Source organism: Dryobates pubescens, chromosome 12, assembly GCF_014839835.1.
Source record: "Dryobates pubescens isolate bDryPub1 chromosome 12, bDryPub1.pri, whole genome shotgun sequence".
Classification (NCBI taxonomy): Eukaryota; Metazoa; Chordata; class Aves; order Piciformes; family Picidae; genus Dryobates; species Dryobates pubescens.
In genome coordinates, this window is record NC_071623.1 from 8,192,610 (window position 1) to 8,256,981 (window position 64,372).

Below are 64,372 nucleotides of genomic sequence, written 5' to 3' on the forward strand. Positions count from 1 at the left end.
ATTAGAAGGGCTGTGGTTAGTAGGCCAAGAGAGGTTCTCCTCCCACTCTACTTTGCCCTGGGGAGGCCACATCTGGAATATTGTGTCCAGTTCTGAGCCAGTTCAAGACCGACTTCAGGGAACTGCTTGAAGGAGTGCAGCACAGAGCCACAAAGATGCTGAAGGGAGTCTCTCCCTTAGGAGGAGAGACTGAGGGAGCTGAGGACTCTTTAGCTTGGAGCAGAGGAGCCTGAGGGGTGACCTCATTCATGTTGATAAAGATGTGCAGGGTTAGAGCCAAGAGGATGAAGCCAGGCTCTGCTCAGTGATGCCCAATGACAGCACAAGGAGCAATGGGTGGAAGCTGAGGCATAGAAAGTTCCATGGAAACACGAAGGGAAAAAATTTCACTGTAAGGATGACAGAACCCTGCAACAGACTGCCCAGGGGGTTATGGATTCTCCCTCTCTGGAGATATTCAAAACCCACCTGGATGTGTTCCTGTGTGATCTGGTATAAGTGACCCTACATGTTGTAGGGTGCTCCAAAACCCCCTTCCACTCTCCCCCCGCTCTGTCTGCGGAGGTTAGAATGGGGGGAGACAAAGGAGCGAAATTCCTTCCCCCTCCTCCTGTGGGCCTGAGCGGGGCAAGGTAAAACGGCACCTCCCTCCGGGCGGGAGCTCAGGTGCCTCAGGGCATCCACTCGGGAGCCCGCGCTGGGAGCTGGAGTTGCGATTGGCTGGGCTCTTCCCGCCCAGGAGATAGCGCCACTGGACACACTGGCTGGGGAAAGCTCAAGCAGAGTGACCACAAAGTGGTCTGCGATTCCTTTGGGGATTCACTAGATTCGCGGCGAAATTGGAGAGGTTTGCCAGCAGCACCCGGACCTGGCTGCTCCCCGGACCTGCGTACCCTGGCTTCCCGCTGCCTACCTCATGCTGGAGCGACCCTGCCTGCCGTAACCTGCGGCTGGGAGCACGCCAGCAGTGCGGCTGCTCTTGCGCTGCTAAGGCAGCGCTGCCCCACGGGATTTGCCTCGTGGGAGCCCTGTATGGAGACACTTTAACTCCGGCGGGTTCCATTGCTTTGGACTTATGCCGCGGCATCCACGAATTGGAGGCAGTCTCCACGGAGGGATCCAGGGACCGTCTCCAAATTCCTCCTCCGCCCTCGGGAGTAAAACTCATCACCCTCGGCTTTTCCCTGGGGTCCTGGATTGCCTCTGATGTTTTAAGTGGGGGGGAAGCTATTTTGTAGCTTAACCTTTTCCATTTTTCTGAATGCTCTAAACTGAACAAAAATTGCTCATAAACATCCTTGTGGCCTTCCCGACCGGACAGAACCTGTAAATAAAATGTAACCAGTTTTGGACATACTTTTGGAGCGGGGCTTTGGGGCAAAATAAAGATAACCCTATTTGTATAATTCCCACCTCGTCAAGTTATTCCCACTCAAAACACTGTAGGGGCAGGGGGGTGTTGGAATGGGTGAGCTTTCAAGGTCCTTTCCAGCCCCTAACATTGATTCTGTGAACTGGTAGCAAGCGTTGCAAATGACCTTGAACTCTGCTCTCCTACGGATGATCAGTAGATAGGGAATCTGAGTTTCACTCTTTTTTCTTCTTCTTTTTTTTTTTTTAAAGTGCTGCTTGTTTCATTTCCACTAAAAATACCATCTGGCAGAAATCTTATCTCCAAAATCAACACCCAGGTCTAAGAGAGGAACTCTGCCCCACAAACCGTTCTGTGTTATCAACTTTCTTAACTGGCAGCTTCAGCTCACTCAGCCAACTTTTCCTACCAACTTTTTCAAAGCAAAGGCCTAGGGAAAGCATTTCATGTACCAGCTAGCTCTGCAGAAAACCAACATACTATTTTATATATTTCCACAGTACTTTCCACCTTCAACATCTTGGAAGCTTTTAAAATAGGGGAAATATTCAGCAAAAGCCACCCCCCAGGGAACGACACAAATCTTGACAAGATGGCTCTGTAATGGTTCAGTGGTCACAGAATGCTAGGGGTTGGAAAGGACCTCCAAAGATCATTCAGTCCAATGCCTTGCCAGAGCAGGACCACCTAGAGCAGGTCACACAGGAACACATCCAGGCAGGTTTTGAGTAGCTCCAGAGAAGGAGACTCCACAACCCCCCTGGGCAGCATGTTCCAGTGTTTCATCTCTGGAGACAGGCTCTGCTGCCTTAAGAAACAAGAGGAGCACCCTTCCGCATTGACGGGAACTGTGAATGTGCAGAACTATTTTATTTGCAGATTACCCAATGGTAGGAACCAACCCTTTCCCTTTTTTTATTGCTTTAGACTGCATACTGAAGGAAATGGGCACAGCCATTTCAGTTTTCACTCTTCTGGTGTGATTTCAGTGCCTAGGTTACATACCATAGATTCATAGAATGATTTAGGTTGGAAGGGAACTTGAATTCTAAGCCCCCTGCCAGGGGCAGGGACACCTTCCACTAGCCCAGGTTGCTCAAGGCCTCATCCAACCTGACCTTGAACACCCCTAGGGAGGGGGCATCCACAGCATCCCTGGGCAACCTGTTCCAGTGTCTCACCACACTCACTGGAAAGAATTTCTTCTTAATTTCCAGTCTAAATTTTCCCTCCTCAAGCTTCAATCCATTCCCTTTCATCCTATCACTACAAGCCCTTTTAAAAAATCCCTTCCCAGCCTTCCTGTAGGCCCCCTTCAGGTAGTGAAAGGCTGCTCTAAGGTGTCCCTGAAGCCGCCTTTTCTCCAGGCTGAACAGCCTTTACTTTAGCCTTCGAGAGCAGCAGGTAAAGAAAATCAGCTTTACCCAACTGTCAAGTATTAGCATCCTCCAAATATTCTCCTCTATACTTTGATTCTCTAATGATGAATGAGATTGTGGGGCTTTGCACATAGGTAGTATATACAGTATCATGAAAGCCCTGTGCTGTCATTTAAGAGCTTGTAAACATGCAAACTTTTCTAAACTTCTAGGAATTATGCCTTTCTCAAGAAGAAGTGAGCATGAATTAATAAAAACTCCCAGCTATAAATGATGAGATTATTTTCCCTTTAATTATGGGAAAACAACAGCACTTGAGTCCTGAATTTCAAGTTTACAAAAATCATAGCATGTGAAGGGCTGGAAGGGACCTCCAAAGATCATCCAGTCAAATTCCCCTGTCAGAGCAGGAGCACCTAGAGCAGATCACACAGCAACACATCCAGGCAGGTTTTGAATATCTCCAGAGAGGGAGACTCCACAACCTCCCTGGGCAGCCTGTTCCACTGTTCCATCACCCTCACGTTTAGATGTGGTAGATGAGATATTTTATCTTGCATAGATGCATGGCTTTCCAAGGCCCCTGGAAGGTTGACGATCCAAAGGTGTAATTTGACTCAAACAGGAGTTATGTTACCATTGGCCATTGGAATGTGCTGCTCAGGGAAGTGGTAGAGTCCCTGTCCCTGGAGGTGTTCAAAAAAGGATTGGACGTGGCACTTGGAGCCATGGTTTAGTTGTCATGAGGTGTTAGGCATTAGGTAATAGGTTGGACTTGATGATCTCTGAGGTCTTTTCCAACCTGGTTGATTCCACGATTCTATGATTGACGTAATTAATGTACAATTACTACCAACACGACTTCTATGCTAAATTAGACTACAAGAGTTAAATGAAGGAGATTCAGGACATATACCCATGGTCTGAGGGAAAAGAATATTAGAACTACTGCACTTCCATCAGCTAAGAAAGTCTGGAACGCAAGGACCTCTAGGTCCTTGCATCAGACCAAGCAGGCAAGCTGAAATATGTTAGATCTCTGAAATGTATGCAAAACTGAGTTGGAATGCATGGGGATGCTGCCATAACCAAATGGCAAATTCTTAGTTTATTTACAGTAATTTTAAATGCAGCAGGGAGATTTCTGAAGCCGTAAAGAAGAATAAGGGCCTGTGCACTCCACACTGTTAATTTAAAGCAGGGATGATAGATTTCTGGACTGCAGTTTAAACTCCCAGAAAGCTGTGTCCAGCTTGCAAAAAAAAAAGGAAAAAAACCACAACCAAACACAAATCCAATACTGATTTCAGTACTCCATAGTGAGCAGGTTAAAAGTTATCTTCTCTTATAAATTTCCACCTCTTTCATCGTAAGTTTTATGGTTGGCTTTTTATCATTTTGTCTTCCTTTTTAAAAGACTACTTTAGTATCCCCAGCATCTTCACTCTCAGAGGCATGATAGAGAAACCTTCTCACTGAAAAGTTATAAAAGGTTGATTGCTTTTACTGTTGCAATAATTCACTGGAATTGGGGTTGTTTATTGAACACAGATGTCATCTTGCATTTCTGACACCCATACACCTTGTATTGTAAAAGAACAAACAATAAAATAAAATCAAATTTAATGTACTTTCTTAAAACACCACATTTCTGGTACCAGAGCCTCAGATTTCAGAAAACTTTAGGCACTTGAAGATTATGGGTGAGGAGTGGCTCGAGAGCAGTCTCAAGGAGAAGGATCTGGAGGCATCAGTTGTTGATAAACTCAACATGAGCCAGCAATGGTCACTGGCAGCCCAGAGCAGGCAGCTGTGTGCTGAGCTTCATCCAAAGCAAGGAGAGCAGCAGCACAGGGAGGGGATTCTGCCCATCTGCTCTGCTGAGACCCCACCTCCAGTTCTGGTGCCCCCATCACAAGAGGGACATGGAGCTGTCTGGAGTGGGTCCAGAGGAGAGCTACAGAGATGATCAGAGGGCTGGAGAGCCCCCCTATGGGGACAGGGACAGGCTGAGGGAGATGGAGCTGGAGAAAAGAAGGCTTCAGGGACACTTTATAGCAGCCTTCCAGTACCTGAAGAGGGCCTACAAAAAAGCCAGGAAGGGACTTTTCACAAGGTCTTGTAGTGATAGGATGAGAGGGAATGGATTGAAGCTTGAGGAGGGCAGATTTAGACTGGCTATTAGGAAGAAATTCTTTCCAGTGAGGGTGGTGAGACACTGGAACAGGTTACCCAGGGAGGTTGTGGATGTCCCCTCCCAGAAGGTGTTCAAGGCCAAGATGGATGAGGCCTTGAGCAATCTGGTCTAGTGGAAAGTTTCCCTGCCCATGGTAGGGGGGTTGGAAATAGATGATCTTCAAGTTCCCTTCCAACCTAAACCATTCTATGAATCTATGACTTCAATTGTTGAACCGGTCTAACAGCATCCCACTGCCACCTAGTGAGCACTGCAAAAGTGACTGCCACAGCCAGCTGCACCACGATTTCTGGTCAAAAGCCATTTTTCTCTTTCACAAATCCAAATAGAAGCAAAAGGCAAATTTATTCATGGAACAGTGCTAGAAAATATATAATACCCAAAAGTTTTAAGAGAAGACTGCAGAGGGCGAGGCAGGCAGGCATTAAGAGAGGAGCTGGGATTTTTTTTTAAGGCCAGCACCCTGGGAATACAGCCTTGTCTCCACAGATCTTGGTGTGGTCACTCATGCTTCAGGAAGTAGGTTCTGCTTTCTCAACAACAGCTAAACATTTCATTTCTCTCCACTCAGCCTGAACTCAATGCAGCCAGCCCATCTGTAAGCATGAGCAAGGCTTTACCAACTACCCACAGAAGCGGCACACCCAGGCATCATCAACAATCATCAACATCTGTCTCTGTTGTGGGACAATATGAAATTGGGTTGCCACAGAGGGGTTTTTTTCCATCCATGAAGCTGTGGTGCTGGCAGCTGCAAGGGCAGGGAGCAGCTTTGCTTTTTTGTCTGAGCCAAGGTGACAAATTTTCTACCTTTTCCCAATGACTGACTTAACTCCGGGCTTAGCCCACAGTGTGGTAGTTGCAGTTCAGATCCAACAACACAGAAACAAGGGTGGGACCCCAAGAGCAAGAGCCTGTGAACCCCTGTGAATAACACTCACAGATACCACTACACTTAACACAGTGAGGTCACTGCTGTGTGGGTGAAGGTTTCTCTTGGTCAGTAGCACCACACAATGCAAGCCAGGTTATTTTGGCTAGCAAGCTCTTAGCCATGATGGTCTCAGGACACATCAGCAGCACACTGCCAAGGGCAGGTCCACACACCCAGTGTTGGCTTTCCAGTGCAGTATCTCAAGTATCCTTCATGGTCCATTGACTTGTAAAGGACAGCATCTGTTTAACAGGTGTTGTTCAGCGTTGACTTTCTCTGTCCTCACTTGTCAGTGCACTTGTCCAAAAATTGTGCTAATACTCAGAGACAATGTGGCCACCTTCCTTGAGTAAAGGAAGAAAAAAGTGGAATAGAACACACTTGTAACCCACCCTCCAGGTGATGGCCAATGGAAAACTGGCAGGGTCCCACAAGGACTACATTATTTATTAGGTCAAGAAGGTGGTTTCAAAAGATTTGCTTATCACAGAATCACAGAATAAATCTGGCTGGAAGAAACCTCCAAGATCATCCAGTCTAACCGTCGACCCAGCACTGAAGGCTCAGCACTAAACCATGTTCCCAAGTGCCAGGTCCACACACTGCTTGAACACCCCCAGAGATAGTGACTCCAGCACTGCCCTGGGTAGAACATTCCAGTGTTTGACAACTCTTTCACTGAAGAAATACTTTCTAATATCCAGCCTGAACCTCCCCTGGTGCAGCTTGGAACCATTTCCTCTAGTTCTGTCTCTTGCCACCAAGAAGAAGCTGCCCCCTCCTTACTCCCAATTCCCTTCAGGTAGTTCTAGAGAGCAATGAGGTCTCCCCTCAGCCTCCTCTGCTCCAGGCTGAACAACCCCAGCTCCCTCAGCTGCTCCTCACAGGCCCTTCTCCAGACTCATTGCCCTTCCCTGAAAACAGTCCAGCGCCTCAATGTCCTTCCTATATTGAGAGGCCCAGAACTGAACACAACATTCAAGGTGTGGCCTCAGCAGTGCTGAATACAGGGGGATGATCCCCTTCCTGTCCCTGCTGGCCACAGTGTCTCTAGTACAAGCCGGGATGCCAGTAGCTTTCATTCCCATGCTTCTGTCAGCACTTAACAGAGACAGAAAGCTTGGAACAGGGTGTAGCTTTAGGAATGGTACTCCCCCGTTGCCCAGTGACTAGCAGTATTGATCACCATTCTTGGCCATGCTTGGTCAAACACATTCATCACAGAATCATGGAATCACTAAGGCTGGAAAGGACCTTGAAGATCATCAAGCCCAGCTGTAATGCCCCATCCTGTTCCTATCACATAGGCCCCACAGGGTCTCTCCCACTGATGCTACAAGAAGCAGAGCCACCAGGAGTGCAATGGGAAAGAGATGAAGCAGAATTTTTCTATGGCAGGTGTAGTTGCAGAGGGAGAACAAATTAACCTCCAAACATTGGCATATTCCCCAAAATTAGGTTACAGGCATAAATACAACTATGATACCTCTACACAGCAGAGTGGTAGATCAAAAGCAGTTTGTAATTACTCAGCCATAGTGCTCTAGATAGCTGACAACATTAGCAACAGGTAGTTAGGAGTCAGGATGAAGATGCTGTCAAAGCAAATGGCACCACCCAGCACATCTCATCTCAGCCTGATACACTTTTTCCTTCAAGGACCCTTTGCAGTCAGCACACACACACAGCTGGTCCCACCAGTTTAGGTTTACCAAGAGCCAAAATGAAGCCTTCTCCAATTTGTAATTCTAATTATGGTCATTCTGATCCAAACCCCACTTACAAATCAGATGTTTTCTACCAGCCTTTCTCCAGCAAAGTTTTCCACGCTATAGATTTTTCTGTCATGCATGACAAGCAGTGCAACATGTTTGATAAAATGTCCCTGTAAACCATGAGGAGGATAAAACCAACTGCTAGTTTCACCAGCACAATATTGAACATCTGCTCCATCTGTTATGGGAAGTGGTGACAAGCATCTCACTACAATATACTATGCTGATTTTTTCCCAGTATTTTTCATATGAGGTCATTCCAGTGGTAGTGAGGTGTTTTATTACTACAAGCAAGAACAGACAGAGCCTCCAGAAGCATTTCTAAACTGTTTCAGCAGCCTGGATCACTCCCTGCTTCCCTACCTTTAGCGTCGCTGTGGCAATGACACTCTGCCACAGTTAAGCCCTTTGCTACAATTAAAATGATCCTTGCAGGCCGGAATGCAGGAACACAGGCTGTAATGTAGTAGAGGCAAGGAAGCATGTGCTTTCCATTTGCAGGTGGTAAACCCTACCAGCTTCAGAAGAGCTGCATCACTGAATGAATGCTTATTACATATTACCAGCATCACTTTTATCAGTTGAAACACAAAAATCAGCATCCAGTTGAAGCGTTTTGTTATTGGTTAAAAAAAAGAATCACAAACTCAGAGAATATATCTGGTTGGAAGAGAGCTCCAAGCTCATCCAGTCCAACCCTCAACCCAGCACTGAAAGGTCAACACTAAACCATGTCCCTATGCACCAGGTCCACACACTGCTTGACCACCCCCGTGGATGGTGACTCCAGCACTGCCCTGGGCAGAACATTCCAATGCTTGACTGCCCTTTCACTGAAGAAATGTTTCCTAACACCCAGCCTGAACTGCCCCTGGCACAGCTTGAGACCATTTCCTCTGGTCCTGCCACTTGCCACCAAGCAGAAGAGGCTGTCCCCTTCTCACTCCAACCTCCCTGCAGGTAGTTGTAGAAAGCAATGAAGTCTTCCCTCAGCCTCCTCTGCTCCAGACTGGACAACCCCAGATCCCTCAGATGCTACTTGTAGCCCTGGTGCTCCAGGCCCTTCTCCAGCCTCATTGCACTTTACTGGACATGCTCCAGCCCCTCAGTGTTCTTCCTACAGTGAGGGGCTCAGAACTGAACACAACACTCGAGGTGTGGCCTCAGCAGTGCTGAGCACAGGGGGATGGTCACCTCCCTGTCCCTGCTGCCCACAGTGTCTCTAACCCAAGCCAGGATGCCGTTGGCTTTCTTGGCCACCTGGGCACACTGCTGACTCAGATTCAGCTGACTATCAACCAATACCCCCAGGTCCCTCTCCAAGGTGCAGCTTTCCAACCACATATCACCAACCCTGTAAGCTACCACAGGGATTGTTGTGTTGTGGCACAAGAATGCCCACATTCTCCCTTTGAACACTAAAGAGTGATATGTATTTGGATTTCATCTTGGACTTCAATTACCAAAATTTTCATTATTTAATAACTTGCAGAAGTACAGCAGCAGTCAGAAGGTCTTTCTTGATGCTCTTTTGAACTCTGTTCCATGTCTGTATACACTTAATGATGTATGAACCTCCAATTAGTGCTCTTTAACATTATATTCTGCAGAGAAAACCCATTTTCGTCCTTCAGCATTTACTCCATTCCCACAAGGCCTGATTCTATTTTTACTGCATTGATTTTACTGGTTATCTTTTATAGGTATTCAGAAATATCTTTCAACTTGGGGTGTTAACATTATGCAAAGTGCACACCTCTCATCTGCTTGTCTTTTCTAACTTCACTATTTCTTACTTTTCACATTACTGCCATTTCCTATGGCTCAAAACACCAGCAAAAAGAGAAGAGCAGGGACAACCAAAATTACTTTCCCTGTGAACTCATAGAATCATAGAATTGTCAGGATTGGAAAGGACCTCAAGGATCATCTAGTTCCAACCCTCTGGCCATGGGCAGGGACACCTCACACTACATCAGGTTGCTCAGAGCCACATCCAGCTGGCCTTAAAAACTTCCAGGGATGGGGCTTCTACCACCTCCCTGGGCAACCTGCTCCCTCTTAGTGAAGAACTTCTTCCTAACATCTAATTGGAACCTACCCACTTCTACTTTTGCTCTATTCCCCTCAGTCCTATCACTCCCTGACATCCTAAAAAGTCCCTCACCAGCTTTCTTGTAGAAAACTGTTCTTAAGATACTGGAAGGCCACAATAAGGTCTCCTCAGAACCTTCTCCTTGCCAGACTGAACAACCCCAACTCTCTCAGTCTGTCTTCACAGGAGAGGTGCTCCAGCCCTCTGATCATCCTCCTGGCCATGACTGTCACCTTCCTTACGAGCAGTGAGACTGAGAAAAGCTCAATATAAAATTCAGTACTACTCGAGATGGATTATGTAAAACAGTACTCTATCAACACATTTTAGCAACTTTAAATGTAAAGCAAGCCTGAATCTGAAATCAGTGGGAGTACCAAGACTGCTAAAGTGCTTTTTTTCCACCAGAGACAGAGTGCTAAAAATGAGCAAACAGGTTTTTTCATCCTCCCTTGATAGGGAAGGAAGTCAAACAGCAACACTGAAAAGAAAATCACATTTTATCCTGCTTCCAGGAGATATAACCAGAGACTGGCTATCATCAACTCACTGTGGAAAAAAAAAAGGACAAGAGGATCTTGCATGTCATCAGGTCCATTTCCCCTCTAGGCAGGCATTTAATACCATTTTTTGTAATTTCACAGATGCTGATCAAGATTGATAACTCTGCTGGTATTTTGCTTCAGTAGCCATCACAGGACTGTTCCAGAGCCTTACCCTTCTGATCCTCAGTAATCTGCAATCCCATCAGGTGGGGAAATACACCCAAATAAAATTATTCTTGTATGAATGACATTTTATAAGCACCATCCCAGGCCTATAGAACATAGACTGGAATTTGAAGGCAAATGTAGCAAGAGATGGGAAAAGAAAAGAGCTCCTTCCAAAGAGGAGTCAGAGCTTCAGGAGAAAGCAACATGAAAATCACAGGTTAAGCAGTGCCAGTACACCTACCAGGTCTTGTTTCTCCCACTTCTGAAAGTTTAATTTTGTGGAATATCTTCTGTTGTAGGAAAGCAGAAGAGTAGTAGGATTTGTGTAAGACCCGGTATACCAAACGCAGGGTCCTGATTCTGGGTCAGGGCAATCCCAAGCACTGATATAGGCTGGGCAGTGACTGGCTTGACAGCAGCCCTGAAGAGAAGGACTTGGGGGTGCTGGTGGATGAGAAGCTCAACATGAGCTGCCAGTGTGCACTTGCAGCCCAGAAAGCAAATCACATCTGGGACTGCATCAAGAGAAGCATAGCCAGCAGGTTGAGGGAGATGATTCTCTCCCTTTAATCTGCTCTGGTGAGACCCCACCTGGAGTGCTGTGTCCAGTTCTGGGGTCCCTATTACAGAGAAGATCTGGAGGTGCTGGAACATGTCCAGAGAAAGGCCACGAGGGTGATCAGAGCCCCTCTCCTATGAGGACAGACTGAGAGAGTTGTGGCTGTTCAGTCTGGAGAACAGAAGGCTCCAAGGAGACCTAACTGTGGCCTTCCAGTATCTGAAGGCTGGAGAGGGACTCTTTAGGGTGTCAGGGAGTGATAGGACTAGGGGGAATGGAACAAAAATAGAAATGGGTAGACTCAGATTGGCTGTTAGGAAAAAGTTCTTCCCCATGGGGGTGGTGAGAGACTGGCACAGGTTGCCCAGGGAGGTGGTGGAAGCCTCATCCCTGGAGGTTTTTAAGGCCAGGCTGGATGTGGCTCTGAGCAGCCTGATGTAGTGTGAGGTGTCCCTGCCCATGGCAGGGGGGGTTGGAATTAGATGATCCTTGAGGTCCTTTCCAACCCTAACAATTCTATGATTCTATATAATGATAGATGCTTTCCTAACCCCTTGCTTCCTTTACAGAGCATGTATTCTTTGAAGATGGCCTTTTGTTGTTCTTTAAGTGCCTGTCTTTAAGGACAAAAGGTCAGTGGTGCCCCCATGTTTGATAAGGGATAGCTCCAGCTCTTTCACATCTTCATTTTTAAGGATCCTGTTTACAAATACAGGAATACAGAATACAGAATTAACCGGGTTGGAAAAGACCTTCAAGATCGAGTCCAACCTATCACCCAACACCATCTAAGCAACCAAACCATGGCACCAAGTGCCTCATCCAGTCTCTTTCTAAACACTTCCAGTGATGGTGACTCCACCACCTCCCTGGGCAGCACATTCCAATGGCCAATCTCTCTTTCTGTGAAGAATTTCTTCCTAACATCCAGCCTAAACTTCCTCTGGTGAACCTTGAGCCTGTGTCCTACTTGACAGCCAACCTGAACTGTCCCAGTCAAGTATGCCAAGAGTAACTTAGTTTGACCAGACATTGTTCTGCAAAGCCTTGCTTACTGCATGTCATGGCCTGCTTAGTGTCTTCAGAATCTCCTAAGTGCACTGCTCAATTACCTTCTAGCTGTGCTTATGTGTGACAACTACAGAACTGCTTTGTTACAATCTACTCAGCACCCAGCAAAATGATCTTACACAAGGCAAACTGGAACCAAGACATCTGGACAGGCTGGGAGATTTCAGGTTGTTCAGCCTGGAGAAGAGAAGGCTCTGAGCAGGCCTTATTGCAGCCTTTCAGTAGTTAAAGGAGGCCTATAAGAAAGATGGGAACAATGTTTTTAGCAGGGCCTGTTGCAACAGCACAAGGGATGATTTTAAACTTTAAAAAAGGGAGAGTCAAAGTAGATAAAATGAAGAAATCTCTCACCATGACAGTGGTGAAACACTGGAACAGGTTGCCCGAGGAGGTGGTTGGATGCCCCCTGCCTGGAAGCATTCACGGCCAGGTTGGATGGGGCTCTGAGCAACCCAGTCTAGCCGAAGATGCTCCCACCCACAGCAGACCGTTGGGCTTGATGGCCTTTAAATTCTGTTCCAACCCGAAATAATGTGGGTTTTGTAAGAACTAAAAGGCACTTTAGCAGTCTCGTTTCTGTTTAACCACACTCCTGGTGCAGCCACCACATGCACTATGTGGCACTCACCCGCAAATTGCTGCCCAGCTGGCAGCGAGTCAAAGACCTGAGGCTGGAAGTGGCAGGCTCTGCCACTCTCTGTGGCATCATTGGGCCAGAATGCACAAGCTGCACTTGGCATAGGTTGCTGTGGCCACGAGTGATGAAATGCCCACAGAACCCACGGCAACACAGATAGGAGAGATGATACCAGATAATAAATCTCGTGTATTGGTTGAGAGTTTCCTTCTACAACCACACGCAGTGGACTACGTGTATGCTCTCTGCCCCCCGCCACAAGTGTGTTTTTCTCTTCTCCCTTTCCCTGGACACGCACATCACTTACGCACCTCACGGGAAGGCTGGTGCCGGGCGCTGGGCAGCGCGGCGGGCTCTGACCCTCCGCCCCTCCACACGCAGCAGCGGGCGGGAGGGCGGCCCCGCGGCCCCTGGCTGCGCGACTGGGACCGGCCAAGCCCCTCCCCGCCACCGCCCCTTCGCCGCCGTGCGGCGGGGACGTGCAGTCGCTCGGAGGGCCATGGAGGCGGTGCGGTGGCGGCTGCGGGCGGGTGGCGGGACCAGGGCCCCGGCCCCGCGTTCCGCGCTGCTGTTGCTGCTGCTGGCGTCGCTGGGAGGCGAGGCGGCGGAAGAGCCGCGGCCGGGGCGGCAGCGGGGAGACGAGCAGTGCCATTACTACGCGGAGGGGCAGGTCTACCCTGGGGAGGCGGCTCGGGTGCCTGTCTCCGACCACTCGCTGCACCTCAGCCAGGCCAAGAGTAGGTGCCGGGCGGCGCCGGGGCTGCAGGAGGAGCGGGAAGCGCAGGGGTGGCGGGCAGGGGATAGCGTTGAGGTGTCCTTTGGTCGCTCTGCGGCTGAGGGACGAGGCTGAGGCGAAGGCGGCCGCAGTGCGCCTCTGCCTCCGCGCCGCGAGTGAGGGGAGCAGCGGCGCGCGGGGCGTCAGCGGCCGCGCTCTGGGGGCGGCGGGAAAGCGGCGGGAAAGCGGCGGCCAGCGCCACGTCAGGCGAAGAGCCGTGGCCCTCAGCGCCCGGCGGGACTGCGGGCGGCCCGCCCGCCTGGTATCCCCCGGGATCCTGCGGCGGGGATCCGCGCATCCAGCCGCCTCTGGCCGCCGTCTGTGCTGAGAACAGCCCCTGGTATTGCGGGGCGCCTGTGGCGGCTTGGTCGCAGTTGTTGCTGCGGAGGTGGTCGCCTCCGCACACCCTCAGCTCCCCAGAGGCTGCCGTTCCCCACCTGGCCCTGATGCCCCTTCCAAACCAACACCTTTGTCGTGGTAAATTAGCTGCGAGTTTAACGTTCCACAGACACGTAGCAAGGCCTCTGCTTGCAGTAACCGTGAATGGGAAATGCGTTAAACAGCGCACAGAAGTGTTTTGTGCTCACACGGTGATTAGCAACGCCGAAGGGTCACCTCTCAAACCGCTTACCTGGGCTTGCTTTGTCATTTGTTTCTGTGCTCACTCTGTCTTGTAATTAAAAAACTTCGTGGCAGATGTGGGTGCAAACAAATCGAGTCACTCTGACACCTGTGCAAGTGGTGAGATGCTCTCTCGAAGTGCCATTCTACAGAACAGAAAATAGAAGTCATGTAGAAGTGACCTTGCTGTGAGAATGTACAGCTTTAGATCCTTTACCAAGCCAGGTAAACTTTTAAAACGTGCAAACAGATACTATGAATCAAAAAAAAAAAAAAGATGGAAAAATGGCCACGACATTTGTAACTAATACTGTTTGGGATTTTTCCTCTCCTTTTCTGTAATGTAAGTTGTTAATGGTATTCCTGACAAGTGTTTTTAACCACAAAAACATCACCTTAAGTTAGGAAGGGATCAAAGTGCAACATACTGTATTTAATTCCACCTTCCTAATCTGAAGGTCATTTGAGAATGTGTTGCGACAAAGATTTAAGGTGTCACTATTTTGTAAAGGACAACACTATCTGAAGCAATTTTTGAGAACTGGAAATAACTTTGAGATTCATCCTTTACTTTTACTTAAAAATGGACCCAGAGTTGCAGAAACTCAGTTAAAAAAAAAAATAATAACCAGAAGTCCAGGGCTTTAAATTTGATCTGAAAGAGTTCTGCAAAACATTTGAGAAGAAGAAAAAGACAACCAGCAGTGCAGTCATCACCCAGCTAATAATTAAGATTCTCTATATTCTTCTCAGCATGATTTCCCTGATTTTCTGGAGCTGTATTTCAAGGCCCTTGACATCACAAGTGTGTCCAGATAACCTTACATCTCCAGCACACCCTAGCCTTTGTCTCAGAATTCACATTACTATGAAAACAGTACCTGGTTCTTAATATTTCAAATTCAAAGGTAATCCCTTTTGGTAGGAATAGTAAACCTATTCCAGGTGTTTTAAGTGGATTTACTTCAAAAAACACAATTATTTTAATGTTAAGATCTGCTGAGGAGTTGCAATTTAATGAATCCACTGCATTGGTAGGCATTTTTCTCTATATAAACATAGAGTAGCACGTTATTTTTTGTGGACTTGAATTCCAGATAGTTTTTCATGGTTAAAAGGTAGTAACAACATAAACCATTTCAGTGATTCTAGTAGTGAGGACTCCTGAGGTCTTCAAACAGGTTCTCCTTCAGCCTAACAGCTGTTCTGCCATGAGCTGGTAGCACACACATGGTTTGTTCACTATGCCCAGATAAGGGTTGTGTGGCCTTGGTTATCAGTGATTCACAGAGCTCATGCAGAAGCACAATTTGGTTCAATTATTTACTTTCTCTGTGTACTGAAATCTACATTTCTTCATCACCCTGTAACTTTGGCCAGCTGTGAAATTTTTTTAAGTGGTAAGGCAGTTTGATTTTGTGTGCAGTAGGTTGTTTTCTAAGCAAAAGGAGGAACAGTTCTTGCACACCAGCTTGCTTTGAACAAGTGCTTCATATTGACTTCTAACTGAAGGTCCTTCCTATTTCAGTCTCCAAGCCAGCACCTTACTGGGAAGGAACAGCAGTCATTAATGGAGAGTTTAAAGAGCTGAAATTAACAGATTATGAAGGAAAATACCTTGTCTTCTTCTTCTATCCTCTTGACTTGTAAGTAAGACTGTAGACACTGAGTGCTGCTCAGTAATTTCTCTCTCTCTTTTTGTTTGGTAAGGGTTTGGGGGAGAAGAAAGGCATACAAGAAGAAAGAATATTTGCATTTGTGTTTTCATCATGCATTGGTATAGTTGTGACACAATCTGTCCCCTAATAATCATGTCCACTAATTTGTGTCTTCACACAAAAAACCAGCTTGCAGTCAGTGGTACCCAAATCAGGCAACCTTTATGTTGTGTGTGGTGCTGTAAATCACTGCTGCAAAGAGAAAAGCACATCCCAACTATATTCTCTAGTGTGTATGTGCCTGTGAGATGGCTTTTTCCCTTTCAGCTCATCCCATACTATCCTAAGAACACTGAACATTACCCTCCTTTATTTGGAGCGCAGTAACTTCACTGGTTGAATGAAACCAGCTTTGCTTTCTATCCAACAGTCTCACTCTTCTCCACAAGATGAAGAAAGGAGGACAGAGGTGCACAATTACCTGTGTATTATAAAAGAAATAAATTGGCTCTTGGCCCATAGCTTCAAGGCCCTAGAAATTGTGATGTTTACCATTTTATTTCTTTAGTGCAAAAAGTTCAGGTCAGTCAGAGTTAAAAAATTAATACTTTCAGAGATGTGCAGTAACAACAAAGTATAGTGTGTTCCTCTGAAAAAACCAACCTGGCTTATTGTGCTCAAATTCAGCCACTTAATACTCATTAAAGTATAAATCAAAGTAACTTTAAAACCACTTGAATCCAGATTGGAATCTAATTGTAGGTTTATAATTTCCTTCAGTAATGAACCATTTGTAACTAAGCCAAAGTCTGAGACTGGGGGATTTGTCAGGCAGCACTTTGGTTAAGCACTTGAAGAAGCAATAAAAATGAAGTGAAAGCTGAAATAATTTATGTTAAATTCGCTATTTAAAGTTAAAAAGAGAACTTGGTGGACGTTTCAAGGAATACTGACATGCTCTTGTCTTGAATTGTCTAGTACATTTGTTTGTCCAACTGAGATAATCGCCTTCAGTGACAGAATTGAAGAATTCAAAGCAATAAATACCGAAGTAGTAGCATGTTCTGTGGACTCAAAGTTTACCCACTTAGCATGGTATGTATCTCGTCCTTGTCTTTCACAGCATCACAGAGTGTTAGGGGTTGGAAAGGACCTTGAGAGATCATCCAGTCCAGTCCCTTGCCAGAGCAGGAGCACATAGAACAGGTCACACAGGAATGTAGCCAGGAGGGTTTGGAAAGTCTTCAGAGAAGGAGACTCCACAGCCTCTCTGGGCAGCCTGCTCCAGGGCTCTGGCACCCTCACAGGGAAAATTTTCCCTTACATTCATGTGGAACCTCTTCTGCTCCAGCCTGTACCTACTGCACCATCACTGAGCAGAGCCTGGCTCTGTCTTCCCCATGCTGCCCTGCACATTTTTATAAGCAGGAATGAGGTCACCTCAGGCTCCTCTGCTCCAAGCTCAAGAGCCCCAGCTCCCTCAGCCTGTCCTCAGCAGGGAGATGTTCCACTCTCTTCAGCATCTTTGTGGCTCTATGCTGGAATCTCTCAAGCCGGTCCCTGAGGTCCTTGAATGGAATGGCCCAGAACTGGACACAGTATTCCAGCTGTGGCCTCCCTAGGGCAGAGTAGAGGAAGAGGAGAACTTCTCTCAAGCTACTAACCACAGCCCTTCTAATCTTGGGCAGAAGGGCACATTGCTGGCTCATGGTCACCCTTTTGTCCACTAGGATCCCCAGGTTCCTTTCCCCTATACTGCTCTTCAGCAGGTCAGTCCCCAGCTTATATGGGTCCATGGAGTTGAAATCATTCATGGTTCCATGTTGGCTGAAGAACTGTATCCCCAGATTTTTAGCCTTGATAGAGATCTCAAAATGTGTAAAAAATGTGATGCTATGGATAAAAATAGAATATTTTAAATTAAAATAAATTTTTCAGTGGTAAAAATTTTTAACCATACTGTGTGGAAGTACTATTACCTTTGAAGCTTGTTTCATATGTATTGCTTGAAATAGATCATGTCTCAGTCCAAAAAATACTTGATACACTAAAAAAAGCAACAGAAAAAGGAAAGAAGGATGCAGATGCCTGTAAACGCATCACACTGCCCCAATTCATGAGCACAGTGGTATAAAGGAAATAAGAAAGAGCTTGTTATTAATGGATGTGGTATAAAGGTAATAAGAAAGAGCTTGTTATTAATGGATGTGGTATAAAGGTAATAAGAAAGAGCTTGTTATTAATGGATGTGGCCAAAAACTGCATATTTTGCTCTAACCACAAATAGTATTCATGTCCCTTGTGTGCAGAACATTAGAAGAAAAAGGTCACTTGCACTAAGTCCTCCTGTCTTGACTGCTCTGGACTGTGACTTCTGGAGAGTGTAAATCTGTATTAGAATTACATTTGTATCTCATTTCTTTTTCCAAGGATTAATACCCCTCGAAAACAAGGAGGACTTGGACCTCTGAAGATTCCACTTCTTTCAGATTTGACACACCAAATTTCCAAGGATTATGGAGTATATCTGGAAGATCAAGGGCATGCACTTAGGTATTTCACTTGGTTACAAGTTTTGATGTGTGTGCTTGTTGTTACTTTTTTTCCTGGGATAGACCTTTCTTCAAAGAAGCACTCAACATTTTCAGGTTTTGATGTGTGTGCTTGTTGTGATTGTTTTTCCTGGGATAGTCCTTCCTTCAAAGAAGCACTTGACATTTTCCTTCGTGGGCAGAATTTTCCTGGGGATTCACACTGAGACTAAATATTGCAGAACACAAAAACATGGCCATGAGTCAGAACAGAGGTGCAGGTTAATATCCTATTTAACAGACATCAGCAGCTGATCCCTGGGGCAGAGCAAGCATGCATAGTTCCCCAGAACTGAGTTACTCAGCAACCTTCCAAGTCCCAGTGGAGTTAAGGCTAAGGGTAACTATTGGCCTCAAGAGATACAGGATCACAGGATGTTAGGGGTTGGAAGGGACCTCTGGAGACCTTTGAGTCCAACCCCCCTGCCAGAGCAGGACCATAGAATCCAGCACAGGTCACACAGGAACACCTACAGACAAGGCTTGAAAGTCTCAAAAGAAGGACAATCCACAATATCTCTGGGGAATCTGTTCCAGCGCTCTGTGAGCCTTACAGTGAAGTTCCTCCTCATGCTGAGGTGGTACCTCCTGCACTGTAGTTTATATCCATTGCCCCTTGTCCTATCACAGGGCACAAGTGAGGAGCAGCTGTCCCTTCCTTCCTGACCCCCAGCCCTCAGATATTTATAGACATTTATTAGATCCCCTCTCAGTCTTCTCGTCTCCAGACTAAACAGCCCCAGGTGTCTCAGCCTTTCCTCACCAGGCAGTGCTCCAGTCCTTTAATCATCCTTGTAGCCCTTCGTTGCACTCTTTCATAGCCTTGATTAGTGGCTTTTGGGGTCCTTGTAATATCATAGCATCTCTGGCACATACTCTGCAGGGCCTGACAAAGCTTATGTTCTGCAGAGAACTCTCCTTTTTTGGGTTTAACTTGTCTTAGTCCTTGTCCTCTGCTGCCCTAGGTAGAGAATAGTTGGTTAGTATTGTTCTAAGGTTGGTGGGTGTTGTATGGTGTCTGCAGAGATCAAAATCCTCCCACCTAGCAGACAGAGTGCATAAACACTAGGCTGTAATTAGTCCTGTTCCTAACAGAGACAAACCCAATCTTTTCACAGAGGCCTTTTCATCGTTGATGATAAGAGGATCCTTCGGCAGATCACAATGAATGACCTCCCTGTAGGGAGATCGGTGGATGAAACGCTTCGTTTGGTGCAAGCATTCCAGTACACGGACAAACACGGAGAAGGTGCTCTTTTCACTGCTTCCATACTGCAGGGTCTTTTACTGAGACTGGGAGCTCTCTTTGTAGCTTTTTGGAAGAAAGATAATGCAGTAAATCACAGAATCATGGAACCATTTTGGTCAGAAAAGCTCTCTTAAGATCATAGAGCCCAGCCACCATGGCCCAAAGTGCCATGTTTCTTGAACACCTCCTCCACTGATGGTGACTCCACCACCTCCCTGGGCAACCTGTTCCAACATCTGACCACTCTTGCAGTTTCCAAAACGGGCCAAGGCCTGCCCGTCGGAACGCCCAGGTGGCAGTTCTGCTGACTCCCCCTCTTCTCCAGCAGCTGAGAGCTTGCGTGTTGTGATGGCTGTGCAAATTCAGAAAGGGAATACTGAATGCACAAAAGCAAGTGTGTGTAAAAACACCTTCACCAACTTTGTCCTTTCTCTTTTCCAGTTTGCCCTGCTGGCTGGAAACCCGGCAGTGAAACAGTAAGTCACTGTTGATGTTTAAATGCACGTACTACTGAAAACCACTCCGTTATCATTTCCATTTCAGGCAAATCCTAAAATCTCTGCAACTTTCAATTACTCAAGTGAACTCAAAATTACTACACTCGCTGCTTTTGGGTTGCTGCTGATTTCATTCAGAGCTCATTTCCCTCACACTAGACATAGTCCAGTTGTTTCAAACTCCCTCTGTATGAAAACAAAACACCAAACCCTCCCATGAGCTGCCAAACTCTTATGATCAAGAACTTTTTTTTCCTTCTAACACTTGATGAGAGGAAATTGGAAACTCTCAAGTCTGTCCTATCTGAATTTACATGTAAATTTTTGGCTCTGTCAAGTCTTACTGTGGATCCTACCCCCCAAAAAAAGAGAGGTCCAAGTTACCAGGCTGCTATGGTATCTGACAGAGCCAGTGTGCCACTATCAGCAGTCCAGCAGAGAGCACTGCTTTGCTGTGCCAAAGCTCTTCAGCCTTTGTTGCTGCTTGCCTGCATGTGGCCACAAGGTTCAGATAAACACCCATTGAATTTGTTTGTGTTCTTGGGGCTAGGAGCAAGCCTCAGCAGAATAATGAAACTTTGACTAGAGGTCTGAGCTCATTCAGATGAGATCACATTCATTTCTTTGAGCATGTGGCTTGCTTCTAATGACAGAAGCTGTCTCAACAAAAAGCAGGTCTCAGCAGCCTCTGAGCATTGTAATTGGCAGTAAGAACAATGGGATGTTAAACCATGTTGCTCTGCTGGATGTGAAGACTTCCTGGGATGACTGGAGGTTAGCAGTCACTTCTTTCAAGCTTGGAGAGGACTGTCCTAATGGGGGAGGCTGGGGGTTCAGGCTGTGAAATGAAACAGGGCCAGCTGGCCTAACAGGCATATTTTGGCACTGAAAAGTTCTGCTTTCCATAACCACAGAAGTCACAGAAACATTCAGGTTGGAAAAGAGCCTCAGGATCCAACCAACAACCCTACTCTACAAGGTTCACCCCTAAACCATGTCCCTAAGCAAGCCATGGACCAACTAAATAATAAGGCTAATTAATACATTTCCTACAAAAGCAGTCTTAAGATGCTGAGATGAACAGCTCCAACGCTGCTGTAGTCTAGAGATCTAAAACAACACATAGCCATTCTCTTTCTCCTCTGAAGATGCAGCCATGCCTTTTAAATGTGTTTGATTTAATTAGATCAAACCAGAGGAAGCCATGAGAGTGTGGTGGCCAAGGGAAGAACTGTAAGTAAATTCTTAAGACTCTTGATTCCAGATGCTGATTTATTACAAGGTCTTGCTTCTGGGGCAAGCCACATAGATGTATGGAGTCCCACCTACCAAAATTCTTCCTTTGGTAGGCTGCACTCTCTCTTCCCCCAGTCAGTTTTATCTTTCTGCTACTGCTGTTAGATACTGTTACAGATCCACAGCAATCTCCTTTCAAGTCAGCTGATAAATTAGTCTCAGTGTTCCTTGTGGTTTGGTCTTTGTTTTGAGAGTTTGTTGTGTTTGCATGGTCATGTGGGGTTGTTTTTTGGTTTACTTAATATTTTCATTTTCTTTCCTGCACAGATAATTCCAGATCCAGCTGGAAAACTGAAGTATTTTGATAAGCTAAACTGAGGTTTGCTCCTGATGATTTACATAGGTCACATTCAACTTGATTTTTGCCAATAAAATTTCATTGATTTTGTTAGTTTTGTGAGTTTGACTTAATATGTAACTGCAGGAGACCATTAAAGGGTTTGTTGTTTAAACAGGAGTGTAAGCCCCTGTGAGTCATGAGAGAATATTGTTATGAAATGGATGTTTTCCCTTTAAGTCCTGTTCAGATGTGCATGTGGAAGGTCTGATATCTTCCAGCAAAGCCATCAAGAAAAACGAGTTTCAAAATCAGAGTTTAATAGCCCTAGCACCTTGGACAGGATTATCCAGCAGGCATTTAAAGGTTTGCTTTGCCCCTTTTCACCTTCCCCTCTACTCTGCCCTGGAAAGGTCAAAGCTGGAACATTGTGTCCAGTTCTGGGCCCCTCAGGTCAAGAAGGATTTCAGGAAACTGCTTGAGAGAGTCCAGTGCAGAGCATTTAATTCTGGGGATGTCTCCCTCGTAACCTCTCCACTAGCCTAGCAGAGAGAGGGTCCAGAGGACTGGTCCTTGCTGCATGACCACACCTGAATTTTCCATTGAATACTCACTAGATGAAACCAGGTGACACTGGAAGCAGGGTCCAGAACCCGTTCTGCTGTCCCTTCTGAATGCTGCAGGCATCAGAGCCCACACCCATGCTCCCTGCTCCACGTCTCATGCTGCAACAGCTCCAGGAAGTTCTCAGAATGCTCTGCACCATGATGGCTGCAAAGGCATGGTATGTATTTGAAGAAAGGCTATCAGCAGCTGTTAGAGTAAGTTTTGAGTAAATAATTTTAATATTTATATTTTTTAAACAGAAAAAGAAAAAAACCATTTCAAACAAAGTGCTGCTCAACCTAGCCCCCAGAATTCTCTTGTATCACCATGAAGTGAGAGGGGTACGAGAGGCTATCCAGCTACCACAGGCTTCCTCCTCGCTGTATTCCAGATGCAACAGGCACAGAAACCTTTACTTTCCACCACAGAGCCACAGCCAATTACTCTGATAGCTTCACTCTAAATAGAACTACTTTCTACTAACATCTTTAGGCTTGGGTGGTAATGGTTAATCCCTCAGAGCAGTGCTGGGTTGGCCGCTAAGTAATAACGCAACATAATTACTGTGTGCAAATAGTTTGAGTTCTGAGAACAATTTTATCCCTTGCCACAAAGGAATACAGCAAGGTGCATGACCAAAACCCTTGAACAAAGCCACATTTAACCTATTGTCAAAGAAAGGGACAACTTGGAAGTTACCCTCTTAGAGTGTAAAGTAGGTGGGCACACATATATAGTAACAAACCAAAACAAACCATGGACTATTTTGTATCTTTTCCACACACACTCCGTATAACTCTACTTACATTCCTGTAACTCTTGTGGTACATGATTAAGTTACTGTGAGCTTGGAAAATGTGAATTCTAAGCATCTTCAGTTGTGGGATTCATTTTTTGTGTCTGCCTGATGTCACAATCACTATTCCATTACCTTTTTCTCCTCTCCAATCCCTTCCTGAAGGCTGAAGTTTGACATTAAGAGAATCTTCCCCCTCTACTCTGCCCTGGAATACTGTGTCCAGTTTTGGGCTCCCCAGTCCAACAGAGACAGGGATCTGCTGGAGAGAGTTCAACAGAGAGCTCACATGAGTAACAATCAGTTGCTAGGAGCCATGACCTTCATGCTATCCTATCACCAAAGAAAGATGGCACCAACTGTGAATTCCTCTAACTTTCTAACTCAGAAATAACATTTCAACATGTTGCTTTATTTTACCCATCTGGTTTGTGCTGATTCATGTAACTTGCTGCTACTTTCAGATCTAACAGGGAAGGCAGTCTAGTCTTGTTTCATATTTCATCCATTTAACCTACCACTGAGCCTAACTACTCCCCTTTGGGTGCCTTGATCAGGTAAGACATCAGTCTTGATTTGAAAGCATCAGAGATTCAGTTTTGTGCTTGTGATTAATCATCTCACTGCTAGAAGCTGATGCCTCCCATCACTCACCTTCCTAATTTCAGGATTTGGTGCTTTTTCTGCCAGATGGTAGAGATTATCAAAACCTTCTCCATTCCATAAGAAGCCCTTTAGTATCAAGGAGTTTCTTCCTGTTACTTATATGCCTTAGTTATGGCCACCATAGTGTCCTCTCTGTGGTAGGGAATTACTCTGCCCTTCACAGGTAGACTTGGCAACACAATGCTTGTATCTCACTAGTCTACCACAGACCAACCAAATAATCCAGCTGGGGAGTCTGTCCTCCAGCTGTACCACCCTTCAGTGGGATAAAAATCCTCCCACCATTCAGCAGCTGACTTGCACACTTTTCAACACAGATTCTCTAGACTCCTAACTCCAGTGTCAAACACAACCATTACCATTTTAGCAACATTTTACTTTTCCTGCTCCCAGTTCCTGACAAAACAAAACATCCTGGAGGGATGGGATGCCATCCAGAGGGACCTGGACAGGCTGGAGAGGTGGGCACAAGCCAACCTCCTGAGGTTCAACAAGACCAAGTGCAGGGTCCTGCATCTGGGTCGAGGCAATCCCTGGCACAAATACAGGCTGGGCAGTGACTGGCTGGAAAGCAGCCCTGAGGAGAGAGACTTGGGGGTGCTGGTGGACGAGAGGCTCAACATGAGCTCTCAGTGTGCACTTGCAGCCCAGAAGGCCAGTCAGATCCTGGGCTGCATCAAGAGAAGTGTGGCCAGCAGGTCAAGGGAGGTGATTCTCCCCCTCTACTCAGCTCTGGTGAGACCCCACCTGGAGTACTACATGCAGTTCTGGAGCCCCTATTACAAGAGGGATCTGGATGTGCTGGAACATGTCCAGAGAAGGGCCACGAGGATGAGCAGAGGGCTGGAGCTGCTCTGCTATGAGGACAGATTGAAAGAGTTGGGGCTATTCAGTCTGGAGAAGAGAAGGCTCCGAGGTGACCTCATTGTGGCCTTCCTGTATCTGAAGGGGGCCTACAAGAAGGCTGGGGAGGGACTTCTCAGGATATCAGGTAGTGATAGGACTAGGGGGAATGGAATGAAGCTGGAGGTGTGGAGATTCAGGCTGGATGTGAGGAGGAAGTTCTTCACCATGAGAGTGGTGAAGCCCTGGAATGAGTTGTCCAGGGAGGTGGTTGGGGCGCCGTCCCTGGAGGTGTTCAAGATCAGGCTGGATGAGGCTCTGGCCAGCCTGATCTAGTGTGGGGTGTCGCTGCCCATGGCAGGGGGGTTGGAACTAGATCATCCTTGTGGTCCTTTCCAACCCTGACTGATACTATGATACTATACTATCCTGCTCTACAACACCCTTTCCCAGTCCTAGCCCATCTCACCAGCCCAATTTCTGCTCTACAGGCCATGAAAAATAATTCCTTGGGGGACTCTCGGTTATGTCCTGCCATGGTTTGAACCCAGCCAACAGCCAAACACCCTGCAGCTACTCGTTCACCTTCCCCCAGTCCAGGGGATGGGGGAGGAAAGTGGAAGGGCAAAGGTAATGAGACTTATAGGTCAAGATAAAAATCCATTTACTAACTGAAATGAAAATAATGATGATTAATAGTAATAATAAAATATATATGCCCAAGTAATGCACAGTGCAATTGCTCACCACTCACTGACCAATGCCGAGCCAGTAATCCCAGAGGAGAGGAAATCCCCAAACTGCAATCCTGGAAGAGCTTCCCAGCTTGCCAGCCTACCCTACTCAGCATGACATCCTATGGTATGGACCCTTTGGCTAGTTGGGGTCAGCTTTCCCTCCCAGCTTCTTGTGCGCCTGCACGCTAGCAAGGCACGGGAGGTTGTTCAGTCCTAACAACCACCAAAAACATCAGCATGTTACCAACATTCTTACCATCTCAGTTCTGGTATTGAATCCAAAACTCAGCACTATTCCAGCTACTAAGAAGAAATAATAGCTCTATCCCAGCTGAAACCAGGATATAGCTGGATTAAAAAATAGAATTAAAAAAAGACTGGGGAGAAAAGGGTGGCAAGGACAAAGGCTTTGGCTTCATGCAAACAGAATACTAGGAGAGACCATATGGCCACCTCATTTCATTGCACAAATCGCCCTCTTCCCAAGGGAACCATCCAAAATGCTGCACAACCTTGTTAAAATCCCAGCTGGTGGGAAACAGCTGCTTTACATTTTGCTCACACTGGTATGCTGCTGCCCAGATGCAAGTGTCCTTGTTGGAAGAAAACAAAAACAAGCAAAAAACCCCCTAAAGATTACCCTAAACCTCATTTACACAAGGATGTAGGTCAAGCAGCTTCATCTCTATCAACTTATTGCACACATTTTCTCTTCTGAGGGAAACACAAAGAAGAGGTTCTAAGGGCAAGAAGGTAGATGGTGACCAAGACAGCAAAGATCATCATGAAATCTCTCAAAGATGACACAGAGAAGCTATCTAAAGCTTGAAATTGTCTTTTTTCAGCCTTTTTTTCTTATCATTGCCATGTGTAAGATTTAAATAAATCCTAGCAGCATAGAACACACAAAAAAAAAAACCAACCAAAGGAAAAAACAGACAAGCAAACAAACAGCAAAATCAAAATATATGCCAAGATATAAATAGTACTCAAAAGGGTTTTGTTGTTGTTGTGCAGTGTGAGCTTGGAGCGGTTTTGTTGTTTTGTTGGGGTTTTTTCAGTATTGCAAACACCTGTCTGTTAGCCACCTCTGGTGCCAGCTCTCTCCTGCTACACTGCTGGTGCAGCGTTCAGGCTGTCAGATTTCTTTCATGAGCTCAGCGAAGTGTCGCTTCCCATCTAAATACAACATGGACTCTGAAAGAGGTGGAGACAAGAGAGAGCCACATTAGTAACTTCATAGCGGTGCCACAGCAACTACACAGAATGGTAAAGCTTCAGATGCAGTCCACACTGTTGTCAAAGCATAAACCAAATGGGGCTTGCCAGGAAATCCTGGTGAATTATTCAAATGCCAAAAGCTCAGCTCCTAAATGTTCCAAAAGAAAGGGAACAAAGGCCACAAAGGCCAATGGCATCCTGGGCTGGATTAGAAGGCCTGTGGTTAGTAGATCCAGAGAGGTTCTCCTTCCCCACTACTCTGCCCTGGTAGGGCCACAGATGGAATGCTGATCCAGTTCTGGGCCACTCAAGTCAGGAAGGACCTCAGGGAACTGCTTGAGAGAGTGCAGCCACAAAGATGCTGAAGGCAGTGGAACACCTCCCTGCTGAGGAAAGGCTGAGGGAGCTGGGGCTCTTTAGCTTGGAGAAGAGGACTCTGATCTCATTCATGTCTGCAACAATGTAAAGGGCAGAGGAGGACAGAGCCAGGCTCTGCTGAGGGATGTCCAATGATAGGACAAGGGGCAACGGGTGCAAGCTGGAGCAGAGGAGGTTCCCCATGAACATAAAGGAAAGCTTTTTCACTGTGAGTGTACCAGAGCCCTGGAACAGGCTGCCCAGAGAGGTTGTGGAGTCTCCTGCTCTGGAAACATTGCAAACCTGCATAGATGCATTCCTCTGTGATGTACACTAGGTGCTCCTTCTCTGGCAGTGGGGTTGGACTGGAGGATCTCTGGAGGTCACTTCCAACCCCTAATGTTCAGTGATTCTCTGACATCTTGTCTACAGAGTTCTGGTAACAATGCATTAATTGGATACTTGCCTCCATAAGTTTTGGGGACAACTCGTGGGACCTCACTTTCAGATATAAATGTAAAATGGAAGATGTTGGTTGTCTGCTGCTCCCTGGTGTCTGCATCATAAACCTCACTGTGTACTCGAACCTGGATGTAGTTGTTTTCTGTGTAACAGACCTACACAGGTAAGAGAAAGGAGTTACAGTTTAGAATTTATCACTGCCACTGAAAAACTGTAGCAGACTTCATTGCACTATTTCACAGGAAAGGTCACATGCTCTCATAATGCACTGTTCAGTAGCAGTAATTAAGAGTGACTACAGCAAAGATAAGGTTTTATCCTCTGCAAAAATAACTCAACTCCTACCTGCCCAGAAAGCAGCAGTAAGGATCCAACCTCAACTGGCCTCTGAAACATGATATCATCAACAGATACAATAAAAGGTCTGGAACTCCTGTGCAAGAGAAAGACAAGTTTGTTCTTAAGAACAATGAGGGTGTTTGGAGAAAGATGAAATATTTTAGTGTCAGCATTTTAATGAAGGGGTACTAGTTAAAAAAAAAATCTGTCTCTTAAACACAGGCCACAAGAAGTGCTAAAGAACTGTGTCATTACTCAGGAGAAAAATGACTGAAGAAAGCCTCTCTCATGCATAAAAATGCACACTCTCTAAGGATACATTAGTGCATCATTAGTGCATTCTATGGCTTACACTTGCTAGGCAATCTTCAAACCATCATTGCTTACAACTCAAGTTTTCCAAGCACCATCATACAGCATTTCACTTTCTATCAGGCTAGGCATGCTCCATTAAATTTATGCATAGATCTTTATTGGGTGATGACTTCAGCCACACATCAGCACAAGCAGTTACTAGATGAAGTTCAGAAACCATTCCTCTTGCGTACAGAATGAAAATGATGTACCATTTATTTGATTGAATGCCTATTTTATATGGTTACAGAGAAAATTTATCTTCAAAAGTAGCTTGGCAAGATAAAAGAAAACAAAAAAAAAAAAAGGTTTATTTGCTATCTTGCTTAAAACCCAAGCTCCAGCGAGCACATCTCCATAAATACAAACAGTAAACCGAGTAAAACAGTGCTGGTTTGCACTTGTACGGACAGTGTAAGATTCTGCTAGACACCCAGATGCTTTCTGCTCAAGACTGTCTGTAAGTTGGTTACCTTGGCTTCCCAACCTCTGTGTGCACAGTGCTCTGGATCACATCAAAACTGCAGATCTAACAACTCACCCATAGCTGCAAGCAGTTGCCCAGCCCAGCTCAAATGCCTTTCTCATAAGGAAGCCTCCAAAGATCCTGTTGAAGATGTTACGCTCCTGTATGTAGAAACAACAATCAAACTACTGTTCTGCTCAAGGCGTTGTGCTGAAGGCTGTGTGGCAGTTCACAGCCTTTAACAGCACTCCCACCATGGGAATGTGTAAAAAGCACTGCTGAAATACACCTGCAAAAGCCCAAATGGCTGAGGCAACTTTATTTAATAGAAGCTCATTCAATTCATTTGACAATGTAAAACTAAAACCTCAGAATTGTGTCAGCAACCGGAAGCCCAACTTGAACACTTTGCAAAGGAATTCATTTAGACAAAACTAATAATCTGGCAAGAAGACAGAGGAACGAAACATCTCATCTTTTGCAGTAGCAATCCATACAGGTAACAGAAAAATGTCAAAAGAAATGGAGATCTGAAAACACTGCAAGGACTGCAGAACTAAAACAACGTAATGGATTGAATAGCCTTGCCAGACAATTCATAAGTAACTGCTTCTGTAATTCATAGACTCATAGAATGGTTTAGATTGGAAGGGACCTTAAAGATAATCTATTTCTACTCCCTTGCCCTGGACAAGGACACCCTTCACGAAACCAGGTCATTCAAGGCCTCATCCAGCCTAGCCTTGAACACCTCCAAGGAGGGGGCACTCATGACCTCCCTGGGCAATCTGTTGTAGTGTCTCACCACCCTCACTGGAAAGAATTTCTTCCTAATATCTAGTGTAAATTTACCCTCCTCAACCTTAAAGCATTCATTACTACTTCTCAAAGTACCTGAGGATGACAAATCTGTAGGCCTTTTAGCTTTGCATCTTCCATCCAGACTGAATTGGGCGGTAGTTTACGACTCCGGAAACTTACTGTCCTTTGGAAGAAACAATAAACTTTATAGTCCACAGGAGCAGAATTCAGCAGGTCAAAAATGCACAGATAACAGATGCAGACACACAGCTCCCTCAGCCTGTCCTCATAGCAGAGCTGTTCCAGCCCCCTGATCATCTTGGTGGTCCTCCCCTGGACCTGCTCCAGCAGCTCCATGTCTCTCCTGTGTTGAGAGTTCCATAGCTGGACACAGCACTCCAGCTGAGGTCTCACCAGAGCAGACTAAAGTGGCAAGATAATTTCTCTTGATCTGCTGGCCACACTGCTTTTGATGCAGCCCAGGATGCCACTGGCCTTCTGGGCTGCAAGTGCACACTGTGGGCTTGTGTCCAGTTTCTCTTGCACCAGCACCCCCAAGTCCTTTTCTGCAGGACTGCTCTCAATTTCTTCATCCGCCAGCCTGTATTGATACCTAGGATTGCCCTGACCTAGGTGCAGGACCTTACACTTTGCCTTACTGAACCTCATGAGCTCCTCCTCAGCCCACCTCTCCATCTCTCCTCTCCATCCTCAAGTATTAGATTTAAAATACATTGCAAGGTTACCTTCTCAAAACATGGCAAATTCCTACCCTCACAGTTTTTTTTTTCCTGGGTATCATGGCAGAAAACTCTTAGATTGTGCAAACCACACAGCTGCAAAACCATCCCACTCCCTTCTTTGGTTAAACATCATTAACCTGTTTCCTAACAGGTTGCTCAGAAGCTCTTTGCACTTGCAGTCACTTTCAACAGCTGACACTCTGAGGACAGAAGACTTTTTAAGAGGTGCAGCTGTCACATGAAAGTTTGTACCTGTGTATCTAATAAACTGCCACAGCATTTCAGTGGTGAAATGGGGGGAGGGGGAAGTGTACCCTCTTACAAGCACCCACTCAACAGACATATTTTTGTCCTTCATAAGACTTCAGTTATCCTCCATCCCTCCCCTTCTTGCCTTGTGTCCAATGTATTCAGGAATAAGTCATGAATAATGTTTCTTTCTTCTGCAGTGGGAGCCATTTTCAGTAAGGAAGCAGTGCTGAAATCAATCCTCCTCAGCTTGTTCACTAAACATTAAAGAAAAACCCAAACAAACCACAACATATTAGAGTTCAAAGGGGAAAAAACAAACTAACACTTGGCTTGGCTCTGAAGATTTTTACATGGAATCAGCTCTTTCATCTTTTTCACCCCCTGCAAGTTAAAAGCTGTAACTTCACAGACTTAGAGATTCCAACAGAAATTTGGCTTTCAGAACTGACTCCCTCAATGGAAAAGCAAGTCAGAAATTGTTACCACTGTTACCTCACCAATGTGAAGACCTTTTACACCTATCCTATGATACTCACCCGCTGCTCCTACAGAACACTTTAGTGCTCCCCTCAAAGTACAGAAAAACAGATCAAACAAGAAACTAAACAACCTTCCTCAGGTTTTGCCTCTGAGACAAGAATGCAAATTTATGACAGAACTCACTGCCATAGGACACACTGCTATAGATCTTCTGTTCAGTTTATTCAATCTTTAACATTCCTCTAATTCTCTGTTTTAAATTTCCAGCTTGAAACAAAAGATGCAGCTACACACTCCTTCCCCTTCTCCTTTCCTTTTTCCTTTCCTGAGCTTCCTTTCTCGAGTTTCTTTCCAAAAGGAGCACAGGGAGTCAGATAGGTAAGGAGCTGTGATGCACCTAGCAGACCCATGGAAGCACTCAGCCAGAGCAGTAGGAAAGCCTGTGATGCACTCAGATCTGAAATACAGTGAGCAGCCTGGAAACAGAGATGCCTCCATGGGCTGCAGAGCACATCAGGAGCGCCCTTGTGTTTCAGTTTAGCCAAATGGTTTCCCAGAATGTGACAACAGGCTTTTAAACTCTCTTACACTACTGACACACATGAGACAGAAAAAAATCAGATTTAAAACAAATAAGGAGCATTTCATAGAATTATAGAATGGTTTGGGTTGAAGGGAACATAAATATCATCCAGTTCAAACCCCCTGCCATGGGCAGGGACACCTTCCAATAGACGAGGTTGCAAAGGTCTCATCCAACCTGGCCTTGAACACTTCCAGCAAGGGAGCAACCACTATACCTCCCTGGGTGACCTGTTCCAGTGTCTCACCACCCTCTGAAGTTTACTTCCTTCCATCTGTTAAGTTAAACCTGAGGCAGATGTGCATAGTACCAGGAAATAAGACATACATTCCCCTTGCTTGAAGATTTCTTCTTCCTCAGGGCCCTCAGGAATGAGTGGATTAACAAATGCTGGCCTGTGGACAAGAAACTTTCTTTAAGTAACAGTCTACAAGAATTTGTCCTGTAAATACATTTTAACAGTCTTCCTTTTTTGTTTTTGTACAGGGTGAACAGAGGTTGTATCATAGAAATAAATCATGTATTTCATGATGTGCAACTGCCAACAGAGTATCACTATTTCTTTAACTCTGAAGTGACACTTAATTCAACCAATCTACTATAACTAAGACAAAGTGATGTGTCTTTGCTTATTAAAGAGTTATAACTGGACCTATAATTTATAACTAAGATGTGATTACCTAGGACAGTCTAAATCGGACACACAAATCCTGAATGGCACCGCTTCTCCTGGAGAAGGAGGAGCAAATGCTGTAGCTACCAAGTATTCATATCATCTATATGGTCCCATGGCTGCCTTATCAACAGCCAGAAGTTGTTTACCATGTGGAACACCTATAAAAGAAGGTGAAACCAGTCTGTCCTGAGGAAAAATTTGTACCTTTATTTTACTGCACAAGTTCAATCTAACCTCATCATATAACATGTCATTATTTCTTTTCACAAGGAAAGCCAAATGGTTATTTTCAAGAGCCATTCTTCCCCAAAATTTCTAATTATTTTCCTATTTTTGACTTTTATACAAATGCTCAGAAATACATCTATACATACACACAAATATCACAGGACCTCCACAGGTCATCTAGTCTAACCCCCTCTGCAGTCAGCAGGGATATCCTCCACTAGATCAGCTTGTTCAGAGACCTGTAGAGCCTGACTTTGAAGATCTTCAGTGATGGGGTCTCAACCACCTCCCTGGGCAACCTGTGCCAGTGTTCCAGCACCCTCGTGGTAGAGAACTTGTTCCTAACATCCAATCTAAATCTCCTATAATTTCAAACCATTGCCCCTCATTCTATCACTCAAGGCCTTTGTAAAGAGTCCCTCTGCAGCCTTGCAGGCCCCTTTGCAGGCTGCTGAAAGTTCTCCCCAGAGCCTTCTCCAGGCTGAACAACCCCAGCTCCCTAAGCCTGTCCTTGTAGCAGAGATATTCTAGCCCTCTGATCAGCTTTGTGGCCCTCCTCTGGACCCACTCCAGCAGGTCCAGTTCTCCCTGTGTTGAGGGCTCCAGAGCTGGACAGCAAACTGAAACCAAAACCAAAACTAATCAACCAGTGAATTTAGTGACTAAGGAATTACAGGGAGTAAATCCAGAAAAATAAATGAGGTTGGGGTTTTTTTCCAGTTCTGTGGTGATACTCATCAATTCCATGTTACTTACTTAAGCAAGTTGTAGACTGAATTATTCTCATGACATCTAACATGGGTCTATTGGGGAATTAATGGCCTATTCACTCAGACTATTTAATCATTGAAACTCAATCTTTTCCATTTTGTATGACAAGAAGGTGATTCATTCCAACAACTACTAGAATGCAGGTGGGTTTCCAGCAGACTCATTCACTTCTGTGTTCATCAGGCCACTCATTCACTTCTGTGTTCATCAGGCCACTCACTCAAACACAGGGATAAATCTGCTAAAGAAAAAGGTCAGATCCCAAGACTAACAGCAATTCCTAGTATCATCTGGCTGTTGAAATCAATGCTCTGAAGCTTGCTGCAGGAAGGTAAAACTTGCCAGCAGAAAACATTAACTGTGTGATTTATTTCTCACCTACACTATATGGCTTCTGCACACATCTAGCAAGCTGCCTTCTCTGATATTTTCAACCACAGCTGAAGTCTGAACACTCTTTTGCTGTCCTACACCTTACCGTTTGTTCTCTGGATCCCGAGCCACCATGACAAAGGTTGCATCTAACACAGGGCTGTAATCACCATCCAGGAGCTAAGAGAGACAGGAAATTATAAGCACTAAAACTGTCAATGTTCTAAGCAAGCTCTCCAGTGGACATCAACTATGTCATCACAATGTTAATGTTCACGTTCACATTCTCTCATCCCTTCCAAGATCTCTCAAAATAGCTCAAAGAGAAAGAAATAACAGACATGAAGACTCTAGTTTCAGGAGTTCTGCAATGTAAGTATGAAGCAGGGAATGCTTATGAACTGCTATCAGCTGGGAGAGGAGGAAATCAACATAGGCACTATGAAAGGAACCACATGCCCTTTATTCTGAGAAAAGTCACAACATTTTTTGTCAGTACCAAATTGCCACAGATGCAGCACTGTGACAAATGCAGACAACAAATCATAGAATGGTTTGGGTTGGAAGAGACCTCCAAAGGTCATCTAGTCCAATCCCCCTGCAGTCAGCAGGGACATCCTCCACTAGATCAGGTTGCTCAGAGCCCTGTTGATCCTGACCTTGAGTATCTCCAGAGATGGGGCCTCAACCACCTCCCTGGGCAATCTGTTGCAGTGTTGCAGCACCCTCATGGTAAAGAACTTATTCCTAACATCCAATCAAAATGTACTTTTCACAGAATCACAGAAGACATCTGATTGGAAGAGAGCTCAAAGATTATCCAGTCCAACCTTCAACCCAGGGTCAACACTAAACCATGTCCGTAAGTGCCAGGTCCACACACTGCTTAAACACTTCCAGGGATGATGACTCCACCACTGCCCTGGGCAGAACATTCCAGTATTTGACAACCCTTTCAGTATCCATCTTCTCTAATTTTAAACCATTACCCCTTGTTCCTATCACTTCAGGCCTTTGGAAACAGTCCCTCTGCAGCCTTCTTGTAGGTCCCCTTCAGGTACTGAAAGCCTGTCCTCATAGCAGGTGTTCCAGCCCCCTGATCACTTTCACGGCCCTCCCCTGGACCTGCTCCATCAGGTCCATGTCTTTCCTTTATTGAGGGCTCCAGAGCTGGAAACAGTATTCTGTAGGGGTACTGTGCAGCAGTTTAATTGCAAAACACTGGTTAAGAAAAATGCATGCCTTGAAAGAAAGATTAGCAACAGAGTATCTTGCTGCACCTAGACTTCTGGAAGTCATCTTGGTCTTGAAACACTAGGGCTGAATCCAGCCCTTCAAAAGTAGTTATTCTAGAAAATGTAATTCAGATTGCTAATATCATAGAATCACACAATCATTAAGGTTGGAAAAGACCTTTAAGACCACTGAGTCCAACCATAACCCGACTACCATGACCACTAAACCATATCCTGAAGCACCACATCTACAGATTCTTGAACACCTCTGTGGGCAGCTTGTTCCAACACCCTGAAACACCTCATGCCTGTAATGAGATGGAAAGAATTCACAGGAACTAACCTGCAGCATGTGCATCTTAACTTCCATTGAGGTCTTCCCAACCCAAGAGACATTGCCTGTGAATTTGATGTCACGATCTGGGTATATAATTTTCTTGCACAAGTCTACAAGACAAACATCAGAGGTTACTGGAGACTGATGACTCACATCTAGCATTAGAAAGACTGGATTCTCTTAAGACCTTTTTGTATTCTGCAAGAGGCAATACATGCAAAGACAACCCAGAAAAGAAAGCTTTTGCCAGGGACACAACCACCAGCCTGCACTTTCTGGCTTATCAGACTTCAAAGGCAGAACAGGAGGAGAAAGTACACAGAGATGACAGCAGACTCGCAGAGATGTTCAACAGAACATGTGACAAAAGCTAGGTCCAACTCCCCAGAACAAATACTGTTCAGTAATGAAGCCAGTACCAAACAGGAGAAGGCAGCAGCTGCTGAAACAGGAAGATGAACAGATTTCTACTGACCCAATTGCCACTTACTGATTTTATCCACCAGAGCTGTAACTATTGATAAGGGAGACTTTGGCTGCATTTCCTGCTTGGTGTGAGTGTAGCAAATAAGAACTGCAGAGAGAAACAAAAATGGGAGTCAGCTCTTTAACGAAAGTTTCAGTGAAGCAGATCAAAGCCATCCTTGTGAAGCATGAGAAAATACAAACTGAAGTATCACACTGTAGGAGTGCAAATGAATTCCACATTTTCATGGCTGTACCTCACAGAGCTGCTATAAAGAAAAGAGTGATTCAGCAGCTGTCTCAGTTACGTGCATATTTACTTACTACAAATACAGCCGAGCACTTTAAAATCAACCCATTGCTCTACTTCCAATCCCACAATCTCTTTACACTTGCAACCCACTGTCTCAGATCATTCCCAACTCCTAGTTTATTTTCAAGCAGGTTGTCCAAGGATACATGCTATCTGAGGACTTGTTTGCAAATAGCGAGTCCTTTAAAGAGGTGCAGATTGTATAAACTGTGCCTTACAGGCACGAAAGCACAGGCAGAGATATTTATCACACTCTAATTACTACCAGCCAAACCACTATTTAAATTAACTCACTGTGCTTCTAAGAGCACATCCAAGTAAACAGACTCCTTGAAGAAAAACAAGGCTGCAAAGGATTTTGGTTTTCTAGTGCTCATGTGATTTTCACTCATCACAGATTTCCATCACCAAAAGTATGAGCCAGCAGTGTACCCAGCTGGCCAAGAAGGCCAGCAGCATCCTGGCCTGGATCACCAGCAATGTGTCCAGCAGGAGTAGGGAGGTGATGGTGCCCCTGTATTTGGCCCTGGAGAGGCCTCAACTTGAGTGCTCTGTTTAGTTCTGGGTGCCAGAGAACAGGAAAGACATTGAGGTGCTAGAGCGTGTCCAGAGAAGAGCAACAAGACTGGGGAGGGGTTTGGAGGAGGAGTGGCTGAGGAAGGTGTGATTGTTTAGTCTAGAGAAGGGAAGGCTAAGGGTAGATCTTACTGCTCTCTACAACTACCTGAAAGGAGGTTGGAGTGAGGCTGGTGTTGGTCTCTTCTCCCAGGTAACCAGAGACAGGATGAGAGGAAATGGGTTGAAGTTGTGTCAGGGAGTCTAAATCTGTCCTCCTCAAGCTTCAGTCCATTCTCTCTCATTCTATCACTACAAGCCCTTGTAAAAAGTCCCTTCCTGGCTTTCTTGTAGGCCCCCTTTAGATACTGGAAGGCCATTTGCCTCAGAGCCTCAGACTGAACCATGCCAACTCTCTCAGCCTGTCCCTGCAGGGGAGGGTCTCCAGCCCTCTGATCATCTTGGTGCCCACCTCTGGACCCACTCCAGCAGTTCCATGTCCGTCATGCTGGGGGCACCAGAACTGGTGGGGTCTCACAAGAGCAGAGTGCACCAAACAGTGCTCAACTGTACCCAAACTCACATTGTCTGCATGACCTGTGGCCTCTTCAGAACACAGATACGTACCTCCTAAGCTGTCAAGATCTTCCAGTATCCTTCCAAATCTGTAAAATAATTTGTTTGGACAATTAAATACATGCATGCAGAGTAAATGAAAGTTGACACTTTCCTGTATGTGCAACATGGTTGCTTTGTTACCTCACACTGTTGTGTACATTCAGGTACTTCTCTCTTATTTCAGGTTGACTTCCTAGAGGCAGAATAACTTCCAAGTAGCTATCCTTCATTTTCCTAGGAGGAAGATCCTCCTGACGTTTTGCCAGTAGCGTATGAAGAGCCTTTCTTTCTTGCATTGCTTGTACATGATCCCTGTTGAGAGAAAAAACCAAAAATACAGTGTCTGGAGCATGACAACAGAACTGCAACCCTAGCTAGATGATGTCACATTGAAGATCATCAAACTGAAAAGAAAAAAAGCAGTGAAAATAGCGAGACACAGTAAGCGTGCCTTGAAAAGAAAGTGAAATGCAAACAACGAGCTATGCCAAGCAACACTGCTGCAGAAAACTCATAAACACCTTTTAAACACACTTTTCACCAAGAGATGAAATAAATGTATTTAATTCTGAATGCCACCAAAATGGTTCCCCTTGAAAAGAGCAATCAGGCGTAGTTTAATCTCTGAGGTTTTGTGAGCATTCATGACTTCCATAGCTATGGTAACACAACTCACTCTACAGTGCCAGTTTTAAAGGACAGTCAATTTGCAAACTCTCCCACAAAGTAAGGCAGATGTATGGTGTTGGTTACTAACAGCAAACAGAACTCATTTGTTAAAACTTGCTATCACCCACAGGTGAGTTCTCATCAGTTCATCACTTGATCATTAAGCTGAAAGAATGGGAAAATTAATCCCTCTTTCTTCCTACCCAGTCGTCTTACAACTATTCAGTAAAGAAACAAGAAAAGGGAGCACTACCCCGCAGGGCTGCACCACCGAATTCATGAAGGTAACCTGAATGAAGCAAAAGTATCAATGACTTAAGTTATACATAAATTAAATTAAGTTACAGCAGAGAAAAGAAATGCCCAGGATCACAGAAATGTTTTGGTTGGAAAAGACCTCTGAGTCCAACCACTGACCTAACACCACCATGGCCATTAAACCACATCCCAAAGTGCCATGTCCACATACTTCTTGAACACCTCCAGAGATCATGACTCCACCACCTCTTTGAGCAACCTATTCCAATGCCTGACCACTCCTGCAATTAACAAATTTTTCCTAATATCCAACCTAAACCTCCCCTGGAACAGTTTCAGGCCATTTCCTCTTATCCTATCACCTGATACTGAGAAGAGACTGACCCCCACCTCATTCCTGCCTCCTTTCAGGGTGTGGTAGAGAGCAATGGAGGTCTTCCCTCAGTATCCTCCAGACTACACAATCAGTTCCCTCAGCTGACCCCCCTAAGTCTTGTTCTCCAGACCCTTCACCAGTTTTGTTGCCTTCTCTAGACGTACTCCAGCACCGCAATGTCCTTGTAGTGAGGAGCCCGAAACTGAACACAGTATTTGAGGTGCAGCCTCACCAGTGACAAGTACAGCGGCACAATCACTTCCCTAGTCCTGCTGGCCACACTATTCCTGATCCAGGACAGGATGCCATTGGCCTTCTTGGCCACCTGGGCACACTGTTGGCTCATGTTCAGATGGCTGTCAGCCAGCACCCCCAAGTCCTTTTCCACCAGGCAACTTTCCACCAAGTCTGTAGTGTTGCATGGGGTTGTTGTGACCCAAGTGCAAGACCTGGCACTTGACTTTGTTAAACCTGACTAAGGAGACCCCAATCCCAACAGTTTGGCAAAGTGACATGGGTGCTGCAAGGCCAGTCATAATGCAGCCTGTTTCACAGTGAACCAGCTCAGCTACCTACAAATTCAGTGCAGGATACATCTACCATGTGAGTAATCCAGCAACAGACAACTCAAGAAGTAACTGCAAGATAACATTTCCAGTCAGACTCTACAGCTCTTCAACTGCCATTGGATTCAAAGCTCATGGGAGAATATCATAAGCACCAAGATGATGTATTTTGTCCTCTTAGTGCTAAAGATCTTCTGCCAGAGATATCTCAGAAGTTTGTGATCCACAAAGTAACAATTCAGAAAGCTTGTTTGCATTATTTTTTAGCTGGATCTCTTTTCTTCCCCAGTCAGCAAACTAATATTGTTTAACCTCTATTATTCTATCCCCTTTTCCTGCATCTCCCTATATAAGGAGCAGACCTTCTGATCATATCTCTCTCTGGCCTCTCTTCCCTGGGCATGTGGCTGCTGCTATCACTTTTGGCTGTGTGGGAATGAGAGCACCCCCATAGGATGATTAGGGGACTTGAGCATCTCCCCTATGAAGAGAGACTGAGAGCCCTGGGGCTGCTTAGTCTGGAGAAGACTGAAAGGGGATCTGATCCAATATGTATAAATAGCTGAGGAGTGGGTGTCAAGTGGAGGGGGCCAAGCTCTTTTCAGTGGTATGCTGTAATAAGGCGAGGAACAGTGGGTTCAAGTTTGAACACAGAAGGTTTCAGCTCAACATGAGGAGAAACTTCTTTACAGTGAGGGTGATGGAGCACGGGAGCAGGATGCCCAGGGAGGTTGAGGAGTCTCCTCCTCTGGAAACTTTCCAAACCCACCTGGATGCATTCCTGTGTGGACTACCCTGGGTGATCCTGCTCTGGCAGTGGGGTTGGACTGGATGGTCTCTGGAGGTCCCTTCCAACCTCTAATGTACTGTGATACTGTGAATCTATTTCTGCTGTGCAGCTGAGACCCTACTCTGGGCCTATCTGTGGGGTGGTGGAGACAGTAAAACCTAGTACAGAGCCCACCTTGGGCCTAGTTTGGCTGATGAGGCCTTGGCCAAGCCAAACCATATGTGAGTATGCAGATATATCCTTTTACCTCGGTACCTTTTGTATTTGAGTTACTTCTGTAAATAGCATTTCTATTTAGCCTCCAATTCCCTGCAAGCGTGTTTGTTTACTCCTTTGGGGTAAATTCGTTCTGCCCTCAGTCCAGAGCTGTTTCAGCTCAAACCAAGACAACAAATGAAGTAAAACACACTGTACCTCCAGTTGGTGGATGCTCCCACTATATCCCTCAATCTGCTCCGCACTGGAAAAAACAAACAAACAAACAAAAGGCAAAGCAAATCAAGCTTGGTTCTGCAAGTGATGAACGTGAGGTTGCCTGGTGCTGAAAGGCACAATCCTCATCCCAGCCCAGAAAAATTAAAGCAAACTCATGCAAATAGCAGCCCAGAAACCAAAGTTTGGCCAAATTCAATTATGCTGTTAGTAGGCACATCACAATAATGGGTTGAGTAACGTGATTCCATAGCTTATTGTGTACAGCCAAGGAAGAGTGTTTATTAATACAATCAAACACCTGCAAGTGCTAATTAACAGCTGAAAGAGTGAGATCATCAAGATCAGACTGAGGAATATTGATGTGAAAATATTTTCAGCCTAAACACAAACAAAGTGTGGAGATAACACAACTCAGAAAGTCATGGAAGAGCAATAAAAGGAGCAGTGCAGCTGAAAGACAGGGAATGAGGAGAGCACGATTTAAAGAAACCCACCCAAGAAGGCAGGCACTATCAGCAGACTGGCTGCTGCCAGAAGGGTTTAACAACCTCAATTAGCAGCCTCAAAGAACACAGTGATAGAACACTGGGAACAAGCCTACAAAATTGATTCTAGCACTGTTTGCACTACCAGAGTTAATACCAATTCTGCACAAGCCTTCCCTAAATGTCAAGAATAATCTGCACAGCAATTTTACTACTCTTCCTCAGAATAAGTGTGCTAAGGTCCCAGCAAATCTATCAAACTACTCCATCACTGTTAGGCAGGTCAATATATGCTGCTTGGGAACACCTGAAAACAAGCAGCAACAACTCCCAAGCTCAGAACAGAAGCTGGGAATTGTATGGGAGGGATTCCTTAGTTATTTACAAAGACTTTTATACAAGGGGGTTCAAATATTAGGGCAAAATGGTTAGGGACAGATAAGGAAGGGCTACCAAAACAATCCAAAACTTCATGGTGCAACAGGAAGAGGGCTGCTGGTGATTCACAGGCTGATCCTTTGTACTTTTAGGTTATTAGACATAATCAGGCTTGGCACTTTTCCAACTAAATGCCCAGTCAGAACACTCACAGTGATCAGCAAGCTGTCTGCTGACACCTAGAGCTAGCAGAGCCCCATATCCTAAGTATTTCATAGAATGGCTTAAGTTGGAAGGGATCTTAGAGATCATCTACTCCATGATCAGGGACACCGCTCAGATTTGGTTGCCAAGGCGTCATCCAATCTGGCCTTAAACACCTCCAAGGAGGAGGTATCCACAACCACTCTAGGCAACCTATTCCAAAGTTTCATCACCCTTGTTCTGAAGAACATGCTAAGATCCAGTCTAATCATATACTCCTCCTCAGCCAAATCCAGCTCTGCCCCTCTCTCCCCTATACAGTCACTTCAGTTTCTGCTGCTTTCCTACTCGGGTTCCCCAAGCACACCACCACTGCAATACCCCTAAACCCTCCCCTTTCTTGTTCCTTCCCCTGCAACACCATCAGCTCCCTTCCTTACACTCCCAGACTGCTTCTGTTTCACCTGTCCTGTAGGTAAGCACCAGCATGAGCTACGTTTAGCCCAAAGGTAGGCAAGAAGCTGACTGACAACCAGCCAGCATGCAGATCCCACTCACCAGCCACCAGCAAACACCATGGTCCATGGCTGACCCCAACACTAGCTCTGGCACCCTAATGCTTAGGAAGGCAGTTTTCACAAAGCTTGTGGAAACACATTTCTCTTCAGAATTTGTGCTGACATCAAGCAATAAAAGGTTCTGGAAGAAGAGGGTGACAAGAAGATAAGCAGACAAAGACAAAAGAGATTGCTTAGGCTTCATTTCTTTAGGAAATTAGGCTACAAATATGTTTGGAAATTAGAAGAGTTCCTCTACTAATTATTAGAATAAACATTTCCAGTGAAAGGAACTGATTGAATATGTTAAACTTGATTCATTTAATTTTTTAGAAGGAGGGGGGAAGGTCTGATTCTTTTTTTTTTTTAAAGAAGTAGCAGGGCTTGTTTAAAGCATTGATACTACTGTCCAGTTACTCATACTCCACCTGTGAAGCTGCCATACCATGCACTGGAGCAATACAGTGTTAGCAGAAACACCCTTACAGCTTCTAGAACACAAAACCTCCATTTCCAACAGTGTGCAGACTGTGCTGGGATGGAGAGGCTATCAACAGCACTTTCTCTGTGTTTAAACTTTCACCTTAACTTTTTAACTTTAAAGAGGTAGAAAGGCCTCAGAAAAAAAATCTTCACGTCCAACCCTGCAAAGAGGAAGATATAGATTTAGTCCCATTTACTACTTCTGGTTTCAATTTTGGGCATGCAAGTAAACATCTGCCAGGCTAAGACTGTGGAATTATTTTAAATTTTTTAAGCAGTAAAAGAGACAAAGCCTAAGAGTGCTTCTAAAATGTTGCCAAGCTACATCTAGCCCATTTTACAATCTCAAGTACATAGTTTTTTCTTTTATCCCCCATGGGGTGACTATATTACTCTTCTAGGGATTAGCTATCTCAAACAGAAATGTAAGGCAGTAATTAAGTATAAAAATTTTAAAAACCCTTCTCTTTTCCTCTTTGGCCAGTGTTTTAAACATGCAGAACAATTACAGCAAATACCCATCACGACCATGCCGTGTTCTTTCCCAGTATCTGCTAAATGGTGATGTGTGGATCATTAATGTCAGAGCAGCAGGGTCTAGGTTTCCTTGCACTGTGCTGTGATGAAGGACACGAGGGCAGCCAGACATGGACGTGGTCACTACGTTCACCTCTGCCAATGAGATCCATGATCCCTTGAGCTGGGCCTCCCCAGGCTGCATCTAGGTTCAGGCAGACCACTGCAATGTATTTTAGCACCAGGTTTTGTATAGAGCTCAATCTGGACTTCAGTGAAGGATGCCAAGTCGTAGAATCATAGAATGGTTTGGGTTGAAAGGGACCTCAAAGATCCAATCCCCTCGCCATGGGCAGGGACACTTTACACTAGACCAGGCTCCTCAAGGCCTCATCCAACCTAGCCTTGAACACCTCCAGGGAGGGGGCATTCATGACATCCCTGATCAACCTGTGCCAGTGTCTTACCATCCTTACTATAAAGATTTTTTTCCTAATCTCCAGTCTCAATCTGCCCTCCTCAAGCTTCAATCCATTCCCTCTCATCCCATCACTCCCAGCCCTTGGCAGAAATCCCTTCCTGGCTTTCTTGCAGGCCCCCATCAGGTACTGGAAGACTACTGTGAAGCTTCTCTGGACCCTTCTTTTCTCCAGGCTAAAAACCTCCAACTCTGGTAGCCTGTCCCCATAGTGGAGGTTTTCCAGCCCTCTAACCATCATTGAGGCCCTCCTCTGGACCCATTCAAATGTTTAAAACAAAGTAAAGTACTGCAGGAACTGATGCATAAGAGATTTTGTATCCCACAAGCCTCTTCAAAGTGTGTTAGCCACCACGCCACCAGAAACACCATGTGCTGACAGAGACCTGGTACAACATTGCCACAGATAAGGTCAGAGCCATTCACTGAAGGCAAAGAGGCTTTAAGCAAGTTGATAGTGAAGAATAATAGCATTTCATTTTTCTGTGAATGCTGAAGTAAGGAAAAATCAGTAGCTGAGTAGAAGTTTAGTGTTATAGCAAATATCAAAATATGTACAGATTACCACAACACACCATCATTGACATGAATGGCTAAGTGTCCTGTGGAGTGGAAAACATAGGTTAGATTAACAATTAAAAGAAACAATGCAAATTACATTTAGTAAAGAGATACCTGATTGTTCTACCTGTACATGTTCCTTTATTTTAGTAAGCAACTATAAACAACCTGTCCTTGCCTGATTTACTGTCAGTATATTTCTGCTTTCAACAGAGTTCATCCTTTCCCTCACAGGCAGCTTTCCAGTGGGTCCCTTTGTCACCTGGCTCTACTTGCAGTCTTAATTCCAGTCAGCTTCTCAGACTTGGTGCTACCATGTATTGTTGACAAATACTATTAACCCAAAAAGGAGTATGTGAAGCATTTTTCAGGAAACAGGATGAGAGCTATCTCAGAGAAAACTTCCAAAGTCCTGCTTCGTGTAGCCTTTGGGAGAACCATGGAAGAAGTAAGGGCATTCACAACATGGACCCAAAAAATGGGAAAAGGCTTGTGAAAAGCCATGAAGTATTTTGGTGTTTTGTGAAAACATGGATATCAAATTAAAGGAAACTACATTACACATCAACAGAAGTTCTCACAACATTATTTCAATGCTACCATTTTGGAACAGAAACTCAAATATTAACAGACATACTTTAAAAAAATATTCCTTGGAAACAAAAACAAGGCATGGCCAAGATGGCCTCACTGCTTTACTATTTTTACTGGCCTTCTAAATAGTACTGCTATCAAATCTGCTAGCATGCAACATTCTATATCCCTGTTTGGCTCCTTTAACCTTCCAAATTAATAATTGGTAACAATAATGGATACAAATTCTCTAACAACAAATAACCCTAGCTGTCTACATGCCTGTGGTTTCTATTTAGAAAACAAAGGGGTAAAGATTTCAGAAACAAGCAGGAATCCATGCAGGAATTATTTGTACCAGCCTTTTCCTCCTCCCCTTTTCTCAGTACATGGACTTAGAATGCAGGAAAACTTTCTTAAAAGCTTCTGAAACAGGAACATTATGGTTTATGACTACTAGAGCACTAAATCTTTGAACACAAAGCTCTATTGACAAGGGCATTTCACAAGGCAACGCTGCTGATCCGATTACAAGATTTCTCTCAGCTTACAAAATTAAGTATTGACACATTAAAAGTTCTGTAAGACAATATTTCCACTCAATTCTTCAATTTCTTAGCCATTCTGTACCTGTCTGTACTAGGTGAACTTTGTATCTAGAGTCAACTTGAGAAGCAGTTGTTCCTCCAGAAAAGAATCACACACTCTTTCAAGACTGAAGAATGAGAGGAACTCCTAAATCTGCTGCTTCAAGGATCCTGCAGATTTTTTGACATTCATCTCCAAACACGTACAGTGACTTTCTGCTATGTCCTAAACACTTATACTAGAGTTAATAGTGGAGGGCATGCCCATTATCCAAACCATATTAACACATGAAAGGCAAACACCTGAAAGAATGAACTCCTTAGAAACAGTGCTAAATGTTCTGAAGTACAAATGACTCACTTTACCTTCAGACATGTCAGGAAGCACTGGGGAACCACTGGTCCCAGAAGTGAGTGCCTTAGCCAGAACAGAAGGAAGCTTCCTCATGGTGCACAGCCTATAGTCAGAGTGGAAGAATTCAGTGTCATTAAAACTAATGTAATGAAAATAACTTAGGATTTATTCCTGGAATGTTGCAGATTAATGCAGAAACTCCATTCCTCATTTTTAGAACCAGACACTATCAGTACAACAATTCAAGCCAGCTGAAATTCCAACTGACACCTGTCCTTATCTGAAAACAGGAAGGAAGAATGATCTACTGGCAGTAGCTGTTCTCTTCATTGATTATTCACACAGTATCACACAGAACTGTCAGGGTTGGAAGGGACCTCAAGGCTCATCTAGTTCCAACCGCTGTGCCATGGGCAGGGACACATCACATTAGATCAGGTTGCTCAGAGATACATCCAGCCTGGCCGTAAAAACTTCCAGGCATGAGGCTTCTACCACATCCCCAGGCAAACTGTTCCAGTGTCTCACCAACCTCATAGTGAAGAACTTCTTCCTAATGTTTAATGTAAATCTATCCTCCTTTAGCTTGGATCCACTCCCCCTAGTCCTATCACTACCCAACATGCTAAAAAGTCCCTCACCAGCTTTCTTGCAGGCCCAGTTCAGCCTACGAGATGGCCACAGTAAGGTCTCTTGGAGGCTTCTGTTCTCCAAACTGCATGACCCCAACCCTCTCAGCCTGGGCCAACCAGCTTAGCTTGAACAGCAGCTACTGAGCTGTAGACATCCTAACACAGACAGGACCTAGGAAATCATCCATGACCATAACCAGTTCTCCTGCACTGGACTGGTGTGCATAGCGTTGGCGGCTACCAATAAGGCCTCCAACAAAGTCCCAATCAGCTAAACCTGGTCTCCTCCGTGGCTTAGTTCTGCTGCAACTCAAAGTGCAGGATGCAATCCTCTTAGCTGTTCAGAAAGAAGGGACAACCTGAAACCCTGCAGAGAATGTAATCCACCCAGCAATTTGGTGTTCACCCAAAGAGTAGCCTGGGAAACTTCTCCAGGCAAGCAAAACTGTGTTAAGACAAAAATACAGAGGGTCAGCAGGAGTAAAACCTCTCTTTACAACACAGGGTACTATCCTGACAATGAACATGTGCTGCCTGTCTCTCAGTTTACTTCAGTTGTGGCTGAGGCTTCAGTTCAAAATAGAGGCACCACCCCATACACCAGCAAAAACTCAGAGCCATGCTCACCTTATCCATGTACATTATCTATACGTGTGTGTCATATGCACACAATCTTCCTGTCTGCAGGTACACCAAGGGTACCCTCAGGAGCCAGCAGAGTCTGGTATGTACCAGAGATGACATGAACGGCAATGCTGAAAACTCTGCAGCTTAACGGACTCGTCTCTCATGGCACGGCCAGCAGATGACTTCCCGCTCGACTGGCCCGCACGCCCGACAGACCTCACCAAGCTCGGTGCCGCTCAGACACACTGGACCGGGAGACCGCTCCCCACACCGCCGGGCCGGCCGCCATCCCTCCGGCCCGCGCTGCTACACGTTGTAGGCTGCCAGCGCCCCTCCAAACAACGCCCGGAGCCCCTTACGGGAGAGGGCTGGGAAACCACTAGGCGGGACTCGGGGCACGGCACCCCTCGGGCAGGGCGGCGCCGGCCCGGATCACAGAATCATAGAATTGTTAGGGTTGGAAGGTACCTCAAGGATCATCTAGTTCCACCCCCCCTGCCACGGGCAGAGACACCTCAGGCTACAGCAGGTTGCTCACAGCCACATCCAGTGGTGGGTCCTGCGCCACATCCCCAGCACCGCCGGGCCCCGCGGACGGGCGAACCACAACCTCCCCTCAGGGAGCTGCCTGTGCCCCGGCCTCCCACGCTTCCCCACCCGGCCCCGCAGGCAGGGGCTACTGGGGACGGGGGCAGCCTTACCGATTGGCCAGCATGGTACGCGCCGCGTCGTAACCTGGGACGGAACCGGAACCGGGACCGGGCCAAGGCCGTCAAGAATTCCGCTGCTCGCCCAGCGCCTGCGGAGCCACGCCTGCCCCAAGCATGCAGTCCTCCAAGACCATAGACTCGCGGCTTGCCTGATACAGAAAGCGGTCTGCAGGCGGCCTTGCCGCCGCGGCGTGACGCGCTGTGCGCTCCCCACGCAGGGCCGCTGCGAGCCCTTCCCGCCCGCGGGCGCCCTCGGCCTCCCGCCAACACAGGCGTGGCGCCTTCCACACACGGCAGGCCGCCGGACCTCCCTCCCGTGCACAGCGGAGCGGAGGCTGGGGCTGCCCGCCTCTGAGTGGGGCTTGTTTTTAATAAGTATCTTGATTTTTATTCTTAAATACTCTTCACGGTGTCCTGAAGAGAACGCACACTACGCGGACATGGAGGTGTCTGGTGCTACACGCAACACCTCCACACCTGCCTGCTTCACAGCGCTGTAGGGAAACTGGCAACATTAACATGGGCCTCTTTCCCTGACACAGGTTCAGAAGGTCAGGATAATTGATGGGTTTAATTGGTTAGAGAGGTAAATATAACCAATTAAAAAAAAAAATAAAAACAACATAGAAATGGGTAGATTCAGATTGGGTGTTAGGAAGAAGTTCATCATGAGGGTAGTGAGACACTGGAACAGGTTGCCCAGGGAGGTGGTAGAAGCCTCATCCCTGGAGGTTTTGAAGGCCAGGCTGGATGTGGCTCTGAGCAACCTGATCTAGTGTGAGGTGTCCCTGCTGTAATGGGTTGGGGCAGATCCCCTCCCCACCACAGGCAGAAATAACGACTCAGACAAACGGATTGCAAAAGTGATGAAAGTTTAAATAGAAAGCAGTGAATGTTACAGAAAACCCAAAGCGCAGTGACAAAGAAAGATCCCATCCCCACCTGAGGGTGCATCCAAAACCCCCAGGGCTCCTTCTTCCCCATCCCTCTGCTGGGCTAGTCTCAGCTGGCCAGGCCTGAGACTGCCCATCCCCCTGTGGCCTTGGGCCCAATCAGGCCCATGGCCGGGAGATCTCTCCCCCAGTTACCAAGTCTCGGAGAGGGAAGGAAAGAGGAAGTGCCAGACTCCGCACTGGATCTTATAGTGGTGCAAAGAATTATGGTAGGAAATACACAATTTCCTGTGTCCATCCCTCTGGGCTGGACTTCTGGACACAGGAAGTGAATGCACCAGGGGGGCACCCAGCTCAAACTACAACACCTGCCCATGGCAGGGGGGTTGGAACTGGGTGATCCTTGGGGTCCCTTGCAACCCTAACAATTCTAAGATTCTATGATCATTGCTATTGATAAATGCACTACCTGTAAGTAACCAAGCTCCAGTTAGTAGTTCCTGGGTAACATCTGATACAGAGACACAGAACTTTGCAATAGGGCTAATATGTAATGGAAATGCAGCAGCAGTTCAGCAATATATTGAAGGCATAAGTCTTACCCAAGTGTGACTGTCGTGGGTGAAGGAAAGGGAACACAGTTCATTGACTGTCCCCATCACAACCTTCAGTCTTTCCCCTCAGAGGGGTGTTCCTCCTGTGGTCTTTGTCTGTCTCTGCCTTTTAGGTACTATTTAGCATGATTTGGGTGGAGAGTTGAGTAACACAGTTGTATATGTTTGGCATGTACACTGTTTGGCTCATTGTCATACTGAGGAGTGTCAGCTTTAATATTAATTTTGCAGTTAATTAGACCCAGGTCCCCGCTGAGGCACTATAACCTTCAAAATCTGTTTTGAAGCTGCATGGTTTTGTTGTGTTAGCCTTGCCTCACTAGTTTTAGCCAAAACAGGGCCACCTTATTTTTACAAGACTCCCTCTTTCAGCTGCTTGGCAGGACAGCTGTGCATGTCTTTGTTCCCAGAGATAACAATAAACATCTCTTGGTTGTAAGCATCTCGACCTTTCTCCCAAAGTGTACTTAATCAGCCTGCATTCCTGTCACACAGCAAGCTGGGCAGTTAGCCCACAAAGTGCTGGAGAGCATCCAAAGCAGGGCAACAAAGCTGGCGAGTGGTCTAGAGCACAAGTCTTAGGAGGAATGGCTGAGAAAACTCAGGTGGGGGACGAGGAGGAGGACACCCGGCCTCCTTCCCTTGCTGGTCACTTGGTGGCAGTGTTAGGGAAGCCAGTTGAGAGCACTGGTATTTTCTAGGGAGAAGTTTAGGACAACACTGCTGTGCGCTTTCCACAAGCAAATAACCAACAAATTCAGTCCCTCAGAACCACCTCCCACTGGGATCTCAAGAACCTTGGTGTGGAGAGGACACTTAGCCCTGGCTGGGGTCCACAGGCAGAGATGCAGCTCCCACTGTGCACAGAGACACCTCGGAGAATCTGACTTCCAGATAACTAGCTGATAACTATGTAAGCACCTCTCAGTGGCTTGTACATTGGTGGCCAGCCTGCAGCCTGTGGCTTTCACAAGGACCAGAATGTATGTGGTTCTCACCAGTAATTTCAAACGGTGCTTGTAAGAGGTATGAGTTAGCAAGGAAACTGTTAAAACATACCTTGCTAAAGGCTTGACACCAGCACCACTGAGACTGTATGAGGATATGAGGAAATAGATGTTATAGCAAACAATGAAACACTAACCAGATTATTCCTTATTTGCAAGAGTAATGCCTGGTCAGTCTTTTTTCTCTGTCACCACCTTCTTGATAACTACTTCTAAACAAACTAAACTAAGGCTATGTGAATTGACAAATAGGATTCATGTCTTTTCTCCTATGAGACTTGTGACAGACTGCAGATTTCTGTTCTGAAAGACCAAGAGGCTGAATTTGTGTGCCTTGCATATCAGACAAATGTGTCCAGAAGTGCCCCTTTGCTGCTAACAGTTTTTCTGTCATGGATGCAGTGTGAGCACTTCTCTCCTGTTTCATGGCTGTGTAACCAGGTACAAGGGAGGGGCCTGAATGGTAATGGAGGAGACAGAATGGTCAAGGTGGCAGGCACAGCACATTTGAGGAAAGGCTCCTCTCAGCTGACCCACAGTCCCTAGACATCTTACTCACAATCCTGTCCCCAGCTGTAGCCCTTGTATTTGCCAGCTCATGCAGTCATGTGCCTCTTGCTATGTGACCACATGTTGACAAGGCCTGCACGTCTGCAGAGGAGCAAGTCCAGAGCACTACTGAAAAAGCTTCTTGTTCACCTATCGTGGGAAAAAAATGTGAAAGCCTGGTATGTGTGCCTGCTGAAGGTTCAAAAACCAAAATCACAGAATTGTCAGGGTTGGAAGGGACCGGAAGGATCCTCTAGTTCCAACCCCCCCTGCCATGGGCAGGGACACCTCACAGTAGATCAGGTTGCTCAGAGACACATCCAGCCTGGCCTTAAAAACTTCCAGGCATGGGGTTTCTACCACCTCCCTGGGCAACCTGTTCCAGTGTCTCACCACCCTTATGGCGAAGAACTTCTTCCAAACAACTAATTGAAATCTCCCCTCCTCTAGCTTGGATCCATTTCCCTCCAGTCCTATCACTCCCTGACACCCTCAGAAGTCCCTCCCCAGCTTTCTTGTAGGCCCCCTTCAAATACTGGAAGGCCACAATAAGGTCTCCTTGGAGCCTTTGTGCTATGGAAAGAGTCCCCTCTGGGCAGCGCAAAAAACCTGTGCTAAGACAAAATAGTGGCTGTAAGAAAAACACCTGCTCATCATGCAAAACCCTGTTAGGTTTCAGGAAAAAATTAGATTCCCCAGGTCTCTTTTTAGAACCCAAGATACTGCACCCAAGAACAATGATTTAAGTACATTGTAGGATAAGAGCCAAAGGAACTTCTGCATCCAAAACCATAAAGTTATAATTTATTTTTGTAACTTTTCTATCCTAAAGTATTTGCATGTGTGATATAGATGATTTGTGGCTGCAAGCAGATTATTAGTTATGTCTAAATCTCACATTCACCAGATTGCATAATTCAAAATGACAGATGAGATGTTATTAGCTTACAGGAGTAGGGTTCTAATGACCTTAAACATGGTTTCAAAGATAAAAATGGAAAGTTATGGTTCTTTTATTTCCAGCATATAGAAATTCATGTAGTTTTATTATGTGAAACTGAATTGTGCATTTGCCCCAGATTCTGAGCAGTGCTACTGCAGGGTATATTTACAATTCTGTACTATTCTGGTAGGAATTAATATTTTTTACCTGTGGACAGGTAAGCTATCAGCTGCTGGAAAAGCAAAAGGTCCAGAAGCAGCTGTGAACTTACCAATGCAAGTCCTAAGTTTAGGAAGAAATTATCCAGTTGGAAATGCTAAGAGAATCCTGAATTATGTCAGCAGGTTGAGGGAGGTGATTCTCCCCCTCTGTTCCGCTCTGGTGAGACCCCACTTGGAGTAGTGCGTCCAGTTCTGGAGCCCCTATTACAGTGAGGATCTGGAGGTGCTGGAAGGTGTCCAGAGAAGGGCCACAAGGATGATCAGAGACCTGGAGCTCCTCTCCTATGAGGACAGACTGAAGGAGTTGGGGCTGTTCAGTCTGGAGAAGAGAAGGCTCCAAAGAGACTTTCTTGTGGCCTTCCAGTATCTGAAGGGGGCTAAGAGAAAGCTGGGGAGGGACTTTTGAGGGTGTCAGGGAGTGACAGGACTAGGGGGATTGGAAAAAAAATAGAAATAGGTAGATTCAGATTGGATGTTAGGAAGAAGTTTTTCACCATGAGGGTGGTGAGAAACTAGAACAAGTTGCCCAGGGAAGTGGTAGCAGCCTCATACCTGCAGGTTTTCAAGGCCAGGCTGGCTCTGAGCAACCTGATCTAGTGTTAGGGGTCTCTGCCATGGCAGGGGGATTGGAACTAGATGATCCTTGAGGTCCCTTCCAACCCTGACAATTCTATGATTCTATGTCCAAGGATTAATCTGGAAAAATTACAGGTCAACACTGAATATTAAAGGCATCTTCTGTATTGGGCTCCAGATTTGACAGGATACGGAGATAGAATTTTTATTGAAATACTTGAGAACATTGAATAGGAAAATCAAATATTATTAACTCACTGAATTTTAATGTGGAGTAAGCAGTTCTTGCCTCTTTCATTTATTATCAACAGAGACCCTTTGAGGCACGAGAGAGGCATTCATATAGGAATTTAAGGAATCTTCCTAGTGAAGGAGGAAGTAAAAAATTAAAATACAAGAAGATTGATTAGTTGAACAGTAAAGAAAGAAATCTGGAGCCCACTGTGAGCCTTTCCATCCAGCCTCCAGGAACAGCACAGATTCAGAAGTTTAGATGCAAAGGAAAATATGCAATCAGTACAAGTCATAATTCTGAATAAATAGTTCACTTGCATTGTCGTGAAAGGATCTTGGGGAACTAGCAGGGCTATTTCCTGTGGCTTGGGGCTAGACAAAACCTCCATCTTCAGAATGGATGTGGGGAAGACTTGCCTCTGTCTCACACAGCACTCTGTGCTTTTATTAATACCAGTTGCTGTTGCATGCCAGAAAAAGAAAGTGCTGCTTGCTATTTTTTGCACATTATTTGCTTTTCCACTTAGAAGTGAGGTTTAGGGAGGAGATAAAATAAGAGGCACAATGCATGTGATCTTTGTTGATCATTCTAACAATTCTACCTCCCAAACACCAAGTATCAACCCTCCTGGGGGAAATGAAGATGGATTCACAGTGCACAGGTTCTGCATGGAAGAAGCTGCTGGCTGTTAACTGAACAAGCTAATGCAGGCTTCAGTGCATATTCCATTTGGTTATTTCTGGAACATCTCTCTTGCAAAGACAGAGAGACCTGGGACTGTTTAGTCTGGAGAAGAGAAGGCTGAGAGGGGATCTTACCAACATCTACAAATATCTGAAGGGTGGGTGTCAAGATGAGGGTGCCAGGCTCTTTTTGGTGGTGCCCAGTGATAGGGCAAGGAACAATGGGTACAAGCTGAAACCTCCACATGAGCAGAAACTTCTTTACAGTGAGGGTGCCAGAGCCCTGGAGCAGGCTGCCTGGAGAGGTTGTGGAGTGTCCTTCTGTGCAGACTTCCAAAGCTCACCTGGATGCATTCCTGTGCAGCCTGCCCTAGGTGATCCTGCTCAGATGGAGGTGTTTGACTCAATGATCTCTGGAGGTCCCTTCCAACCCCTAGCATTCTGTGATTCTGTGATTCAGCATCAGTTTACTTTAGACACTTTTGCTGACCACTTTCCAGCATACAGATTTGCATATTTTGCAAAAACACTGATGCTTCTCAAGAGACTTACCACTACTTAGTCCCTTGGGGAGAAATACAAATAAGCAGAGTGACCACTCAAGGATAAAACCCAAGCACTATGCAAGTCATTAGAGATTTCACCACAAATTTCAGCTATGCCAGGAGGACACAAATTGTGCTCCTACACAAACAGATCTGAGGCAAAAGAAGTAAAGTATGAGCCCATCAGTCCAATTAGTTCACAAAAATGAATTTAGAATCTCTTTGTAAAATATTCTTTACTATTCTTATTAATCTTGCTTATTCTGAAAACAAAAGAACTATAGTAATATATAACCATATAAGGTATCTTAATTAATCATGGAATCAGAGAATGGCTTAGACTGGAAGGGACCTCAAAGATTATCTACTTTAACCTCTATGCTGTGGCAGGGACACCTCTCAACTAGACTTGGCTGCCCTAGGCCTTGAGCACCCCCAGGGAGAAGGTATCCACAACTTCCTTGGGCAACCTATTCCAGAGTCACACCACCCTTGTACTGAAGAACTTCTTCCTAAGATCCAGTCTGAACCTGTTCTCCCTCAGCTTCAAACCATTCCCCCTTGTCCTTCCACTAGACACCCTTATGAAAAGTCCCTCTCCAGCCTTCCTATAGCATCCCTTCAGGTATTGGAAGGCAGTTCTAAGGTCCTCCCAGAGTCTTCTCTAGGCTGAACAACCCTAGCTCCCTCAGCTTATCCTCAGCAGAGGTGTTCCAGTCCTTGGATCATCTTTGTAGCCCTCCTTTGGACTCATTCCAATAGCTCTGTGTCCTTCTCATGATGGGGACACCAGAACTAGATGCAGTATTCGAGGTGAGGTCTCATGGGAGCAGAGTAAAGGGGCAGAATGACTTCTTTTGCCCTTCTGGCCACACTCCTCTTGGTGCAGGTTGCATTTTGTGTGTGTGTGTTTATTTTTTATTCTCTGCACTATTTTCATTAAACTACTTTAGGATTTCTTTTAAGAGCTTTTTCTTCTGCCTTGTGAATTTGAAAGCTAACTCAAATCAACTGTATTCAGTGTAGAAACACAGTATCAATGTATTTCTCAGCAAGTTACAGCAGGGTTTTCAAAGTGATAAAATTGGGAGGGTTTTGTTGCTGAAACTTCAGTTTCTAAGATCATCTGACTTTTCTGACTTCAGAATGAGAGAAACCAGACACTTTCTGCTCTTACACAACAGTGCGTTTCCGGACAGTATGACTTCCTCATTGTGAAATGCAAAACAGAAAGAGTTGACACAACACAAACACTGTTAAGTCTTTCACACAACAGCACTGTTAAGTCTTTCACAGAGACACCATTCTCCATTTCTGATCCCAGTCAGATCACTTCTAGGGATTGGAGGGGGAAAATGTGTATTTATTAAATGTATGTAATTACGTTGAGTCTATTCTCTGCTAGTTTATTAAGATTCAGTCTCGCTATCAAAAGCCCTGAAGGATATCCAGACCCATAACTCATGAAACAAATCTTAACTTTTCTCCAGGCATCTCCATTTTTTCTCCAATAAAGGATGCTATGAGCAAGTTAGGGTGTTTGCATAAGTCCCAAATTGCTCTTCCAGGACTCTAGGCACTTTTCACTGTTACAGGATTTTCTTGGCTAATTCAGACACTAGAAATACATTTCATTATACAATTCTCTTATAGTAATATTTCATGCTGGCCTGTCTTGTCTAAAGATGAACCTTGTGGGTTGTTGGACACACCAAAAACTAGAGTGGGAGTGTTATGAAAGTGTTTGGGAATCCAGGTTTTCGGCATTATTACTCTGCAACAGTAGCTGGACTCAGCATCTTCCTATGGCCCAAATCACTCTTAAAACAAGTTAGATTAAATGTAAAATGAAAGAGCTCCTTTACAGTATCTAAGAATGGACATGATACTTGCAAAGAAGATAAAACCCATGCATATGCCAAATTACACCGCTCCTCTGGGTGACTTAGCTGGTATGTCAGAGAGTCATAGAATTGTTAGGGTTGAAAGGGACCTCACGGATCACCCAGTTCCAGCCCCCTTGCCAGGTTGCTCAGAGCCACATCCAGCCTGGCCTTAAAAAACCTCCAGGGAGGTCCTGTGGATATGCATGGTCATCTGGATCAGAAACCAGCTGGCATAAATCTACATATGTAGACATTAGTCTGAGAAGGAAGTAGGCTGGGGATAATTCCTCCACCCTTTCATACTCCGAAGCCATTTCAGGGAGTCATGGCAGACTCCCTGAGCCCTCCCCTTTTGAAAACTCTCCTGTGCTTTTTGCTTCTCCCTGCGCAGCCCTTCTCCAAGTCAGGCTGGTAAACAGTTTGGTGAGAATGCATCTGCCAGGCTGGAAAATGTACCAAGCCCGAAATGCGAAACGTCAATGTTTTGAACCCTTCTCCGTACCAGGACGTTCCTTGCCCAGGGCATACCGTGGTACTAGACACCACACGCACGCTGTTTGATAGGGATCACTACTTCGTATTTCAGGTAAATACAGAGGCTTTGTTTTCCAGCCACACATGGGTGAAAAACACTCTGCTGACAGGCGCCGCGCTGAGCCTGTGGCCAAGGAGGGGCCACGGCACTCAGCACCGCCACAGGGAAAGCCGCCGCTCAGGCGCGGTCGTACTCGCTGGGACAAGAAGTTCACTTTTTTTGTGGAACCTTGAAAGTAAGAAACCCCGGGCAGCAGAAACCCCGGGCCCTGAGGGTGAGAGCGGGCAGCGAGGGCTCCGGGGAGGGCTTGTTGGAAAGTTCCCATCGGCCCCAGACACAGCACCTTCCCCCGGCTCCGGGTGTAACTCGGGCGCCCTGCAGCGCCGCCTGGCGCTGCTAGGGGGCACCTCCGTGCGGGTGGGGTGAGTCACGAGACGTCGCGCAGCAGCTGTTGCTGGAAGGCTGAGGCAAGGTTCCGGGGAGGGGCTCTGTCATTGGCTGAAGGCGAGCACCTCAGGCGCTCCCATTGGCCCGCCGGCGGGCAGAGGCGGAGCGCGGGCGTCCATAAATAAGGAAGCCAGGAAGGGCAGCAGACAGTCCTAGTTGGGGGTATTGCGGCAATCGGAAGAGCGTCGCCTATCTGCTTAACGCCGCCGGGACATGCTCGCAGTCTGACTGACCGCAGGTGGCCGCCGCGCCCGGGATACGAATGAAGAAACAGTTGCTCCTCCTGTTCACACATCGGGGACTTGTCAGCCGAGGGGGCCGCAGGGGGAAGCGCCGTCGAAAATGGCCTCGTTCAGCATCCGCGCTGCGCGGCCTGAGGACTGCCCCGACCTGCTGCGACTGATCAAGGTGCGGGGCTGGAGGGAGGGCGGCCCACGAGAGCGGCCGCTGCGTGCTCCCCGCACCCTGCACTGCCGGGAAGGGGCGCGGCGGGGCCGGGAGGCTGGTCAGGCACTGATCGACCCCCCCGCATTCAGCGGCGGGGGAGGAGGCGATGGGGGCACCTTGGCTTCCGGAGCAAAACAAGCTCTTGCGCAAGGCGACGGGGGGCGGGGGGAGTAGCCAATGGGGAAGCGGCGGCGGGAAGGGTCCGCTGAACCTTGTTTCTTTTCCAGGAACTAGCAAAATACGAAGATATGGAGGATCAAGTGGTGCTAACGGAGAAAGGTATAAAAGCGGTATCTGCTCACTGGGTTGGTAGTCTGCTGATGGTATCTGTAGTTTCAGTGCTGATTTTATTTCTTTTCTAGAGCTGCTTGAGGATGGCTTTGGCGAGCACCCTTTCTACCACTGCCTGGTTGCAGAATTGCCAAAAGAACAGTGGTCGTCTGAAGGTGAGACTCCCTGATACTTGCTTCTAGACGCTAAATACCTAAGAGACATCTTGTATGTAATGTTCTCAGTTATGCACAAGGCTCTACCAGTGTGTTGGGGTAGGAGGAAGAGGTTAACTGTTAAATACAGTAGCACATAGTGATTCTCAGCTGAAGTAGTTGCTAATCCCGGAGTCGTGGGAAGATGAGGTATAACGTAATGTACTTAACTCCAATTACTTAAATGGCTTTTTTTTTTTTTTTTGTTTGACCCTGACTTACCTTGATGTAATCCTGTTGAATCACATTTTTTTCTTTAATTTGTCCCCAATCTTCAGGTTACAGTCTCTAGCTTCGCCATGTACATGGCCCTTCCGTGTACATGGATGGGCGGGGAGGTAACTAAAAGATCCGTTACACAATAAAGTAGATGATCATAATATGAGGTAAGGTCTACAGGGACAAGTGCTATTCCCAAACGTTTAATCCAAGACACAGTAGCTCAGAAATCTGTTTGCACGTTTCTCATACAGTATGTGCAGAATCTGAAGGCAGATGTAGTTGAAATACTCAGGGCTTAGGTTTGAGTGGGCTGATGTCGAAAGAGTTGGTTTCTCATTGCTGCTGAGCCACAGAATTACAGTAGCAGCTGCAGCTTTGCTTTGTGGTGCTGAAGGTAGTGATACACTCAGGGGAAGCATAAATTGAGGTGCTGGAAATGCTGCTCTAGAAGTGACCTGCGACCATGCTTTCTGACCCAGTGCAGTTACTGAGGAACATCCATTGAAAGATCAGTGTTCACTAGTTAGAGAAGACTCTTTCAGTTGCTAAGGAAGTGGAGTTGGGACAATCTTCTAAGATGGTGAACTCTTGTGTAAAGTTTTTGTTTGTATTCTAGAATGCAAGTAGTGGGGGAAAAAAAAACCACCACAAACAACCAGGGTTTGCATTTGTTTGTACTTGTGTTCAACACTGTAATTGTGCTTTGAGGATTTCAGGGCATGGCAAGGGCAATCTTCATTCTGTTTGGTTGATACAAGTTTGTCACAACTCGGTTTTTCAGCTGTCTTTATTTGCAAACTTCGTTCTTAACCTAGCAGTACATGTCTGCATGTGACAGAGTGCCTCTGTTTAAACATGCATGTAAGACTTGATTGGTTTTGCCCTTGAAATTCAGGCTGGCTGAAGTTGCACCTTTTTGTTTCAGAACACAGCATTGTGGGCTTTGCCATGTATTACTTCACTTACGATCCATGGATTGGAAAACTGCTGTATCTGGAAGATTTTTATGTGATGGCTGAGTATAGAGGTATGTGCTGCAGAATTACATCAGCTGCTGCTTGTAGGGCTTCTTTACAATGGAAAATTGAGTTTATTTTTGTTTGATTTTTTCTAGGACTGGGCATTGGGTCAGAAATCCTGAAGAACTTGAGTCAGGTATGTTTAAGTGACACTGTCTTGATCTGGAAGCTGGTAAGGAGACTCCATGAGTGAAATTAAGACACAAATGAGGTCCTATATCGAGATGAGACTGTTTATTACAATGAAGCAAACAATGCAAGAATAGGGGAGAGAAAAAGAGGAAACAAACATCATTACCACCTCATAGTCCTCCTATAGTGGGGGAAAAGAGATGTTCCTGGGCTGCTGCCTCCAGCCTGAGATGTCCCAGGTGATATTGCCCTTCCACTAAGCTGGCATGGCTGAGGTTTTTCTGTTGTTCCTGATTCGCTCCTTGTAGCTCCACCTGGCCCATACCCATGTCACATTCCGGGGTGGCTTTCAAGGGGTCTTCCCACGTGCCTGCAGGGGTCGGTGACTAGTGGCCTCTGCCCCTTTTTGCCAGTCGTTCAGGGTGATCTTATCTTTGTTCAGATACTTGGTGTAATCATCACAATCACCAGGTGATTTACTCATTCAAGAGAGGATTCCCTCAGATACATCTCAAAAGGCAGAACTGAGGACGCTAGCAGGGCAGCATTCATCTCAACTGCCTAAGCTTTTCCTTCAGCCCTAAGCAGAACTAAATCTGAGGTGAGGGGAGGACACTGGACAGCTTTAAAACATTGTCTAGAATCTTTTACAAACAGTGAGAAGCACTGAGGTGTAACCCAGGGGAATCGACTTGTGATAGACAGTTGCTGAGTAGTCTGCCTTGGGCTCATTATTCCTGGGCTCATTATCTGGGGCTGCTATCTGAGACAGTGTGGTGTGGCACACTTGCAGGTTGCTGTCAAGTGCCGCTGCAGCAGTATGCACTTCCTCGTGGCAGAGTGGAACGAACCATCCATCAGGTTCTACAAGAGAAGGGGTGCGTCTGATCTTTCCACTGAGGAGGGGTGGAGGCTCTTCAAAATTGACAAAGAGTACCTCCTGAAGATGGCAACAGAAGAGTGAGAGATTATTCCAGCAAATAAATTCTCCCTGCAAATATTTGTGCTCTCTGAATAAACTCCCTTCTTGCTTTTTCTCTGTACAGTCGGTAGTGGAATAAAGTAGTGTGGATGCTAATAATGAAAATGCTATGCAGGTGTGGTCCTGGAGTAATTGGTACTGTGATCTGGAGGCATCTGAAGTTGCATATGTGCTTGTGTGCATCCTTTACCAGTGTGGGCTTGTAATCTTTGTATATGGAAACTTCATTCTTGTAAGTGTCATTCAAATGTGTACAATGTACACACTGGTAGGGTTTGTTTTAATTATTGCCTTTTATAAAAATAAATAGTGTTTTCACTTGATGGTGGTAGTTTTGACTTAATTTATCTTGCATGGATCTTAACAAAAAGAGTATTCACCCAAACACTTTCACAAGGGGAGTGCACTGTAGCGCAGTCCTGATGAGATAATAAAGGGTGGCCTTGAGGGCCTGGGGGATTCAGGGGTCATGTTCAGGACCTGTAATAAAGCTGTGTGGAGGAGGGTGAGATTAGCCTCTATTTCACATTCTGTGAGCAGTACGTGCAAATGAGCTACGCCTGTGTTACAGTTGGTTTGATAAGAGTCCTGCAGTCAAGCTGCTTCTCTCAGTTGAGAAGCAGCTCTGGAAAAACGTGAGGTTGTGGCCTTTCTTTCTTGGGCCTCCCAGTTAACTGCACAAGGGCATAACCTTGTAGGGGAAGATGCATCTAGCTGTAGTTTCAAAGTCTAAATCACAAAAATGGGTTTGGTCAGGAGAAAGTATTTACATGAACTGCACAAACTCCTCTGTGACCCTTAAACTGCCATCACTGAACGCTTGTGATGTACACAAACCCCCATCAGGATTTCAGAGCCTGTGCAGAGTGTTTTGCATGAGCCTCAGTGCTGCGCAGTCTGGCAGGGTTGAGCCATCTGAAACCAAGTGCTGTGCTAAGCAGTAGGAAACTTGGGTCCTGCCTGTTCAAATCTTTGTCCAGCAGTAAGTGAAAACAATGCTGCTCATCGACTTTTTTAATCAGCTTGGAAATGAACTTAGCAATACTGTGTGAAATGAACTTTTGCAATACTGTGTCTGCCTTTCTCAGAAGTTAATGGTCAAAGTGGCTGCAAACAAGTTTCTTGCTGCTCTGCTCTTCTTCTAGTACCCCTGCAATGAAAGGCTTCCTTTGACCAGCGCTGCTTTCACTTCAAAGAAAGATTTACCTGTATTCTTGTGTTGACCTGGTTTAAATAAAACAGGCTTTTGAAGAGATTTTGATTGCTGCATAAATTTTGTCATCTGGAAGATGTCTCATTCTAGACAGTAGTGATCAGTGACTAGGCTAATGCTGAATCAATTTTAAGGACAAGGTGTCCCTCTGCCTGACCCAAACAGCAGGCTCTGCAGGGTGTTTGGCACAAAGCTGCTATTGTTTTCTGGTTTGTTTGTAACTAAGGCGTCAGCAGCAGGGTGTCAGCTCTACCCAGGTGCGAGGTACAGCTGTCAGCTGCTTCCTTAGGAATGAGAAGGCCAACAAGAGGTACAGGAGCTCTTGGAAGAGAGCGGGAGGTAGCATATGCCCAAGTTGGTTGTCCAGACAAACACAGGCTGGACAGAGCCTAGAGTCTGTCATACCAATTACCCTGATTTGACAGATCACGTTCTGCTTAAGAATCAGCCATTCTGGATGTTCCCTGTGTCTGTGAGGCACCTCAGCTGCTGTTAAGAGTTTCCCACCACTCACAGAAACGTCAGACATAAATCCCTCTCCTGCCCCAGGGGGAAAAGAATCCTGTATTTCTCATGGGAGCAGATGAACCGCCAAGCTCCAAGCCTCCTGACTTGCTCTTGCTGAACCTGTGCTCTTCAGTTCAGTAGGCTAAAGGAGATGAGAGTAAGCACACCTGAGAAACCAGCCTGGTAACTGGAGCTGGAGACAGCATGGGAAGGACAGGATGATCTCCAGCAGATCTCACTGTACATTATGGAGAGGTACTTTCTCATCAAGGAAGTTACAGCAACTTCACTGGTAACTTTTTGAGCTACAGTAACCTACTCCTGCATCTCAGTCCTAGTGTAATCTGGTTTGGAGTTACCTTAAAATAGTGGGTTTGGCTCTCTGTATCAGTCCAGAAGTTGCTTGCTGAAACAGCAGTTTAAGAATGTTTTCATTTTCAAAGTAAAAGTTCATCAGATATCTAGGACAGACCTACTGAAATCTCAGGCCTCAGCACAAGAAGGCTATCAAAGGTGCATGACTACAGGGAAAAAGCTAACTAATTAAGCATTGTAATTAGGAAAGTAAGCAGCTTAGTCAAATTTGCAATCAGTTGGAAAGCATTTATCAGATCTTGTTCAACACCTTCTGCCAATGCAGTCTAGCACTGCATCTTTTAAATGAATTCTGCTGAAATAGGTTCTCATGGAGTCACAGAAAACAAGGGAGGCAGCACTACATGAGAAGACCTTTTCTAGCCTACTTGTGATAGTTCTAAACATTCACACACAAAAGTGAACACCAAAACTGACCTTTCAGATGTGACTTTCACTGAGGCAGGGGGTTTAAAAATAGTCTCACATTTATGGCAACAGAGTCTCCAGCAGAGTGATGTGCTAATGCCATAGCTCAAGAAAAGACCATTTTTAAACTCAATAAACTACTACTACAAGCTACTAAGGGATCAAAGTGACTCTGTGGCTGTATTTGAGATGTCCAGCAGAGTGTTTTCTGCAGGTATGTTAGTTTTCTGCATTACATGATTTCCTTGCTGCAGTGTTCCTGCCTCCAGGCAAGAGTTATGACAGTGCTGATAACATCTCTGGGAGCCGAGGTGCAAATACCCTCCTTGCTCTCACCCTCAGGCTTACAACCTGGGAAGTTCTTCCCACACCAAGACAGCCAGCAGAAGACTTTGCTGGAGCTCCTCTCCTATGAGGACATGCTGAGAGAGTTGGGGTTGTTCAGTTTGGAGAAGAGAAGGCTCTGAGGAGACCTTATTGTGGCCTTCCAGTATCTGAAGGGGGCTACAAGAAAGCTGGGGAGGGACTTTTTAGGGTGTCAGGGAGTGACAGGACTGGAGGGAAATGGATCCAAGCTGGAGGAGGGGAGATTTAGATTAGATGTTAGGAAGAAGTTGTTCTCCATGAGGGTGGTGAGACACTGGAACATGTTGCTTGAGGAGGTGCTGGAAGCCCCATCCCTGGAGGTTTTTAAGACCAGGCTGGATGTGGTTCTGGGCAAACCTGATCTAGTGTGAGGTGTCCCTGCCCATGGCAGGGGGGTTGGAACTAGGTGATCCTTGAGGTCCCTTCCAACCCTGGCAGTTCTGTGATTCTGTGAAAGTGGCCTTGGGCAGATTTGTGGCCAGAGGACACGATGGAGGACTGTACTCAGCTGTGAGAAGCAGAGGCACCGGGCTGGCTGCCCCCTCTGTGCTTGGCATTTCCCCACTCGCAGGCTCGCACACAATGATCCAAGCTGTAGCCATAGTGACGGCATGGAAGGAGGCTTTTTTGTCTACATAATTTGAGTTAAAACATAATATATTCATGAAAAACAACCCTTCCACCTCCCTTTTCTTTTAAAGAGCCTTTACTCTCAAAAAGCCGATGCACACTTCCTGCCTAACAAGCATAGAGATGCTTTAATGCATTCCTGTACATGGCATTTAGTCTTCAGAGTGTTGCCATCCTGGCCCCTGGCCAGCTGAATGCAGAGGTCTCCCTGATGCAGCTGCAGAGAAAACACCAATTAGGTGTAGAGCAGGGACTCAGGAAACCCTTGCTTAGTTTACCACCACAGTGTTAACCTCGGGCTGGAGGCTTGCAGAGGGATGAGCTTCATGCCTCTCTTTCTTTGAGCTGACCAGAAGGTTAATTTCCTTCAGCTTGCACAAGTTTCCTCCTCACAGCGCTCACTCCCCTGGGCTCTCCCTCCCTTTGCCTTGCCCTGGGGGAGGGAAAGCGGAGCTGAAGGAATGAACAGGCAGCCACACACACACACACAGGGGCAGAGCACAGATGAAACCTGCAGCTGTGCTCCGGGCTTTCAGTAATTCACCTCACACAACAGACTTGGCTTTGCCCTGTTGTTTTGCTGGCCTGGGCAAGATGGCTTAAATGTTTTTTTAAACTCAGGTTTCAGAGAAGTGGCCACAATTTAAACAAAGCCTTAGCTGCTGTCTGAAACAAAACAACACACCACTAGTGTGCCTGCCATTAATGTTTAACCTCCCTGCAAACTCAAAGCAGGCTATAGCTTCACCATCCACACACAACTCCCTCCCAGGACTCTTCTTGTTTAAGCATGATGAAGCTGAGAGGAGACCTTAAATGCTCTCTACAGCTCCCTGAAAGGAGGTTGTAGACAGGTGGGTATCAGTCTCTTCTTCCAAGCAATAGGAAAAGAGGAAACAACCTTAAGTTGTGCCAGGGGAGGTTTAGATTGGAACAGGCTGCCCAGGAGCATGGTTGAGTCACCATCCCTGGAGGTACTAAAAAGACTTCTTGATGTGGTTCTTAGGGACATGGTACAGTGGTGAACTTGGCATGATTGGACTGGATGATGATAGATGTCTTTTCCAACCTAAACAATCCTAGGATTCTATGATTCTTTCTCCCCATGAGAGAAAGAGCATGGGTTTTTTTTTGCTGTCAAGAAGGGTTTTGGTGAGTGTAATCTTGATGGAGAGATTTAGAGGCCATGTATTCCTCAGGTTAGTCCCCATAGGGAGCTCATGGAAGAGAGGCTGTTAAG

The 64,372-nt window shown here is 45.8% G+C and overlaps 3 protein-coding genes across 6 annotated transcripts; 2 read left to right on the plus strand and 1 right to left on the minus strand.

Moving 5' to 3' along the window:
• The first annotated feature begins 13,199 nt into the window (after nt 1–13,199).
• On the plus strand, nt 13,200–21,810 carry PRDX4 (peroxiredoxin 4). 2 transcript variants are annotated; one of them, XM_054166124.1, is made up of 8 exons: nt 13,200–13,469; nt 15,657–15,774; nt 16,765–16,881; nt 18,217–18,339; nt 19,496–19,626; nt 20,068–20,102; nt 21,310–21,356; nt 21,687–21,810. In XM_054166124.1, the coding sequence occupies exons 1-8, from the start codon at nt 13,232–13,234 to the stop codon at nt 21,688–21,690; spliced, it is 813 nt and encodes a 270-aa protein (XP_054022099.1). In that variant the 5' UTR covers nt 13,200–13,231; the 3' UTR covers nt 21,691–21,810. The 2 variants fall into 2 exon arrangements, with proteins under 2 accessions (XP_054022099.1, XP_054022098.1); XM_054166123.1 differs by lacking the exon at nt 21,310–21,356 and having other exon boundaries at nt 13,201–13,469.
• Nucleotides 21,811–26,382: 4,572 nt separating this feature from the next.
• On the minus strand, nt 26,383–47,383 carry ACOT9 (acyl-CoA thioesterase 9). 3 transcript variants are annotated; one of them, XM_054166120.1, is made up of 16 exons: nt 47,204–47,383; nt 45,255–45,346; nt 43,743–43,769; nt 40,046–40,091; nt 37,114–37,284; nt 36,982–37,019; nt 35,512–35,595; nt 35,028–35,131; nt 33,556–33,629; nt 31,730–31,797; nt 30,482–30,593; nt 29,438–29,528; nt 28,619–28,704; nt 27,730–27,817; nt 27,389–27,539; nt 26,383–26,541 (listed from the first exon to the last, which is right to left on the minus strand). In XM_054166120.1, exons 1-16 carry the CDS (start codon nt 47,215–47,217, stop codon nt 26,483–26,485), a joined length of 1,305 nt encoding a protein of 434 aa, XP_054022095.1. In that variant the 5' UTR covers nt 47,218–47,383; the 3' UTR covers nt 26,383–26,482. The 3 variants fall into 3 exon arrangements, with proteins under 3 accessions (XP_054022095.1, XP_054022096.1, XP_054022097.1); XM_054166121.1 differs by lacking the exon at nt 43,743–43,769; XM_054166122.1 differs by lacking the exons at nt 40,046–40,091; nt 43,743–43,769 and having other exon boundaries at nt 47,204–47,227.
• Nucleotides 47,384–56,507: 9,124 nt separating this feature from the next.
• Nucleotides 56,508–59,956, plus strand: SAT1 (spermidine/spermine N1-acetyltransferase 1). Its single transcript, XM_054166125.1, has 6 exons — nt 56,508–56,754; nt 57,021–57,072; nt 57,156–57,239; nt 58,426–58,527; nt 58,615–58,655; nt 59,445–59,956. The coding sequence occupies exons 1-6, from the start codon at nt 56,689–56,691 to the stop codon at nt 59,613–59,615; spliced, it is 516 nt and encodes a 171-aa protein (XP_054022100.1). The 5' UTR covers nt 56,508–56,688; the 3' UTR covers nt 59,616–59,956.
• The last annotated feature ends 4,416 nt before the right edge of the window (nt 59,957–64,372 follow it).

Bases quoted from the DNA above. Each gene is read 5' to 3' on its own strand.
- PRDX4 (XM_054166124.1), top strand. From the start codon at position 13,232: ATGGAGGCGGTGCGGTGGCGGCTGCGGGCGGGTGGCGGGACCAGGGCC. The intron at 13,470-15,656 runs GTAGGTGCCGGG...TTCCTATTTCAG, and splicing joins GCACCTCAGCCAGGCCAAGA to TCTCCAAGCCAGCACCTTAC. The intron at 18,340-19,495 runs GTATTTCACTTG...ATCTTTTCACAG, and splicing joins GATCAAGGGCATGCACTTAG to AGGCCTTTTCATCGTTGATG.
- ACOT9 (XM_054166120.1), bottom strand. The intron at 37,285-40,045 runs GTACAGTGTGTT...TTCTCTCAACAG, and splicing joins GGAGCATCCACCAACTGGAG to GGATCATGTACAAGCAATGC. The intron at 33,630-35,027 runs GTTAGTTCCTGT...TGTCTCTCTTAG, and splicing joins TTAAGATGCACATGCTGCAG to CTCCTGGATGGTGATTACAG.
- SAT1 (XM_054166125.1), top strand. From the start codon at position 56,689: ATGGCCTCGTTCAGCATCCGCGCTGCGCGGCCTGAGGACTGCCCCGAC. The intron at 56,755-57,020 runs GTGCGGGGCTGG...TTTCTTTTCCAG, and splicing joins ACCTGCTGCGACTGATCAAG to GAACTAGCAAAATACGAAGA. The intron at 57,073-57,155 runs GTATAAAAGCGG...TTTCTTTTCTAG, and splicing joins AGTGGTGCTAACGGAGAAAG to AGCTGCTTGAGGATGGCTTT.